Source organism: Mus musculus, chromosome 11 (genome assembly GCF_000001635.26).
Source record: "Mus musculus strain C57BL/6J chromosome 11, GRCm38.p6 C57BL/6J".
Taxonomy (NCBI): domain Eukaryota; kingdom Metazoa; phylum Chordata; class Mammalia; order Rodentia; family Muridae; genus Mus; species Mus musculus.
The window spans coordinates 53,249,706-53,321,794 of NC_000077.6; the positions used below are offsets into that span (position 1 = coordinate 53,249,706).

Sequence of the window (72,089 nt, forward strand, 5' to 3'; positions counted from 1 at the left end):
CCTCTTCCACAGGTGCAAGGAACTGGTAAAAGCAGTAACAAGATTTTTTTTTCTCTCTTTTCTGTTTTGACTTGTACTAGGGAGAGATCCCCCGGCCTCACACACGCTGGGCAAGCATTCAGCCACTGCTACAGTAGAGCTGAATGCCAACTTCTGGTCTTACTTAACAAAAGAGCAGACAGCTCCACAGTACTCCCTAGATCCTGCAGGGGTAAGTGCCAGGTGCAGAGCTCTGCCTGACAGCCGCTGCCTGCCTGGGTTAGTTTTCGCTAGACTTGGTTATCACCTATGGCTCCAAGCTGGGACGCTTAGGTCTGGAAAATTTGTGTCAGACTCCAGGGCTGGGCCCCAGGGACTATCTTACTGCAGTCTGTCTGCTCTCTGGGAACCCATTCATTACCCCTCTCTAGAAAAGCCCTCCCAGAGGGGCCAGGCTGGAACTTCCAGACCCTATGAGGAAAGCTGGCCCTGGCCAGCAAGAAACCAGACGGGCTGAACTAAGGTCACTAGACCCAAAGAGAAAGCTCAGAACATTGTTCCTTCTTCCAGAGCCTGGGCCGGAAGACCTGTTGGGTTCCTGCTATCCCCTTCTACTGGGACTACCCAGCTCATGAACACAAGAAGGATGCCAGCGCCCCAGTCCAGGAGAAATGCCTGTCATGGCCACACACACCCCCCACCAACCCCCATCCCGGCTCCCCGCCTTTACTAGGCCTTGCTATGGATCTCTGCATCTTATCTCACAGTGTGGCCCGCCCTCACAGCTGCCTCCAGGAAGGAGACCTTTGGAACCTTCGGTCAGCCATCTATGCCTCTAGGACCCCTGCCCTGTGCCCCTATGAACGGCCATCTGAAGAGCTTGTCTTTGTCTCTTTGCTTCCCTAGGAGCAGTGTCCCCCTGTAGGAGTCTCTCCATGATAGCCAGACAATGCTAAACATGCTCTGTGCCCTGGCTTCAAGTTGCCCCTAGGGAATTAGGACAACCATCACCAGCTGCATTTTACACAGGAGGAAACTGAGGCACAGAACACAGAAGCTTTTCTTTTTTGCTACCACCTCACCCTGGGTCTGGGGCTTCCCAGCAGAGCCTGTGTCTCAGGCTGCAGCTGTGGCCCTGCGGCTGCGCAGGGAAGCACCAATAAACCCACTCTTAGCCTCTTTGCGAACCCGAGCTGCAGAATGACAGTATCGGGCTCCCCAAATGCTGTTTACTGGTAAATCCCTGAGAATTTATAATCGAGTTGATGGGGCCTAACCGATGGGCCCAGGACAAAAGGAAGCCAATTACCCAACACTCTCTGCTGTGATCTTAAAACAGATGTTAGAGTGTGTAAAATGATGGCGTGTGCTTGGGAACTGCAGATACAATTCCAACCTTGCCTTTTATGGGCACTCATAAATGTTAAGTGCGGGAGGTCTACGACGGAAACTCTGCTCTTGCCATTTTGTGTTCGTTCCTCGAGCCAAGGCTGCGTTTCAGTGTTGGTGTGCTGGTAATTACCCATCGCACCATGCAGAAAAACACACTTCCAGTCCCTGGTTCAAGGTGCATCAGAGGACGGGCCACTCGGGATCATTCTAAAGACCCCAGTCCTGGCATGGAGGAAAAGGGAGTCACCAGTTGCTGCCTTTACACTTTATACTTTGTGTGGCACATGCCATCAGACCACCACATGCCATCAGACTGCCACCCCCTCGCCAGCCTTCCAGAACCCAAATTCAGGTATCACAGCACTGGGGAGGCTGAGGCAGGAATATCAAGAGTTCAAGGACAGCCTTGGCTATATGAGACTTTGTAGAAGCAAACTATAAAGGCTAGAGAGGTGGCTCCGTGCGCAAAGGGCTTACCGTGCACGTATAAAGGCATGAGTTCAGATCCCCAGACCCCACAGAAAAGCTGGACATGGTCCTCTCTCCTCCCAGCATTCCTGTGGCAAGATGGAAACGCAAGGGCCAGGTAATGCTTGCACTGGAGTGAACAGTGGGGATGACCCTGTCTCAGACTGGGTAGAGAGGGCACGTGGAGGTCAGAGGTCACCCTCAGGTGGCCTCCCTCCCTCAGGAGGTGTCTCAGTTGGGGTTTCATTGCTGTGAAGAGACGCCATGATCGTGGCAACTCTTATAAAGGACAACCTTTAACTGGGACTGGCTTACAGTTTCAGAGGCTTAGTCCATTGTAACAGGAAGCATGGTGGTGTGCAGGTAGACATGGAGCTGGGGCCAGACAGCAAAAGGAGACTGTCTCACTGCATGAGACTTGAACTTATATAAGACTTCAAAGCCCGCCTCCTACAGTGACACACTTCCTCCAACAAGGCCACACCTACTCCAACAAGGCCACACCTCCTAATAATGCTACCCCTTTGGGGGGCTACCACAGGAGGCACCCACTTGTTTTGGAGAATCATGCCTGGAGCACAACTGATTCAGCCATCAAGGCCCAGGGGATGAATATCTCCACCTTCTCAGCACCGGGATTAGGAGCATATATCACCAAGACAGGCAGTTTTTAAAATAGATGCTGGGTGGGGATTGAACTCTGGTCTTCATGCGTATGTGACAAGCACTTTACCACCTAAGCCATCTTCCCACTGGACAAGGTTTTTATGGCTCTGAACTTCAAGCTCTTGCCAGTATCTGACCTGACTGACCTCTGCCCTGGATTCTTTTCTACCCCACAGTGCTGCCCCTTGCTCCCTGCATGCCTGGGGTCAAGCTGTCCCCCAGCCCTCTCTTTCCATTGTGCCTCTCTCAGCTCCAGGCTCAGCTGTCTGGGCCGCACTGTCCCTCTCTGCCTGATGACTGTTCATTATCCACTTATTTGCAGGCCCAGCTAGACAAAGAGCTGCATAATAGCAGCTGCAGGCCCTGTAGTAACCATGTTGCTAGGCCAGTGCAGCATCCCAGACTCCTCGGAGTGATGAACAAACCCAGCAAATAATTCAGCCTATCTATCTGTGATAGCCCCAAGTCCTCTCTGACGGTTGCCATGGCATTTGGGCCAGAGCTCCCCTGTTCCCCTGTGGATGCCCTGTCCTGTACCCAAAGCACATGGTGGGTGGGGTGCCCGCCACGCAGCCCTGCCAGATTGTCAGGAGCCATTTATTTTGTAAACTCAAATTAGCAGGAAGCAATTTTGTTAATAGTCAGAGCCACTTGATGAGTTGGCTCTGATTTAGGGCTCCTTTCGAAAGCATCTGTGAAAGCTGTATAGAGCAGGCTGAAGCTGGATCTGAACTAATGGAAATGGTGTGGCGTGGCCAGCTGACCCAGGAACAGCCCCTGAGCAGCCAGGATCCCTCATGCCAGAGAGCCATTCTCTAGTTTGAGGGAGGGATGGCTTACTATGTATGTACCTGAGTCAGAACGCTGGAGACGACAGGCTCGGTTAGAAAGGACAACTGGGGCGGCAAAGGTAGTTCAGGTGGTAGGGCTGCTAACCCAGCAATGATGAAGCCGTGGGTTCAGTCCCCAGCACAACATAAACTGGGCAGAGTAGTGCATAACTAGGATCCCAACACTTAGGACATAGAGGCAGATTGAGTTCAAAGTCCTCTAGTGGATCTGAGTTCAAGTTTGAAGCCAGCCTGGGTTACATGAGACCCAGTCTCAAAATAAATAAAATGGCTAGCCTGTACCTCAGTTGGTAAAGGTTCTTAGCTAGTGCACGTGAAGCCCTGGGATAGAGTCCTGTGTCACAGAAGGAACAGAAAGTAGCTCAACTCCAGCCCAGAGGCTAACAGCCACTTCTCCCAGGGGGAGGGTTCTGCAGTTGCTGGGCCCTCTCAGGACTTACCCTGGCTTGCTAGAGACAGGAAGGAAGGTTCTCCTGAAGCTGTGGAAGCTCGGGACTGCCTGGGACCTGCTGAGACAGGGGAGGGTTTCAGGCTGATTCCAGGTAGCATAAATGTCTATGCCAGTCTCTGTCAACCCTGGTATATTGGTGTCTGTATATGCTGCTTGCTGTCTGTCTACCCACTCCAGTGTCTGTCTACCCCAGTGTCTGTCTATCCCAGTGTCTGTCTACCCACCCTAGTGTCTGTCCACCCCAGTGTCTGTCTACCCACCCCAGTGTCTGTCTACCCACTCCAGTGTCTGTCCACCCCAGTGTCTGTCCACCCTAGTGTCTGTCTACCCACCCCAGTGTCTGTCCACCCCAGTGTCTGTCTATCCCAGTGTCTGACTACCCCAGTGTCTGTCCACACCAGTGTCTGTCCACCCTAGTGTCTGTCTACCCACCCCAGTGTCTGTCCACCCACCCCAGTGTCTGTCTACCCACTCCAGTGTCTGTCCACCCCAGTGTCTGTCTATCCCATGACTCTTCAGTGTTTACCCTAGTGTCTACCCCAGGTTAACATCAGTGCAAGAGTCTTCGTTATTACCCAGTAACACCACACTTTAGTGGTCAGATCTCTAGGTGTGTCTTAGTTACTTGCATCCAAGTACTTGACAGAAGCAACTTCTGGAAGGAAGGGTTGGTTTGGTTAAGGGCGCTGCCCATCCTGGTGGGGAATTGCATGCATACGTGGAAGCCACAGGTCAACCTTGGGTACTATTTTTTCCTGAGGAGGTATCCTCCTTGGTTTTCAACTCACATTCTCTCTCTGAGGCCCAGGGCGTGGCAAATGGGCTAGGCTGCTGGGCAACAAGCCCCAGGATCTGCTGCCTCTGCCACCACAGCACTAAGATATAGGTGTTCACCGCCACATCTGGCTTTTTACACAGGTTCTGCAGATTGAACTCAGCTCCTCGTCCTTGCACAGCGAGCATTTTAACCAACTGAACCACACTCCCCAGTCTCCACGATCTGCATTTTTCCATTTTTTTAACATGTCTTTATTATTTTTATGTATGTGGGTGTTTTTGCCTGTCTATGTCTACATGACATGTGTGCAGTGCCCACAGAGGCCAGAAGAGGGCACTGGATCCCTTGAAACTGGAACTACAGATGGCTGTGAGCCACTGTGTGGGAGCTAGGACTGGAACCCAGATCCTCAGGAAAGAACAGCCAGGGCTCTTAACTGCTGAGCCATCTCTCCAGCCTTCAACTTGCTGGTTTTTTAATTCACTCCAGACCCATGGGGTGGTGCCACCCACATTTAGGGGAGCTCTTCCTTCTCTAGGTGAACATCTCTGATAACAATTTCACAGGCACTCTGAGGTGTGTCTCCTAGGTGATTCTAAGCCGTCAGGTTGACGGTGAGGATGAAACATCACAACACAACAGATTAGTGACTAACACTCTCACGTCTAGCTGTTGTGTGGAACCAGACTGATTTGGCTTTACTTCACTAACCCAAAGATGGAGGAGCCACCTTCTCTTCTCCAAATTTCTCCAAACCTGAAGTCTGAATGGTGTGCTGATTCTGACCTGCTTGGCAACAACCTACCATAACAAAGAAAGAACGATGGCGCCCCCATGTGGCAGCATTGGCATTGCAGCTCGCAGAAGACCAGAGCTGGCTGGAGAAGAAACTTAAGAAATGAGAACTGGGTTTGGTGAGATGACGAGCGGACCTGCCCCAAATCTGAGGACCTGGGTTCAATTTCTACACCTTACATGGTGGAAGGAGAGAACTGACTCCTAAAACGTGTATCTGGCCCTCACAAGTGTGCAGTGCACACACAAAATAAATAGATGGAATAAAGCTTTACAAAAGAAATGAGAGCTACTTCAAAACCAGTAGGCCCCTTCATCCACGGCCTTGACTTCCTGTTTTAGTTCCCTACAGTTAGCCATGATCTGAAGGCATTAAGTGGAAATTTCCAGAAATAACTCGTGAATTTTAAATTACATACTACCCTCAATAGTGTGCAGAAACCTCATGTTATATGGCTCAATTCTTCCTAGGATACCACCCATCCCTTTGCCCAGCCTTGTGTGCTCTGTACTCCACTAATATACAGCATACTAGTACACTATATAGTACAGCCTATAGTGTCTATTATATACAAGACAGAACATCTCAACATTCTCTCAGTACTGTTCATCTCTTACCGCCCTTTCTTTCCCCCTGAAATAAAGCCGTATAGATTCCAGGCTGGCCTAGAACTTACTAAGGAACTACCGTGACCTTGAATGCCTGATCCCCTGCCCTTCAGTCTGCCTATAGCTGAGACTATAGGCATGTGAAATCACATCTGATTTACCCTCCCTAACTTATGCACTGAATTTTATCAAAGGTACGTATAGGAGAAAATCTAATATACATAGGATTTAGCACCACCACAGGTTCGAAGGGTCTTAGGTGGGTTTCCCCACAGATTTGAAGCGACTATGGTAACACCATGTTGAGGGTGGCTTTTTGAAAGTCCTCATCCACTATGGCAGACACGTGGCTCTCCAGAAGTCAGCTATGCTACTGAGCTTATAACGAGCACCAGCTTTGACCCTTTCCCCATCCAGAAAGGGGAGTTGTGGAGTGAGTCCCAGAGCACTGGTGGCTATTCTTGTCGCCATTGAAAATACCGCATCTCTTTAGTCACGGAGAGGCACCTGGACTCCAGTCGCTGCTTCATTGAGAGACCAGGCACAGAGGCAAGGCCCATCACTCAAGCAAGGGCCTTTCCAGACCACTGCATGGGCCTCTTGATGTTTCAGATACTATAAAACCTCCTGTGAAAGCTACTCTTGATTATCAACCTAACGGAATTTAGAACCCCCTAGGAGGCACACCAATATGTACCTGTGAAAATATTTCCCTGAGGTTTAACTCAAGAGGGAAGACCTGCCCCAGAGCAAGCAGAACCATGCCATGGGCCAGGGCCCTGAACTGAACGGAAAGGGGGCAGAGTGGGGTGACCCATGACTCAGCTCTGCTTCCTGCATGCTCTCATCACCCCACCCGCACCAGGATGGACTTGTGCCCTCAAACTGTGAGCCATCAAAGTCCTTCCTTAATTGTATTGCTTTTGTTAGGTACTTGTATGAGCAACAACAACAACAACAACAATAAAAGTAATACACAGTAATACTCCTTCCACTGGAATAGCTAACAGATGCCCTTGAGCTGGATACGCCTTCTGATCCAGCTCACCCTGCAAATATCTGACTAGTGTTTGTCCTGGGAGCTGAGCCACAGCTTCCCCTCTGCAAGCACTAGCCAAACAAATAGTAGGCTGATATTGCTTTAAAGTATAAGGAGGGGTTTTAAGATTTATCATTTTTAAGTGTGTGTGTATGTGCAAGCAAATGCAGTTGCCTGCAGAGACCAGAGGTTTCCAATTCTCTGGAGCTGGAATTACAGACGGCCCATTATGAGCACTGAGAGCTGAACTCAGTCCTCTGCAAGATCAGCAAGCACTCTTAACTGCTGAGCTGTCTTTCCAATCCCAATTTTAAAGTAAGTTTTTTAGTTCAGGTAGAAAACAAAGCAGAACAATGTGAGTCCTGCAGCAGTGGTGGAAAAAAGCCTGCTAACTGGAGATAAGAAAAGCAGTCGTGCTGCTCTCTCTTCCTCCATTGATCCAGGACTCCAAATTTTTAACAGGCACCCAGCCCTGTATGGATTTAAGTCTCTGCACAGCTCATGAAAGGGCCCAAGACAAATACAGCTTTCTATAGTGTCTGACTCTGAGTGTTGGACTTGAATTTTGCAAATCCCACTGAGTAACTGGAAGCAAATATCCCTCTATTCTCTCTTCCTGAATGCATGCGCCAGAACTGGACAGCAAGGTTATGGCCAGCCCGTGATTGCCCTTGGGTATTGCACAGATCTGGGAAGCATGTCTGTATTGTTAACATTGCCTAGGTCCCTTCTTTCCCTGATCCCCCAGAAAAGCACACCTTCCTGCTTTCTGTCTTGCTTCCTGGGCTGATGCCTGGCTAGTGGATACATGCCCTGTGGTGAGGCAATAGGGTTGAAGTAGTGAGCCCTTTACTGCCATGGCATGGGTCCTATGTAGGGAGAAGTCAGACGCTGGTTGGTTGAAACTTACCTTTATGGACCATGCTGGCCTCAGATTCCGCACACCCCTCCTTCTTACAGTTCTTACAGCAGCCTCTGCTTCAAACAGCAGCATCCAGTGCACAAGGGCAGTTGTGTTTCAGGTCTGTGAGGGTCATGTCCTGGGCTTGTCCCCAGCCAGAGCCATCCAAGAAATGTACTGGCAAACCATGAGTGAAGAAGAGTGGTGAGAACCATCCTCATTTAATTCTAGACCATGGGCACAGGACACCGCCCAGCCTGCCAACTGATCCCGTTTCCAGCAGGCTGAGAGTGCCTGGGAACTCGTGGGTTCTCTGAACCCAAGCTCCTTAGGGGCTCAACCAGCTCCCACCTTCTGGAACACTCCTGAAGCATCTAGACCTACTAGCCATTCCATTTCTCATGGTTGAACTCCCTCTTCCCAACCTTCTGTTCTAGAAGGTTCTACTTCCTTTCTGGACACTTCTAAATATATCCAGGACAGCCCCAGCCCTGAGGATTCCTTCCACAGCTACCTGGAACTACAACAGTTTTCTCTATCCTCTACAACCTTTACAACCAGCAGCTGACCTACCATGACCCCAACAGACCTAAAGTTCCACATCTATTTTAGAATTAAGGCCTTAAAGTCATTTATCCATTGCTTACTTATTCTGGAGCATCCCACTGTAGTGCAGACCAGCCTCAAACTCACACACACATAGGCAGATCCTGAACTGTGATCCTCCATCCTTCCACTCTCTACTCCATGAGCGCTGCGATTACAGACATGCACCATCATGCTGGCTCCAACTAAGCTGTAACTCCAGCTCAGGGTCTTTCTCTTCACTTTTGTTTTTGCTTGTTTTGCCGAGACAAGGTTATCACTGTGCCCTTGGCTGACCTGAAACTCACTGCACAGACCAGAGTGGTCTTGAGATCCATCTGCCTCTGTCTCCCATGCCATTCTGTTTAAAACAATTTTAGGTCAAGCATTGTGGCTTTAATCCCAGCCACTCGGGAGACAGGCAGGGAAGGGAGATGAGCTTGAGGATAAAATGTGGCTTACAGTAGAGCACTTGCCTGCTATGTGTGAGCCTTAGGTTTCATCTTCAGCAATGAGACAATGAAAAGTCAACCAGACTTCTAACCTGCCACTTCTTGCCTTGTCACTTATTCCCCTAAAAGCAACTGCCAGTTTTTCACCATAGGCATAAGCTGGAGCCACACTGAAATCCTTCCCCCTCCTTCAGGTACATCTTGGCTCCTTGTAAAACTCAGCCACTGGTAAACAGATCTAAGTAGTCACCCAGGCCCTTTCTACCACTTTCCTTACACAAGTCACCTGGTTCTTCATGCCTCCAGATTCTGACAGGGTTTTACACACACACACACACACACACACACACACACACACACACACACACACACACACACACACACACACACACACACACACACACAGAGCAAAGTGACCGCAGTGGACAATTTGACATCAGTCATTGCTTTACTCCCACCCTCACAGTCCCCACAGCCCCACGCAGGGGCACTGCTGACCATGCCACCCGATGCCGTAGAACAGCTATGGCCAGGCCCACCCCAACCTCTCCAAAAAGCATAGCCCAAGGCATGACCTGAGGCTGGGTGTGGCAATACATACCTTTAATCCCACCCTGGGGAGGCAGCAGCAAGCAGATCTGAATCTGAGGCCAGCATGGTCCATAAAGGTGAGTTTCAACCAACCAGCGTCTGACTTCTCCCTACATAGGACCCATGCCATGGCAGTAAAGGGCTCACTACTTCAACCCTATTGCCTCACCACAGGGCATGTCCCCAACTAGCCAGGCATCAGTTCCTAGCAGATTCTGGCCCTACTCAGTCCTGGCACTTATGTTAATACTCTGTGCCATCTACCTTCTACCATCAAATCTAAAGGCCAGCCTCGCAGAAGATTACTATACCAAGAACACTGGATTGCTATTCTCAGGGGCAGAGGGCTCCAAAATAAGCACACAGGCAAGCAGCTAAGGCAGGATGATGGACTGCATTCAGGCCAGCTTATTCTGTTGACAGTCTCCCCCAGCCTGCCCCTACCCACCCACCCACATATATAACTACTCAAGTAAGTCCCCTACACACACACACACACACACACACACACACACACACAAACAGCCCACTTAAGAAAATTAAGAAAACCATTCAAGTTAAGACAGGTTTCTTTTATTAGTTTTTCCTAAACTTTGTCTCATGTTAACTGTTTTTCTTAGTGTAAGAATGTGACCTAGAGTTTTTAACAAACCAGTTTGGATAATGCAACCCGGATAAACACTTGTTTGCACACAAGTCATCAGTTGCCATCTGGCCAGCCTCCACATACATCCAATCGGTCTACAGACATAGCAGAAGCAGACCATCTGATTTCTAGCTTTTAATCTTAAACTTCAAATTCACCCCCATCCCAGCACCCAAACCCTCCCACCCCCACCCCCACACACAAATGTTTATGAGTTCTTCATTAAGGACAGTCAGTTGCATAAGAGCTGGCTTAATCCTGCAGCCTGCATTTGAAAAAGCTCTTGGCCTCAGAGCAAGGCCAGTGGGAACTCTTACAGCACTCAAGGAAGCAGAGCATACATTTGGCCTGGGGTTCCAGGCCTGTACTGAGCGGGAGTCCAGCTGCTCACATAAGCATGCATTCCTTCCTTTCCAACTGCCTCTAGAGCACTTGAGAGCTATAGCACTTCCTGTGTGGACAGACAGATGCATAGTGATTCTAACTATGCATGGTTGAACCCTATTTCCAACAAGCAAAAATAAACAGAGGCTCTGTTACAGAGATCAGCGATTACAAAGACCCAGAACATAACCGACACTTGTAACTAAGGCAGGTAACCAGCTCTGACCTCTACTGCAGGCATCCACCCTTGTTTGCAGAACATCTCTTTCCTGTAGACTGGCCCCAGGAGTATGTGGTGCCCTGACACTGGCTTCAGTCGGCAATGAGGTGTTCTTGTGACCTTGGGCACCTTGTCTTTTATACCAATTTCAGACTTGTCCAGGGCAACGCAGTGCAATAGCTTTACAATCTGTCAGCTGTTTTAACATACAGATTGGCAGATTCAAGACACATTAACACAAAAGATACCAAACAAAGAGCCTCGAACTCTCATCCTGTCCCATTCAAACTTCTAATTTACATACATCTACCACCACTCGAGCGGGTCAGGGTACAAATCTTTCCACCATACTAAGGATGGACTGCTCAGATTTACCATGCCTACACCCAACTGTGTTATTTACAACCCAACCTTAAGGTTAAACTACACTTTGATGCTTCAGTATTAGTGAATGTACTTTTAGGAAGTACAGGAAAGCAGAGTCCCTTGACACACTAAAGCTCGCTCTAAGTGAAGAGGGCACATAGCATTTATACTGCTTAAGGATGGAGGAGGAAGACTGGGCTGGGGATAGAGGGATGAGAGCAGGCTCTGCTGCGCTCTGCACTCTCCTAGTGTTAATCCATGCTTGGCCATCCTGACCCTCAGAAATGGAGAAAGCACCAGCCCCACAACCCCACAGGCAGAGAATGCTGGTGGTGATCTCCACCTAGACCTTCCAAGGCGTAATACGAACTTCTGTCATGTATAAGGAAAAGCCTGCCTGGTGGCTGTCGCGGCTTTTGTTAGAGCTCAGTTTCCCCAAACACACTTCACCTTGTAGAAGCATGATTAAAACAAGGATGGAGGCGAGAGCTCAGATAGACTAGCTGGGCTCTTAAACAGGACCGTAATGAAGAGAGAACAGTGCACTTCATCTCTGGATCTAACTATTTAGAAGTCAAAATGCTCTGTATATTACCTATATACCCCACCCCCGAGGTCCCCTAAAAACTGACTAAGAAATCTCCAGTATTTGCTTGCTCTAGTTGATATTCAGAACAAAGTTGACAACTTAAAGCTTTATAATAGTCTGTTTTAATATAAACAAGTGTTGGAATCAATCAATGTCCATCTCAGGAAGCTTCTTGTCGCCATCAGAAGGCACAGCTGTGTCTGCACCGTGCTCAGCAGCCTGGGAGCCTGGGTTGTCTCCTTGGCCATCCACTGGTCCATTCTGCTCAGCATGTTTTGGTTCCTCCTTTGGGGGTTCCACTTTGGGTTTGGGTTTTGAAATTATAGGACTGCAAATACTTGTCAGCTCCTAGAATGGTAAAGAAAACTATAGTTTCTTATAAATGAAACAAATTTTATATGACATGCTAAGTAAACCCCAATACCTAAGCCATAATGAAATCCCAACTGTTAATAACAAAGAGCTGCTAAGAAATGTCCAGGGCCCGGCATGGTGGCACACGCCTTTAATTCAGGCAGAGGCAGAGAGACAGAGGCAGATGGATTTCTGAGTTCAAGGCCAGCCTGGTCTACAGAGTGAGTTCTAGGAGAGCCAGGGCTATACAGAGAAACCCTGTCTCAAAAAAAAAAAAAAGAAAGAAAGAGAGAGAGAGAGAGAGAGAGAGAGAGAGAGAGAGAGAGGGAGAGAGGGAGGGAGGGAGGGAGGGAGGAAGGAAGGAAGGAAGGAAGGAAGGAAGGAAGGAAGGAAGAAAAAGAGGGGGGGGGGAGGAGAGAGAGTACACAAGGGCAAGAACTACCTTAATTTTAGCTTCAATCTCCTTTGTCTTGACAACTGGATCCACCGTCAGGCTCTGTTTGTTCTGCAGGTTAAGCTTGCTATTCATCCACTCCATCGCCTCATTGGTGCTTTTCTCTACCTTTGTCACGTCAGCAGCATCCAAGTGTTCATACTGGTCCTCCTACAAGTGGAGATGACAGTTAATTGGAAGATGAGCAACTCCCTACCCAGTATCTCCTCTCAAACATTTCTCATCTTGGGGCTGGAGAGACGGTTTGGCAGCTAAAGGCTCTTGTACAAAATCCAAGTTCAGTTCACTTTATCTTCATTGGGCAGCTTAAAACCAACTGTAACTTCAGCCCCCAACAAAGATCCAATGCTTTGCTATGTGCATAAGAATAAAACTAGTAAGATTTAAAAAGAAAAACTAAGACTGGTTGTGTTGGCGCATGGCTTTAATTCCAGCACTCAGGATACACAGGCATATGGACTTCTGTGAGTTCAAAGACACCTGGCCTACATAGCTAGTCCCAGGCCACCCAGGCCTACACAGTGAGATCTTGCCTCAAAAACACAAAATCAAACAAACATACAGTGCCATAACCAAAAATCATACGAAAATGAAACTAAGATACCTTGTTTTTGAAAGAGCTGATCACTTTCATATACTGTTGGATTTGCTTCCCTAGTTCTTCAAATAATTTTGGTCTTTCTTCAGATTCCTGGAACCGTGTCTTAATGGGTTGACCTAAACTCTAACAGGAGAATACACAGGTTTATACAGGGTAGCTTAAACTATCCAAGTTATATAACTACTAGGATTAAGAGTAATGGGGTTAATTTGTCACTCTCTGGGTATGTGTATGCGCACACATGATGAACATGAATATACAAATATATATACACAACACATGCTTAAAATAATACAGGCTATTTTAAGCTAAATGTTTGTCCAAACCACTGAAAGTCCCAGGCACCTTCTCCAGCTGCTCGTGACCACAAGTCAAGACTGTCCCAAGTGAAGCTGTTCCTCATGACCAAGCCCAATTCTCACAATGGGAGGACAACCAAAAGTTACCTAGCCAACAATTTTTACTTAACCAACATTTTTTTATTAAGAAACAAACTGGGGAGGTCGGAGAGATGGCTCCATAGTTAAGAGCAACCTGGGTTCAAGCCCCCACACCCATACGTTGGCTCAGAAACACACACACACACACACACACACACACACACACACACACAGAGAAAACTCTCCACAATGAACTGATCCCATCTCTCCCACACATAGACGAGGAAAAGGAGGAGACTAAGTCAGCTACAGACACAGGTGAACTATGCATATGTACATTATTTGGGTCCCAACTCTGATCAACTAAATGGTCGTCACTGTTCAGGAAATAAGAACTGGGGCTGGAGAGATGGTTCAGGTTAAGAGCACTGACTGCTCTTCTGAAGGTCCTGAGTTTAAATCCCAGCAACCACATGGTGGCTCACAGCCATATTGAAATCTGACGCCCTCTTCTGGGGTGTCTGAAGACAGCTACAGTGTACTTACACATAATAAATAAATCTTTTTTTTTGTTTGTTTCTTTGTGTTTTTGTTTTTTCAAGACAGGGTTTCTCTGTATAGCCCTGGCTGTCCTGGAACTCACTTTGTAGATCAGGCTGGCCTCGAACTCAGAAATCTGCCTGCCTCTGCCTCCCGAGTGCTGGGATTAAAGGCGTAAGCAACCACACCCAGGATATAAATAAATCTTAAAAAAAAAAAAAAAAAAAAAAAAAAGAACTGGAAAACTCAGTCACACTGGAGATCTCTGGTGCAATGATGGTGTAGCATGGGGCTGTAGACTTTGAGTAAAACATAAATCACAAAAAGCTTAACTCAACTGGAAGAAGGTACAGAAAAGACACACAGCCAGAATGGCTGCAATAATTACTCTTAACTTTCTTATGCCTGCCTGGCATTTTCCAGAAAAAAAAAATTTTTTTTTTTTTTTTTGCACAGTGAAGCCAGGCAGTAGTGGTGCAAGCCTTTTATTCCATCACTTGGGAGGCAAAGGCTGGTGGGATCCCTTGAGTTCAAGACCAGCATGGTCTACATACTGAGTTCTAGAACAACTTGGACAACAACAAGAGAAACCCTGTCTTTTTAAAAACAAAAACCAAACAAATGAAAACATAGTTTAGCAGGACCACTTGCATCCCTGCCAAAGTAAACTAAGCCCCAGGCACTGTTCTTGAGCCATATACTCTGGACAGCTACAATGACCCAGTTCTTCCAGAAAGTCCACAATAAAAGCCATAACAAAACGGAAAGTTCCCATTTCCTCTCAGTGAATTTACAACTTTTTTCAAACAACAAACAGGTAATATTTTCTATGTTACCCATCCAGCTCCGTAGCATGTTTCTCACACCCAGAGGCTTTGCTGGGCATGTGGCAAGCCTGCACATGCAGCACCGGGGAGGGAGGCTGAGGAGCTGGAGGCGAGCCTCAGCTACACTATGGGAAAAGGTATATACATACACAACCCTGACCCAAACTGCACAGCAGGTACCTGAGGAAAGGCTAGAACTCCATGCTCTTTCTATATCCTGACACCAAGAAGGGCCTCAATGCTAATCCACTGGAACAAAAGTTAGCTCATTCTATAACCGGTTAAGAGAATAACAGGTTAGGTCATCAGAGTGATACAGTTCTTGCATGCAGTTTTAGCCTGTGCTTTTACATGGAAGCTCCACTCTGGAAACTACAGAGGCTCAGATACCTCTGTGTTGAGACACTTACTTTTAATTCAGCCAATTTGTCTACATAAACTTGCTTTGGTTGATCTTCTCCATCTTCATACAGCCAATTTTCAGTATCCTCTAATTTTAAGGTAAAAGTATTACGATCCTGTAAATAAACAAAACAAAACCAAAAAGAAAAAAAAAAGAAAAACCAATCACGTGTCTGACTTTCGAACCCACACACACTGTAATGGGAGACAATACAGAAGTGCAAACCAGGTCTAGGGGATGGATCAGTGAGTAACCATGGGCTTGCCATGCAAGTATAAATAAGAGCTTGTGTTCTGAAACCCAGAGCCCATGTAGAAGCCAAACAGATGTGTCAGCTCCTCTAATCCAGCACTCAGGAGGCAAGAGATGGGGAATCCCTAAAACGGGGTGCCTAGCTACACTAGTTTAAAAAAAAATTAAAAAAAAAAAAAATTCAGCCAATTGCAGGTTCAAGAAAGACTGTCTTGACAGTAAAAGTGGAGAACAATCCAGGAAGACAGCAGACAAGAATTCTGAGGCTCTCCATGGACTCACATGCATGTGAACCCTTCACACATGTAAAACTAAACATTCAACTATTCCAACAGTTACAACTATGTAACTCCCAAACAGAAAATTTTCACATTTTTTGGATTGTATGCATATGAATGTTTTGCCTAATGTATGTAAGTGTCCATGTAGGGCAGAAAAGGATGTCAATTCTCTATAGCTATAGACAGAATGAGCCACCATGAGTGCTAAGACCAAAACTCCAGCCTTTAAAGAGCCTGTCTGTGCTCCTACCACTCAGGTCTCGGCAGCATTTCTTGGTAACATGACCACGCACACTAACACAGCTTCCTTTGAGTGTCCAAGGATTCCCCCTAGACCGGATCAGTATGGGAGCAGGGCACTTACATCTTCACTCACAAACTTCTCATATTCACCACTAAGCTTGTCTCTCATCTCATACACATACTCTTCCACAGCATTCTTGGCGTCATTCCGTTCCTTCTCCAGTTTATCCTGCATGATCATCTTACCCTGGAACAGAACAATGAATTAAACACGAGGACAACTATGACAATTTCCTCTTACACATCAACTAACATTAAAAGCAACAAGCTTCCATTTCTTGAGTCACCCCTACAAAATAGACCCAGGAATTAAAAAAATTGAAAAGCACAGATTTTGTAGGGGGTTTTTTGGGGAGAGATAATAAAAATAAAGACCCTCAAAAGCAAAAACAAAATATTTAAGACAAGAAGTGGTGGCCGGGCAGTGGTGGTGCACACCTTTAATCCCAGCACTCGGGAGGCAGAGGCAGGTGGATTTCTGAGTTCGAGGCCAGCCTACAAAGTGAGTTCCAGGACAGCCAGGGCTACACAGAGAAACCCGGTCTCCTGAGGGGTGGGGGGGGAGGGCCTGTTTCAAACTAAAAAAAAAAAGGGAGGGGGCATGGGAAAGGGTTAGTTATTACTTTGGGGGACAGAGTTCTGTGTCAGGCAGAGTGGCACACGCCTTTAATCTCAACACTTGGGAGGCAGAGGCAGACAGATCTCTGGCCAGGCCAGCATGAATTACATAGTGAGTTCTAGGTCAGCCAAGGAGAGACCCTATCTTAAATAAAATAAAACAAAAACAAAACAAAAAGCCACTTGACAAGAGATAGCAATGTAGACGTCAAGTTACTATCACACACAAAAGAACATAAAGAGCCATAGCTTACAACTTAAATCTGCTTTTACCAATAATAGTCCAAACTGGCAGAAACCCTAAAGCACTATCAAACCCTTTTACAGGAGTCAGATCAGACACCCTGCATATCAGATATTTACATTCCAATTCCTAACAGAAGCAAAATCACAGTTAATGAAGGAGCAAGGAAATAGTTTACTGTTGGAGATCAATACAACATCAGGAACTGAATTAAAAGCACTGACTTAAAGTCCAAACGTACCTCATTCTCTGTGTACAGGCCGAGCATCTCCCGGTCCAGCTGCCAGAGCAGCTGGCTCTCAATGGGCAGGTCCACAGTGCTGGTCTTCACTTTTGCCTTCTTTGCTTGAGGTGGTTGGTCCGTCTTTTTATCTTTTGATCCAGCTTGAGATGTCTAAAGAAACAAAAACTATGAAGAACAAAACCACACAGGCTAACTTAATATTTTAAACTAGATCAAATATCAAAAACTGATTTGGCCTTAGTTAACTAATGATGTAACTCATACGTATCATATCTAGAAACTAAAGAGTGAGTCTGTTATATGTAGAACACTACATTCAGGAGTTAAGCATAATGGTGGTCATTAGGGATTGGGTTCCTGTGTCCTACCCACCTCGTCTCTGTACCTACTCAAATGCACTGCTTCATCTTTCTTTTTAAAAATTACATTCTTGGGCTGGCGAGATGGCTCAGTGGTTAAGAGCATTGACTGCTCTTCCAAAGGTCCTGAGTTCAAATCCCAGAAACCACATGGTGGCTCACAACCACCCAAAATGAGATCTGACACCCTCTTCTGGTGCATCTGAAGATAGCTACAGTGTACTAATGAATAATAATAATAAATAAATCTTAAAAAAAATTACATTCTTAAGACTTTGTATGTATGCATACACACATGCCATGGTACATATGGGTGGAGTTCAGAAGACAATTTGTGGGGAGTCAGTTTTCTTTCCACCAACTGGGTCTGAGGAATCCAACTCAAGTAGGCAAGGTTGGCAACAAGTACATTGGGTGTAGAACTTATCCTTGGTGCCAGCTGACTCATCGCCCCAGCCACATGGTACACCTTACAATAGGAGTGGCTCTTCTGGTTCCCTAGCCACCTTCGTGACTGTTCTTGGTTGGTAGCCATTCCACTCCTAAGATACAGAAAGGTGACCACAAAGACAAATCTCAACTAGAATACTATATTACATTGCCCTGCGCTGCTGATTATCACTATAAGAATAACAAGATTCTTAAATTTACAAACGTGTCAGAACAGACTCATGAAAAGTAAACCATCAAAATTTTTCTTCACTAAAACTTTTAGCAAAAGGGAAAAAGGGAAGAAAAAAAAAACAGATGTGCCGGTGTGGTGGCGACGCCTTTAATCCTAGCACTTGGGAGGCAGAGGCAGGCAGATTTCTGAGTTGGAGGCCAGTCTGGTCTACAAAGTGAGTTCCAGGACAGCCAGGGCTACACAGAGAAACCCCGTCTCAAAAAACCAAAAAAAAAAAAAAAAACCAAAAAAAAAAAAAAACACCCCACAAAAAACAAAACAGACTACTAAAACAATTGGCAAAATTTGAGAAATACAAAAGGAAATTTTATGTCTCATTGTTTCATCAGTAAAAAATTAGCGGTAATGTTCTTTTTAACTTTCCAAAACACACTATGCAATGTAGTTTAAAACTTCTACAAATAAATAGAACAGCACAGAACCACATTCCAATCAGGCCCTGGGGTTCCTGAGAGACTGAGAATCTTAAGGTTGTACCTCCATCTCCTCAGACTCCGCCTTGTTTTCTGCTGGTGTCTGTGGCTGCTGCTGCTGCTCTTCAGTATGTGGTTCTTCCTGGTCCACTTGCATCTTCTGAAAGACCAGTTAAATCAAACATTGAAACCAGAAGATTCCAACAGAAAAAAACCTAGGCAGCCTTCACAACATACTCAAAGTCACATGGTATAGAATGCCTCCTGACTTACCAGCCATCACTGTATCAGGGTTCAAAATTCCAATTACGCACAATTACACAAAGCATGAAGTTTTCCTCTCTGGAGTTCAACACAACAGTGTGGTTGGTACCTGCCCTGCCCGACATGCCCATCCTTGTAGGAACTATGGAACTCCTTTGTGAATCATAAAAGACTCAATGGAGTGTGGAAACAAACAAACTAACTTGAGCTTCTCTTCCACATGCTTTTCCCAGAGGCTTGATTTTTGTCAAGAGACCCACAGAATTCTTTCAGCACCATTCACTAATAAAGAAGTGGGGGGGGGGGGGGGAAGAGAGCCTGGAGAGATGGCACTGACTGCTCTTCCAAAAGTCCTCAATTCAAATTCCAGCAACCACATGGTGGCTCACAACCATCCATAATGAGATCTGACGCCCTCTTCCGGAGTGTTTGAAGACAGCTACAGTGTACTTATATAACAAATAAATAAATCTAAAAACAAACAAACAAACAAATGAAGTCTGGGGCTGAGCAATAGTGGCACATGCCTTTAATCCCAGCACTTGGGAGGCAGAGGCAGGTGGATTTCTGAGTTGGAGGCCAGCCTGGTCTACAGAGTGAGTTCCAGGCCAGCCAGGGCTACACAGAGAAACCCTGTCTCAGAAGAAAAAAAAAAACAAAAAATAAAAAAGTCTGGGAAGCATCTGAAACCAAGATCTCAATGTGGGTGCTCTGCACACATGGGGAAGAGCCAAGCCTTTGGGGTGTTCAAAGCTTTGAATCTGATGTACAGACAGACTAAGACCTGTATTTATCAAGAGTATATAGTCTCCTGTACTTCTAAAAACCATTACCAGACATAATCAGAAGTATAGTGCTAAGCTGAGAAATGGTCTGAGGGAGGAGTCAATTTCAGTTCCTTTCCACTGGAATGAAATGTAAAAGTGGTTTGAGTGGCCTCAGTGCTCCCGTCAGCCTGTCAGCTGTGACCAATACAAATGCTATCACATGCAGGCTACCTCCTCTTCCTTTGCATTCTGATCCGTCTCCATGGGCTCCTCACTCTCTTCAGACTTGTGCACCTCCACCAAGGCCGCACTGGACACACTGAAGATGCCGTGCACGTTCACCCGGACCTTGACTTTCACTTTTGAGCTGGAGCCATCAGACTGTGGAGTGACTTTCTGAACTGAGAACTGAGCTGGGATTTAAGGAAGGAATGCACAGTGAGACTGACCTTAAACATCCAGAGCTGTAGTAATAAAACAACCAGGCTCCTGGGTCAGATCATTTCTCAGAAGTAGCCTCTCCTTCCTCTCACCACAGCGCACTCCTGACCCCCCACACTAAGGGCTCAAACGTCTCCTGTTGGTCTCTCCTTTCCTCCAATCCCCTATGTCAGCTGCATGTGCTGTGCCAGATAGTAAAGTATCCAATTTCCACAATTTACTTTTAAATTTTTCCAGTTTGTCACCTTCCAAGAAATGGTCATTTGTAAAGTTTACTACCATACCAAGAGTTTGTTGTGGAATTTTATTTTCTTATCTTTTAAAGTTCAAAAACAATTTTGTTTAAAAACAAAAACAAATAAACAAAACCATGGAAAAACTTGAGACGGGCAAGCTGTACATCTTGGAGTTGCCTAAGACAAAAAGCCATGGTGAGTTTCAGAGGAAGGCTATGGAAGCCCAATGAGTAAGTGAGCATTCCCAGGGCTAGGCCAATACTGGAAGGCATAGAAAATAATACAGTTCGAGAAGTTCGCCTTTCTGGGTATGACTGTCATACAAATGAAAAGCAGGGAGGCCAACCTTCTTCCCACCATTCCCAAAGGTCACTGACACTGCTCCTGGCTGTTCATCCACTGCACAGATCTTTACAACTCTTGGTTTCTCTGTCAAGTGATATTATTTCCAAATTGTAAATGTTCTCTATTTGTAAAGACTGGTCAACTTGGTTCCAAAATCAACAATAAACTGATGCTGTAAACAATCTAGTGGTTTCTGTGCAAATCTTGTAACCCTATATTAGAATCCAACTGACATCAGAATCACCTTAAGCAATGACCCACAATGTGCACTCAACCCAGGAACACTGCTGCAAAAGTCAAGCCTCCATTAAATAACCATCCGACTGCCTCTACAGCAAGTACAAAGGGCAGAAGATGTTTGCTTTTGTGGCCTCAAGCGCCTACATTTCTGAATAGTCTATTTTTTTTCCCTTTAGTGCTCTAAGTACAGGCAATTTTTGTTATGATTTCAGTTCAATTCTACTCACCTATAGCAGGATCTGGATAGGGCAAATCCTGAGGAGAACTATAGTAGGCCTCAAGAGTGAAAGGTTCCTTTCTGTAGAAGGTGAGGACTTTGGAGAAAGGAGCAGCATGGTTTTTGGGGAAGACTTCACAGTCACTAGGAAGAAGAAAAGGACAAAAAACACAAAACTTCATAAGGCTCTTTTTCTTTTTAAAATATTCCAATCTTTCTTTGTTATTTGGGGGGGGGGTGTCTCAAGTGTGCTGAGGTAAGAGGAACTCCCCCTGATCTGAGACAGCAATCTCTGCTTTTTGCTGCTACCCAGTCCAGGCTTTCAGCCTGGAAGCTTCTGGGGAGCCCTGACCCTCCACCTCCCATCTCACCCTAGCTTTACATTGGCTGAGGGTCTGAACCCAGGTCTTCTGGCTTGTATGGCAAGCGCTTTCCTCAGACAAAAATTTATGACATTCTGAACACCTTTGACACATGTATCCTAGGTTTGTAATTACTCAACAGTCCTAGTTTCTCCTCCTTGTCAGCTGTTATTTGCAGGTTCATAGAGAGATGACTCGGAAGTTAAGAGCACTGGATGCTCTTCTAAATGACATGGGTTTGATTCCCAACACCCACATGTTATCTTACAACTAATGTTCTCTTTCTGGTCTCCTCATATACTAGGCAGACACATGGTACACAGCCATACATGCAGCTAAAATACACAAATAAAACAACAATCTTAAATTCTTTATGGACTGTTTAAAAAATAATATACTTGAACAAGTATATATAATTTTAAAAGGACAGGGCACTAATTTACTCATGCCTTTAAAAAAAAAAAAAGGAAAAAAGGAGAGGCTCATACTCACTATGCAGCCAAGGATGACCTTACCTCTTGATCCTCCTGCCTCCCTCTACCAAAACCATGCTCGGTTACAGGGATTCACTATCATGCCTGGCCTTGAATTTACATCAACAACAACCACATTTTATGCCTTGGACAGATACACGTGTAAACTGAAAAGAAGGATAACACACTGCCTAGATTTAACACCCAACTGAGTATGTATCAACAAGACTGATAATATATTACCTTAACCCCTCTTCAGCTGGAGAATTCCATCGCAAAGATATTGGATATGGTACCACATCAGTGATAGAAAATTCTCTGACTTTGAAAGCAGGTGATAAAATTGCACACTAGAACGAAAATGTTAACAATTCCATTGACACACACAGACATTATAACCCGGTATTATAGAACTACAAGCAGTAGGAGGCCATCATTGATTTAATATTTTCAGTAGTAATATAATGGTATCTGAATAGTTCTACAAACTGCTGTCATTGTCAAATTTACTGTCTAACTAGTTACTTTAACTGAAGTCTACTACTTCATGAATCAATACCGACAATCCAACAAGTTCTGTCAGCTCTAGCTTAGCCCTTAACCTAGGCCCACAATTCCGTTTGTTTGTTTGTTTTGTTTTGTGGTTTTGCAGGACAATGTTCTCTGTGCAGCCCTGGCCTCACTCTGTGTCCTGGACTCACTCTGTAGCCCAGACCTCAAATTCACTGAGCTCCATGTGCCTCTACCTCCCAAGTGCTAAAATCAAACTGAAAGCCTGCGTCAGCACAGCCCCCAGCCTCTGCACTTCTGAACTCCTCTCACTACACGCTACGCCATCAATACCTTTTATGTATGTCAGCTGCCCATTTTAAGCAAGGGCTTCAGAAACTTACACCTTAAGCTGCCCTTTTGTTAATGGGTAGATCTGTGCTATGACCTATGAAGACCAAACTCACCTGCAGAGCACAGCCTCGAGTGACAGCTTCATCTGCATTTAATGTTGTGCTGAGTTCTTTACCAAAAAACTTGCTGATCTTCTCTTTCACTGCAGGGATTCGTGTGGCACCACCAACTATCTCCACTGCATAAATATCTTCTTTCTTTAACTCTACGGCAAAAATAGAGACATAAAAAGAATCTTTAAACCAGTATTCTACAATGAAGAAAAAAGTAGTAGAGCTCATGGTGAATGAATCCACAAACATTTTAAAAAACAAACAACTCCCTTACATCCTCATTCCAAAATTCATTATCCTCCCCCACAACCCACCCCCACCCCCTACCCCCGCCATGCCCCACCCACACTCACATTCTCTCACACTGGAGCATAGCCTCTGGTAAAAAGTAGTCATCTTGCCAGGCAGTGGTGGCGCACGCCTTTAATCCCAGCACTTGGGAGGCAGAGGCAGGCGGATTTCTGAGTTGAGGCTATATAGAGAAACCCTATCTTGAAAAACAACAACAACAAAAAAAAAAGTACTCATCTTGACTCTCAAATAACAATAGTGGGGTCTGGAAGGCACTGCCTGTGCAGGTCCTGCATTCCCTTAGAGCGCTACACAAAGTACTGTCAAGAGATCCAACATTCCAGCCAGCATGTTAGCTCAAAATGGGCTTCAAAATACTAAGTCATCCATGACCTGCCATAAAGCAAGGAAGTTCCAAATAACAAGGCACAGGCACATAGCCATGGTCTATGGTCTCCTGGGGATCAGGGCATGGCAAGGCTCAGCTACTGCCCAAAACCTATCTAATGCCAAGTGCTTTCCCAGTCACACTTTATCTAACAACCACTGTTCCCCGAGAGGAACTATTTAAAGAAGCAAGCGTGAGGGCTGGTGAGATGGCTCCGCAAGTTAAACACACATGCTGAAAGCCTGGTGACCCCAGAGCTCAGCCTCCAGGATGCACGAAAATGTGCAGAGCATCAGCTCTACTTAGTTATTGTCTGACCTCCACTAACTCACTTTTTACAAAAGAAATGAGCTGCAGCCAGGCATATTAGGTATGTGCCTGCAGTTCCAGCTGGAGGCAGGGGAAGGAGTACTGCTTGAGTCCAAGGATTACAGACCAGCCTACACAATGTAACTTCAACTCCTGAGAAGAAAAAATGGGGAGCAGGGAGGGTGACACTCCCAAAATCCATAGTAAAAACACACTCACCTCTCATCAACACTGATTTAAGACCCAAGCCAGTACTAAGCTAACATTACATGACCACCCTGAATTAATTAGTGACTAACAAAAAAGGTAAACATTGTACCCCAAACTGTTTTAGTTAATAATGTATTCCTAAGGGAATTGTCACCCTTTAGTCTGAAACATAATTAAAACATCTTATAAATCACACCTGGTTTGCATGTCTTTCTGTGCTCCTGTATCAACATGACTCTCCACTTTATTTTTGTAGTTATTAATCTGTTTGTTTGATTGATTGATTGATTGAGATTGGATCTCTTTTAGGACTGCTGGCTGTCCTGAATTCACAGCGATCCATCTGTCTCTTTCTTCTGATTACTGAGATTTTGAGACAGGGTCTCTAACCTAGGCTGGCCTTAAAATTTGATGATGACCTTAAACTTCTGACCTATCTGCTGAAAATACAGGCACGCATCACCATTCAACCTCTGTCCTTCAAAAAAAATAATTTTTTTAATGTATATGGTTGTTTTGTCTGCATGTGTCTGTGCACAATGTTCATCCATGCACCACATATATGCCTGTTGGTGACACAGGCCAGAAGAGAAAGTCAGGTCTCTTGGAACTGGCGTTATAGTCACCATGAAGATGTTAGGACTTTGACCTGGGTCCTCTGGTAGAGAGCAGCTAGTTCTAGCCTCTGAGCCATCTCTCTAGGTTTTTTTGTTTTGTTTTGTTTTGTTTTTAAGAGAGTCTTCCACTGAACGTGGAGCTTGATTCTAGGATGATCTGTCTGCCTCCCCACCACTGGAGATTACAGTGTGCAGCTGCACCTGGATTTTACAGAGATGCTGAGGAGCCAAAGGTCTTTATGTTTGAGCAGCAAGGCTTTACCCACTGAGCCATCTCTCAGAGCCATACTAAGTTAACAAAGGGCTCACTGACAAAAAGACCACCACATACACACTGCAAAGCAACTCAGTAAACAGATTTCTACATCCATCTGTGCTTGAGAAAGAAAGTTTTCTGAGAAAACTTTTATTTCCCTGTATTCTTCATAGAAGGCTTTAGAAAGAAGAAATATTCCAGGGGACAGATAAAGCTTATTATAGCGTGAAACTAAACTGACAGTGTTCATGCAGCAAATATTTGACTGGGAGAAAATGATAACATGCAATACATCCCCAGAGTCTGAGATCTACAAACAATTAATTCAATGACAAAAGTACTCACTGGATTGCTCCAAGACGCTTCGAAGTGGCGGCTCCACTCTTGCTAGGAGATCATCACACATCTCCAAAAATTTGCCTCTAGTAAAGAAATAATACAGATTAAACCACATTCCACTTATACGTAAAACAAAAGGCAATGACAAGCACTGATAAGGATTTGGGAACTGCAGGCCTTACATGTTTCTGGGCAATGTAAGATGAACACTAAGAGTCTGGCTTTTGCTTGGAATGCTAAACTTTAACAGCATTGCCAGAGGACTGCAATTCTACACTGGGTACGCACGCTAATAGAATTAAAACATAAGTTCACGGAAATAAAACATGTACATGATAGGATGCTTTCCAACATGATTCATAAAATCCAGAAAGCAAAAACAATTCAAATGCCTGTCAATGGTACTTAGGAAGAAAAGGGAACTGACTCATGGGTGTTATCAGGCTAGATCTGAAAGTGCTGTGCTAAACAGAAGTCAAACAAAGGACATCTTTTATTTACTCCAGCTATATGAACTACTCAGGATAGGTAAATCAACAAACACACACATACACACAACAGTTCAGTGCCAGCTTGGGTAGGGAAAGAAAGAGAGAGAGAACATTAACATATATCAAATTCTTCTCTGTGGGCCGAAAAGATGGCTCAGAGGTTAAAAGAGAAGTCCTGAGTTCAATTCTCAGTAACCATATGATGGCTCACAACCATCTGTAATCAGATCTGATGCCCTCCCTCTTCTGGTGTGTCTGAAGACAGATACAATATACTTATATATGATAGATAGATAGATAGATAGATAGATAGATAGATAGATAGATAGATAGATAGATAGAGATAGATTGATCGATCTTGAAAAAAATTCTTCTCTGTAAGATTGGTTTAGAATTAGAAAAAGAGCACAGCTCTTCTGTCTACACCTTGTGCACGAACTAGTGTGGTGATCTTTTACACTTAGTGAATACTGACAGGAGTCTCTGCCAGTTGTCTACAGGCTTAACAATTGGGCAGGTTGTTCCCATCCATCTCTACTTTTCCTCCAGAATCCTTGACAACCATCTATCTTTTTTGTTTGCTTGTTTTTTTTGTTTTTCTTGGATTTTTTTTTTAACTATTTTGGGTTTTAGTTTAATCTGCTCTGAACATAATTATATAAACAGAGCTATGCAATACTCAAGTTATTTCAAAATGAGTCTAATAACTAACATGTCTCACAGTCCATCCATGATTTATTCTATATCTACATTTTATTATTTTTATATTTATTTTATGTGTATGGTCATTTTGCCTGCATGCATCTATGTACATACGTGCATGGCCTGGTACTCTCAGATCAGAAGAAAGTGTTAAATCCCCTAGAACTGGGGTTATAGATGGTTGTAAGTTACCAGGATGGCACTGGAACAAAACCCAGGGCCTCTTAACCACTTAACTATATATATATAACCACTTAACTATATATATAACTATATGTAACTATATATAACTATATATATATATATATATATATATATATATATATATATATATATACACACACACACATACATATACATACATACACACACACATACATCTCCAGTTCCATATGTACTTGTTTCAAAAAATAATCCATGCAATGACCCAAGATACGTTTTGTTTGTTGGGGGGAAAAATAAAAGAGCCCTTGATAAGACAGGACAGCAACAGAGGGCAAACCTAAAAAGTTCCCTTAAAAGGGGTTAGAGATGTTGGCTCAAGGGTTAACAGTTGCTGCTTTTTCTAGACCCAACATAATGGCATATAACTGCAACTCCAGTTCCAGAAAATCCAAACCCTCTTCTCACCTCTGAAGGAAGGGACCAGGGACGCACATGGTACACCTACATACACACAGGCAAACATTCACATACAGAAAAATAAACCTTTTAAATAGCATTTTAAAAAGTTCTCTTAAAAGGGAAACAAGAATGTAAGGAAAGAAAAAACACTGATAAACAAACCCAAACTGGGCAAGAAAGTAGAAGTAAAGTCAAAAAGGAAGAAAAACCACTCTAAGCACTGCTTCCCAAGGCCTGGGCACAGTGCTTAGCTGGACAATGCTTGTTTAGCATGCATGAAGCCCTGCGCTCCATCCCACTATACTTAGAACAGGATATGGTGGTTCTCAACCTCAACCCTAGCACTCCAGAGTAGCACAGAAAGGAAAAGAGTTCAAAGTCAACAAACAAAATAACCTGTGTCCAAAAAAAAGCAAGCAAAAAAGTTCTTCAGGCAATGGTGGCAACACACCTTTAATCCCTGCACTCCCAAGGCAGAGGCAGGTGGAACTCTGTCAAGCCTGGTCTACAGAGCAGCCAGAGCTACACAGACTTACAAACCCTGATTTAAAAAAAGCCCAAGGAAGCAGCCATGATGTAATGCCAGTACTGGGGAGAAAGACTGGGGAGGTGAAGAGCCGCCTGCATCACAGTGAGTTCCAAGCCAGCTAGGTATACAGAGTGACAACTATGTCACAAAAGTAAAAGGGTCTGGAGCAGAAAAACTATAAAGAACCTAGAAATACGCATTTCAACAAAAAATGCACAAAAGAATATACAAATCCAGAGTCTCTGCCCTGAGACTAGAAGGAACTCCTGAAGACTGCTATCAGGACGGAGCGTCCGTCTCTTTTAGGGGATAACAAAAACATTCTATAATTAGACAGTGGCCAAGAGTAACCACCTTATGAATGCATACAAAACATTGAAGTGTACATTTAAAATGGTAGATTCTTTTATATGAAGTTTACCTCAACAGCCACAAACAACAACAACAACAACAACAACAACAAAAAATAACCAGGAAGTGAAAACAAATTATATATGAACAAAAATTAAGATAGGGAAAGTAACCACAAAGTTTTTAAGAGCAAACAAGCCAGCAGAGACTGTCACATCCCAGAAAGGCAAAGTTCCTCAAGAAAAGCAAAGCTGGAAAACACAAAGAACACTCAACTCCTCCTCAGACAAGCTTACTTTAAGAACAGAGCCAGATGGGGGCTGGGAAGATGGTGCTCCAAAAAGTGGCTTACACACACAAGGAAAGGTTTTAAGCACTACCTCATGAGAACAATTAATTACACTCCTAAGTGCACACCTCAAAGAACTAAAAACACACATTGAAGTATCTCTGTTCAAATCTGCCTGCCTCAATTCTCAAACCATCACTAAACACTGACTATGAATGCACACATTTGCCAGAACAGGTAACGATGCACTGGTGAACACTTCACGAATAAACCTCAAAACTATCATGCACTACACACATGACATACATGCATGGTTCCACTGCTAGGATATGTGCAGAGAATGCAAATAAAATCTGAACCAGACCCAAAGGAGAACTGCTGGCAGACAGACAAACAGACTGACTGACTCTAGGACTTTAGCTACGTAATGACTGTTCCCATTATACACAAGTGATGCTTCATAGCACTGCATGTACTAAGTGTTTACTAACTGGTCACTGTGAAGTGTTTCACTGTATGGTGTGTGAATTTTAGAGATAGGATCTTCCGTGTCCCAGGCTGGCCTGAACCTCATTTGATGGTACATATTCAAGCAGCTGCCTAACTTGAGATATCACATTTACCCAGACAGAAGATTAAATGAAGTGACGCTTTCCCTGTCCCTACCCAGAGCGACAAATCCTTGTCTTTGATTACTGCCAAGGAAATGACACGTTCAGGATAGCCACGTTTCATGAAAACCAAGCCAACCTCAAACTAGGGAGCTAAAATTTGTGTTTCCTTTTAGTGAGTGGTGTGTATGTGTGTGTGTGTGTGTGTGTGTGTGTGTGTGTGTGAGAGAGAGAGAGAGAGAGAGAGAGAGAGGGAGGGAGAGAGACAGAGACAGAGACAGCACACATATGGAGGTTCTCTTCCTCTACCATGGAAATCCTAGGGACTGACCTCAGATACAAGGCTTGACAGTAACCAACTTTACTTGTCAAGTCATCTCTCTAGCCTGATCTTGAACTTCTAAGACTATCAACCTATTATAGGTTGATAGAAACTGAAACCAGGAATTCTAACCAAACACAATACCTACTGAGCCATTATCTCAATTCTCATTCTCTCTCTCTTTTTTTGTTTTTTTTGTTTGTTTTTCAAGATAGGGTTTCTCTGTGTAACTGAGTCCTGGCTGTCCATGGACTCCCTCTGTAGACCAGGCTGGCCTCGAACTCAGAGATTTGTCTGCTTCTGCCTCTTGAGTGCACCCTTCCAAACGACACAGGTTCAATTTCTAACGCCCACTATGCGGCCCTGCTGTCTTTAATTCTAGTGCCAGAGTTCTCCTTCTGGTCTCCAAAGACAAAGTATGCATGTGGCCCAGACATATATGCAGGCAAAGCACCCGTACACATAAAAAATTAACATTAGAAAAACAGCACTTGGGAGGCAGAGGCAAGTGGATTTCTGAGTTCGAGGCCAGCCTGGTCTACAGAGTGAGTTCCAGGACAGCCAGGGCTACACAGGGTACCCTGTCTCAAAAAAAAAAAAAAGAACAGCATGCAGGCAAAACAGAGTCTGAAAACACACACACCTTAACTCTTATAAACAGCATTTGATTAACAAATTTTTAAAACATATTGGCCTCCCCGTCTTTGTCTCTCTCCCTCCCTCCCTCTTCCCCTCCCTCTCCACCCACCCCACCTCTCTTGCACACAGGAGGAGGAGGGAGGCCTCACACTCATTAAAAACAAAGAGGAAAAATTCCAAGCAGGAGAAAAGGGTGAGCTAGGATATACTTGAACACTGGTCAACAATAAATACCATCTCAAATTTTTTAAGGGTCACTCAGGCACACTTCTCCAAACAAGTCATTAGTCTTGCCTGAATTCCACCAGGAGTTCACAGCCAAAAGAACATCTCACTCCCTCATCCAAGCAACACAATCAGGCAACAATAACACTGAGTGTTTCTGAAATAACCTTAAATGTCAGTTACCCAGAATTCTTGCAGTGCTGTATAAAAGGGATACTGCCCTCAAATGATCCTGAACTACTCAAAAAGAACATTTTTTAAATTGGTGCCTAAGTTAAATTCATCCTATTTCTGCATTAAAACAGTTCACTAGTTTTCCCAGTCATTTGTGTCTAATACATATTTGAATTAACTAGTGACTTTCAGAAACATTAAAGTTACCAGAATAAAAGTTTCAGTCTCCATTACTAGAACCACTAGATACAACTTTTAAATGAAAACTGGGTTCTAAATGGCTTGTAATTTTTAACATGTTAACCACCATGGTTTCATTAATCAGTTAAACAAAATAAAGGTCATTGCTCATTTAACATTAAGAACATGGTTACCTATTCATAGTTCCGGACACATCAATATCATTCATAAAACACTCAATGCTCAAAGGGAGGTCTGAAGCATTCGCACTCATCAATTTCTTGAGTTTCTCACACTCTTGAGACAGTCGTAATAAAGCACGAATTTTAGATTTTATGTCTAGCTTGTATTTCTTTCCAAATTCTTCACAGAAGTGATTTACCAACACCTCATCAAATTTTCTGCCTCCCAATGTTGTATCAAAAGCTGTGGCCAAAACCTTCAAAGAAAAAGAGGATAATCAAAAAATTAACCAATTGTAAAATTTACCATGATACATACACTCTTATTTTTATTACTTTTATTTTTGTTGGTTTTTCACATAAGGCTTCTCTGTGTAGCCCTAGCTGTCCTAGAATTTACCCTGTAGACCAGGTTGGCATAGAACTCACAGAGTGCTGGGATTAAAGGCATGTGCTACCACCACCTGGCCATCATCTATTTCCTAAAGGCCAGAAAATGTGTTCATCAGGGTGAAAAAAAGGATGCTGCACATTAATACTTGCTAACGCTACACTATGAAACAGGCAGTCCTTTTCATCACTGTCCAGGTAATATACTAAATAAACTTTTTTCTTTCTTTGGGGGGATGAGAGGAAACACCACGAACACACTCTGAAAAGGCATGGCTCAACTTCCAAAGGATGAGGCAAGACAACTGCCACAAGCCTCTGAGTTCCAGACCGGCATCAACTCCAACGTGAGCAATAAATAACATACTTCATAATCTCTACTTTACACATCATGTGGAAGCAAAAAAAAGGCCATCTTCAGGTTGCTAACACTTACTGTAGTAGAAACCACTTCAAGAGGAATTTCACACTCAAGACCAAACACTTGTACCAACTTCTAATCAGTTCACTGCCTGAAAGCTGCAGAAATGTTAGGCATAATTGTGTTTTTATGTGCCACTTAAGTCTATCAAACTTGCATTGACAGTTTTTCACATCTGTAGCAGGATTGCAAGTTTAGATCTAAAGCAGATCCAGTACGTGATGACAAGCTAAGCAACAAAACCTGATAAACGTAACCTCTTTAATGAACATTAAATCCATTAAGAATCTTGTTTATTTTGTTTTGGAGACGAGGTTTTCTTTGTGTAGTCCTGACTGCCCTGGAACTTGCTCTAAAGTCCAGGCTAGCCTCAAACTCACAAAGATCCAACAGCCTCTACCGCCCCCGACCCCAGGCACAGGCCACCAGTGCCTGGCTCAAGAAATTTTCTTAGTAAGTTAACTGAAAAACTGGATATAGATTTGAGTACAGGGATTCCAACTGAGGATAAGGATGTAGCACAACAATAAAGCACTTGCTAAACAAGCCTGAAACCCTAGGTTCAACCCTTAGCGCCCCAAATAGATAATACAATAAAGCTAGGTGTACAGGTACACATCTGCAATCCCAGAATTCCACGCTGAGACACACCAGACTAAGCTAATGTGAGACCTTGCCTCGAAATCCAATCAATTATTTTAAATGTGAAAGTGTCAGATTTTTTAGAAATAACTCTATCAGTAGTTTGTGATAATTTGAATAGGTATGGCCTCACAGACTTGACCCATGGGGAGTGGCACTATTAGGAGGTATGGAGGAAGTAGGGGTGGGGGTCTCTAATGCTACACCCAGTATGCCCCAGTCTCCTTCTGCTGCCTTCAGATCAACACACAGAATTCTCAGTTCCCTCTCCAGTGCCATATCTACAAGGACACTGCCATGCTTCCCACCATGATGATAATGAACGAAACCTCTGAACTTAAGCCAGTGCCAATTAATGTTATCCTTTATGGAGTGGTTCTTATATGGCGTCCTTTATATGGTATCTCTTCACAGCAATGAAACCCTAAGACAGTGGCTAATTTTTTTGTATTTTAACACATTTATTTACATATTTATTGAGAATGCATAAATGGATAGAGAGGGTACAACTTTCAAAACTCAGTTCTCTCCTATCCTGTGAGTGCTGGGAATTGAACTCAGGTTATCAGGCTTGGAAGCAAGCATGCCTCATCCACTCAACCATCTTACCAACTCTTTTATTTATTTTTCCCTACTATATAGATCACATTGGTCTTCAGTATGATACACTTGCCTTTGCTTCCCAAAGCCTGAGATTATAGTCATGAGCTACCAGCGCAGTTTAAAGTATTACCTGAACATTGAGAATTATGTCTGACCCACAATTTATAGCTATAAAACTTATAAATACTCATTTCCCAACCAATGTTTGATAACAAAAAACCTAGAATATGAAAATATAGATAAGAAAGTAAAACAGAACCAAGTCTAATATTCAAAAGAGGAGGAAGAAGAAAGAAAAAGAAACAGAACAAACTAGAACCCAAAAATGCCCTCAAATGATTTCACGTTAGTCCTCCCTACACTGCACCACAAAACTGGGGGGCAAATTTAAACCTTAGCACCAAGAATCTTGAAACACACTCAACTAAAGCAAGCATTAGATAAAGTTACCTAGCCAAAGGGACCACTAGCCTCTATTCACTGTGTAACTCCTCAAAGGAGCCAGACATGCACACTGTGGCAATCCCTCTCTTTAAACAGCTCTACAATTCTATATACAATGGTTGTTACTCTAGAGCTGTAAATGTTCTAGAAACCTAGACTATCACTTCTAGTCTTGAGTCCTTTAGCATCCAAAATTTCAATCAAGAGCCTCTTTCTAGAACTCTCCAAATAGCAAGAGCACCTTAAACATCCTCTCTGTTGTTACCAAGGAAAATGCTCCGAAGAAGCCCGAGAGGATGGGCTGCTTCCTATACCGTCCAAGTGAGACGATTACGACTAGCGATCTCGGGAGCCTCACCTCGAAGTTCATACTCTTTCTCGACTTCACACCACACCAACTCTACATAAAGCTTGTTTGGGGCCCACACCTCTACTCCTCCCACCATATCTGCATTCCAGCTCAGGTGACTCACAACATGTTTCCAATTGGTGAAAAAAATAATAATTTGTCACTCAAAAATCTAATCAAATTTTATCAAATTTTAATTTCCAGTTTTCTAGAAAAATACTTACTTTCAGTTTTCCTTTATTAAATGCACATACAGAAACTTGATAGGCAGAATGTCCCATATCTACAAAAACTACATTTCTTGGTTTTTCTTCTAAGGCAGGAAGGTCTTGTTTATAGATTCCATAAGCAAGAGCAACTACACAAGAGGGAAAAAAGTAAGTTCAACAGAGTATCTTCTAAATACTACGATTCATTTAATCAATTAAAAAAAAAAAGGACACATTTCATATCTCAGGAACAAGCTAAAGCTACACTGGGCACTGTGTTGGAGACAATCAATTTCTTTATAAACACTGCATAATTTTACTCATGTGGAACATTACCATCACAGTGATCAATGTTAAGCAGCTTCAGTATTTAACAATTAAGAGAGTAGAAGTCATCTGCAGCTGTCTCATTCATTCCCCCTTTTTGTTTGTTTTTGAAACAGGGTTTCTCTGTTTAATGGATCCCTGGCGTCCTGGAACTTATTCTATAGACTAGGATGGCCTCGGACTCAAGAGATCCGCTTGCCTCTGCTGAGAATACTGGGAATAAAGGAATTTGCCACCTAGCCTCGTTAATCCCTCTTACCTGCAGTTGTTTCATTCATTAACCGCAAACAATTGAGACCAGCAATCTGTGTGGCATCCATCACTGACCGCCGTTCTGCATCAGTGTAGAAACTAGGAACCTGTAAAAGAAACATTCTCTTTACAAAGGCCTGCAAAAAGTTGACATCTAGAAATCAGATTAAGAAATTGTTCCTGCCAGGTGTGGTGGTGCACACCAGCACTCGGGAGGCAGAGGCAGGCGAATTTCTGAGTTCGAGGCCAGCCTGGTCTACAAAGTGAATTCCAGGACAGCCAGGGCTACACAGAGAAACCCTGTCTCGAAAAACTAAAAAAAAAAAATGTTTCCTCAGGCTAATTTTAGAGGAGTATACCTGTAATCCCAGCATATTTAAAGGTAGCAGAGATAAATAGACCAGGCTCAAAAAATTTTTCTTAATAAACTGCCGGAAATTTTTCCTTAAGCAATTAAAAACAGCTGACTGTTCTACTTAGCAATATTGCTGTACTGACTACTGCTATCCTCAAGTCCAAAATGCTGTCCATGCTCATGCTGGGTAGGAAACCAAACCCCAAAATAACCATGAACTTAGATTCCGGCCACATTTTGTGGATGGAAACTGTGTCATACATGTTTCTACACCGTATGCTGAAGGGATGAAGCACACCTGGACCAGCACTGTGCCTCACTTCCTACACAAGCTGCTCCACTGCCTTTTCCCTGCAGACTGCAGCGGCCTGTCACTGCAAAAGAATTGTGCCAGCACATCACTCAAACTCAGTGATATCTTAAGGACTTCTAAGCAAGAATTAGAAAACTAACCTTTAAAACCCAGGTCCCTCAAAATGGGATCAAGCAGAAAAAAAAACATTTAGATATCCCCACTATTTCATAAAATGTTATGTGAGCATTACTCAAAGTAAAAGGCACTAGACAAAGGAAAGAGGTCAAGTGTGGGAGCCCGATGGAGAGAGAGGAATGGTAGAGAACCCGACACAGTCTCTATACCTACACCTCAGTTACCTTCCTAATGTTACGACCCTTTAATAATACATTTCTTCATGTTGTGGTGACTCCCAACCATAAAATTATTTTTGTTGCTACCATGTAACTAAAACTTTGCTCCTGTTATGAATCGTAATGTAAATAAATATTTGGTATGCAGGTTATCTGACATGCAACCCCTAAAGGATCATGATCCACATGTGGAGAACCACTGCACTAAGTAATCAATCACTTCACTTGGGCTCCTAACAGCCTTTCTATTCTTCCAATCCCCAGAATGTGGACCACAACTATTACCCAATCATTATCTGTATCAGTACCAAATTGCTGGATAATCAAGAATCTGCAGTGAAAAAGGCAGCCAAAAGAATCTGCTTTGCTAATTAATGTACCCATTAAGACAAAAAAGCCAAAGAGCTAAAACATCAGTGTGGGGGATAGTTTTATGTCAACTCAACACAAGTCAACAAGAGTAGGGAGTCTCAGCTAAGAAAATGTCTCCATAAGATGGCAAGCCTGGGGCTGGAGAGATGGCTGAGCAGTTAAGAGCACTGACTGCTCTTCCAGAGGTCCTGAGTTCAAATCCCAGCAACCATATGGTGGCTCACAACCATCTGTAATGAGATGACACCCCTTCTGGTATATCTGAAGACAGCTACAGTGTACTTACATATAATAAATAAATAAATAAATAAATAAATAAATAAATAAATAAATTTTTAAGGGCAAGCTTATAAGGCATTTCCTTAATTAGTGATTGATGGGGAAAGGCTTAGTCCACAGTGGATGGAACTATCCTGTTAGTGGTCCTGGGCTCTGTCTCAAAGCAGGCAGAACATGCCACGAGGAGCAAGTCAGCAAGCAGCTCTTCTGTGGCCTGGACAATCAGCTCCTACCTCCACGTTCCTGCCACGCTCGAGTTCCTATCCTGACTTCCTTCCTTCAATGATCAAAAGTGATATGGAAACATGAGTCAGTAAGCCCTTTCCTTCAAGTTCCTTCTGATCCTGATGCTTCATCACAGCAACAGTAACCCTAACTAGGACAATCAGATAACAATGGCAGGAGGAGAGAGTGTGCTGCGTGGCAAACTCATACAGCCTCTAGACCCACCACACCACACCCTACTACAAGCAGCCAGGCTCCCATCAAAACAAGGGCACACAGAAAACTGAACGATGTTTTCTAGAACTAGATACAGGCAGGAAGGAAAAAAGGAGGCAAGGCAGACATCTAACATTCAATTCATTCAATCAAGTAGCTACCCTGTCCCTAAGCACTACACTAGGTACTGAAAAAATACTGGGTGAGTGGGCAGCGTGGTGGTGGTGATCCTTTCAGCCAGGCAAGCTGAGCCATGCCTGGAATTCCAGCACAGGCAAGAGGCACAGGGAGAAGAATGGCAGCCAAGTGCAAGACCACGTTGGTCTACACAGCAAGCTCAGGCCAGCCCACACTACACAGTGAGATCCTGTCTCCAAAACTAGAAAAAGAAAAAGGAAGAAAACCAAAGAAAATGAAAACTAGATTTCTGAGCATGGTATCATACTACAATCCCAAACACATGGGAGACAGAAGCAGAAACATTAACTACTGAGGCAGCCTGGACTATACAGCAAGACTGTGTCAAAGCAGGAACGTCTCAAAACACCACGACCACACAACACAGTAACAATTTGTACTTGCAGTAAAAACAGTTTTCCTCTCTAGTTCTTAAGGCAGCTCGAGCCCAACTCACCGAGACAACACAGCAGTCTACCACAACTCACCGAGACAACACAGTCTACCACAGGCTTCTTAAGAACACTCTCTGCTGTCTCCTTCAGTTTCGACAAAAGCATGGCAGTCACTTGTTCCGTGGTAAAATTCCTCTCTTCTTCCATATATGTAACCTGCAACAAAACAAAAGGATCCAATTTTAGTCCACTTCATGTCCTAGTCAATGGGGCAGTATCTCAGGAGGGGACTGAAGAACGTTATCTTTACGAAGAATGTTACCTTTTTGTTTAATATACATGACATTTAGCAAAAGACAATCACAACGTAAAGCAAACCTTGAGGCAATGACCTGATCCGAAGGCAAACCATCCCTCCTGCCATAAACAGGACTGCTAGGAGAGACTGCCTCGCCATCGGATACTGTGTGGACTGTACACTGTGTTCACATTAGACGTCTCCCCAACCAGGACACAGGTGGTTTTGCCCCAGAACCCACACAGTCACAATAAATGTTTACTGGGTTAAAGAATAAATGATGACCAGGTCTCAGGAAATGTTTCATGATAAAGCTCTGCCTTGGATAACCCATCCTTCTACCCTTAGCCCCACCCAGCAGCTAAGATCCAAAACAGAACCTCTCTTAACTTTGAAGAGCTTGACTGAGCAACCATCTCCCTCCAACCCTAACTGAGACACAAGCTGACACTTGGTCACTTCACAGAGACAGGGACAGACTTCCCTCACTGAGTCCCTTCATAACCTGCCCCACCTACTGACCTTGCTTGGCTTTTGGTCAGTCCCTATGACCTTTGTCTACAGAGACAGACCAGTTCCCCCAGATCTTCTTTCCTTCTTTCTTTTTCTACACATCTGCTCTGTTTCCTGACTGTAACAAGTCCCCATTTCCTCACAATACCTTTTCCGCTTTCCCTCAGTGAGCCATTCAAACTCTTCTGAGACTACTGCCACAGTTACCTTACATAAACCTAGTCATCACTTTTAAATTACATTTATTTGAGGGGGTGGGTGCATGCCACAGTATGTATAGAGGAACACACAGAGAACACCTCTGTGGGTGTAGCTCACAAGCACGGAGCCGGGAGGTAAGCCATCTTAAGGAGAGCCTCTGCTCCTCAGCTCTGAGCTCTCAGCTACAGCCAGAACTTCACTGCTCGGCTTCTCCATTTCTGCAGGCTGTTTTTTTGTGGTACCAGATTCGAATATGGACCTCATAAATTGCTCTACTACTGAGATCTACTCCCAGCTTCATTTGAATCTCAATTAAGATTCTCAGGATGTTTAGTTCTACAACTGCTGTGATCTCAAATACCACACCAGGCTGAGGATGGTGGCTAGCATGTGTAATCTCAGCACTCAAGAGGCCAAGGCAGGTGAATTCAAGGCCTAGCCTAGGCTACAGAATAAGACCTTGTCTCAAAAACCACAACCATAACACATAATATACCACTCTTATGCTCACTGGCCTACATTCCTATTACTCCACTGTAGGAGACACAGGTCAGCACCCCAGCCTATATCCCAGCCTCTTAGTGTGATGAGGTCACTACTGCTCCACAGAGATTCTTCTGTGAGTGTTTCAAAGACAAAGTGCACTCTTCCCTAGAACATCTGTTTGCAGCTTCAGCCCTACTGACATGACTACAGCAGTGAGACTGGCTAATGAAACTTTGGCCTGCTCTTCTACAAGACTTCACTAATATCACCTTGGAAAGGTGGCTCTCTATGTGAACACTACCAATAGCAGTGACAGAGTTAATGTCTCTCCCCAGATTTCCAATGCAGAGAAACAGCACCATCAATAGCTCAAAAACTATCACTATCACTCAAAGACTATCAGCCTTAATCAGCAAGAAACGTTCTTTAACACTTGCATTGTAAGGTCTGAAAAGTGGCTGAGGGTTTAGGAGCACTGCCTGCCCTTACAGAGGATGAGAATTCAGTTCCCACACAAGAGGGTGCAAAACCCTAACTCCAGTCCCAGAGGATCCAATATCTTCTTCTGAACTCCAGAAGCACAGGCATGCACAGAACACTAACACACATGCAGGCAAAATACTCATACGTGGAAAAAAAGCCTCATTCGTGTATGATAAAAATAAAGGTGTAAAGAGAGTGTTCATTACAGCTTCACGAGAACTACACCAACACACACTGAACTGATGAAATAGGGCCTCATAACACAGTATCAACAGATCCTTACCTTTATGCCCGTTAATCCAGTGGGCAACTGCACAATATCATATGCAAGATTAGATTTTTCTGCTTCCACAAATGGATCGGAGAATGCACGCCCATGGAATCTTTTAAAGCCTTGAACTGTGTTCTTGGCATTAGAAATTACCTAAAAAAGAAAAATGCATAGAAAAACCATTCTATTTCCAATTTTCAACAGCCTTGGGTTAGTTAGGATCCTTTCAATTCGCCAAATTTCCTTCTAGGGATAAAAACCAGAAAAATTGCCAAGTTCTAGACCAACCAGGGCTATGTAAGGAGATGTCATAAGAAGAACACCTCGAGTACTACGCGTGTGCACACACACAAAGCCAACAGGCTTCTAAGATATGCTTTTCCCCAGGTGCCTGGCCTACTCTATCTCTCATGCGTACTTTCCCTTTCTTAATAAACTGTCCTATTCTCTATTTCTAACCATGTGTCCCTGGTAAAACTCTACTGTAGGACAGGAGAACATGGCTACTTCACCAATCCATCTAATGTAACAATCTTACAAATGCTTAAACACACAAAAAAGGAGCTGAAGTAATGACATGGAAGGAACAGGTGTCCAAGTTTCCATTTTCTTTAGACATTCAGTCCTTCTAAATCAAGTAAAATGAGAACAAGGGACTTACATGGGTCCCACTGGCAGGGCTAAAGACTATCTAGAGCATGTTTTTCCTCTCCATCAAGTCAGGCCACTGCACTTACCAAAATATTTTGTTCCTAAACATTTAATATTTCCAGAAACTATTAGCTTCTAAAACTGCTCACAGTTTATGCTTCAAACTTTCCAAGAACAAACTCATCAATACTTATTAATTCATAAATATCATTAAAGTTGTAAGTGGTACACACCCAGCATGTACACCACTCTGGATTCACTCTCTAGCACACACGCACACACAGCCCCATGAAGGAAAAATGACCAGAGTACATTCACAGAACAAAGGCTATTTGGGAGAGTGTTTTCAACTATTCTTGTAACAGGGAAGTGAAAACTTTATCTCCAAATACTGAAATACTGTAAGGGTAATACTTTTTAAGTGGAAAAATAATTTTTTCCACTTCTAATAGGAAAAACACTGAGCAGCATGATCTCACTTAGAAAAGAAACACTTCTAGATGCTTATAAAGTCAAAAATTGCCAGGCAGTGGTGGCTCACACCTTTAATCCCAGCACTTGGGAGGCAGGGGCAAGCAAATTTCTGAGTTTGAGGCCAGCCTGGTCTACAAAGTGAGTTCCAGGACAGCCAGGGCTATACAGAGAAACCCTGTCTCAAAGCCAAAAAAAAAAAAAAAAAAAAAAAAAAAAAAAAAAATCAAAAATTTCATTTCTCTCCGTAATGGTTGACTTCCACATTCCCTATCCTTTTCTAGATTTCTAAACTCCTCTAGAATAGACGGTAACTAACAGGAACAGTGGAAGGCATTTAAAGTTCCAGGATGAATGTGTGCTCCTAACTCACAGCACAGGAGCCTGCACAGGTAGAAAAAGCTCTCTATACAATTAATTCCTCTCCATGTAGGCCAAACCAGTGAGGCCTCCAAAGTCAGACCTGGCCTGAAACAGAAACTCGGTGTATCACAATCACTTCTTGAGCACAGACGCAGGCAGGTGGTGTGCAACAGTTGTGAACAGTAACTGTTCAGTAGGGAAAGTAGTTTCAAACAAATTCAGTGATGTTTATAAAACAAACATTTGATAATTTTGTTATGCCTCTAAAATTTTTCAGAATATTCTTCAAAAATAAGACTATGAACACTCAAGTAAAAACCAACTAAGCAAGCACCATTGTTCTTTAAGACAGGGTCTCTACTCATTTATCCCAGGCTGCCCTTAAACTTGCTATGTAGCCAATGAGAAGTGTCAATCCTCACGCCACACGCACCGGCTGGTTTTATGTCACCTGACACGAGCTACAGTAATGAGAAGAAAATGGCTTCATAAAATTCAGCTGTAAGGCATTTTCTCAATTAGTGACCAATAGGGGAGGACCCATTGTCGATGGCGCCATCCCTGAGCTGATAGTCCTGAATTCTTTAAGAAAGCAGACTGAGCGGGGCGTGGTGGCACACGCCTTTAATCCCAGCACTCAGGAGGCAGAGGCAGGCGGATTTCTCAGTTCCAGGACAGCCAGGGCTACACAGAGAAACCCTGTCTCGAAAAACAAACAAACAAAAAAAGCAGACTGAGCAAGCTGTGGAGAGCAAGCCAATAGCCTCTGCATCAGCTCCTGCTTCCAGGTTCCTGCCCTGCTTGAGCTCCTGTCCTGACTGACTTTGGTAATGAACAGAGATGTAAAAGCATGAACCCAATAAACCCTTTCTTCTCCAACTTGCTTTTGGTCATGGTGTTTCGCTGCAGCAATAGAAACCCTAACTAAGACACTATCTCTCAAGTGCTGGGATTATAAAACAAACTGTTTTTATGTAGTGCTAGGGACTGAACCCAGGACTCACGCATGCTACCAACTGATGTCCATCCCCAGGCAAGAAACTTCTCTGATTTTTATGTGCACATAAAGTCAATGTCCAGGTTTTTCCTCTACTTCTTCCCAGTTCATTTTCTAAGAGAAGCAAGCACTTTACCACTCACTGGGTCATCTCCCCAGCCCCAGCGGCATCTTAGGCTCATTTTGGGTCCTGTCTGTCAAAAAAGCTACTCACATATTTGCAGCTCCAAACTGAACTGTATCAAGGTGAAACACGCAACTCCTTAACTCTACAGCTACCTCAGACATTCAGGGTAACAGATTCTTGGAGCTTCTGTTGCTCTGGTTACTAAGAAACAAGCAAATATATCAAGATCCTTGTTGACAAAGAACAATGCAAGTTGTCACCAAGCCTATTCAGGTCTAGAGGCCTTTCCTGTGGAGCCTACTTAACAATAACCTTAGATATAAAGGTGAAAGGCCTTTGAATAGTTTCAAAGAGCATTTAAAATACCAAAAGTTAACTCTGTTTAAGAGTCCAGGCACATAGCACATGAGAAGCTGAGGCAGAAAGACTGAGTTCAAGGCCAGCCTGAGCTACAGAGTTCTAAGACAACCTAGGACATATAGCAAGAACCTACATCAAAAAAAAGAAAGGAAAAGAAAATCCACAAGTACATCAAAGAGGGCTCTGGTGCTGAGTGACAATAAAGATAAATCAGAGAAGAAAAAAAAAGGATAAATCAAAGAAATAAGTCATTTTGGGAGGAAGATAAAACTATACCTGGCTCTTAGCTGCTGCTCCAATTGAACGATTCTTAGGACCAAAAGAAACACATGCCCTAAAAGATAAAAACATTGAGGAATCAGACTTTATTATAATACATCTGAAACCCCAGCAGGTAAGATCTGAGTATCACTTAAAATCCATGTTTTTTTTAAACATTTGAATTAATATAATTACATCATTTCCCACCTCCTTCCAACCCTTCCCACACACATTTCCCACTCTCCTTAAATTTGCGGCCCCTTTTTATTTTTTTGTTTTGGTTTTGTTTTTAAAGATTATTTTATGTATGTGTGTACACCATTGCTCTCTTTGGACACAGCAGAAGAAGGCATCGGATCCCATTGCAGATGGCTGTGAGCCACCATGTGGTTGCTGGGAATTGAACTCAGGACCTCTGAGAGAGAACAGTGCTCTTAAGCACTGAGCCATCTCTCCAGCCCTAATTATTATTATTGTTAAACACACAATATAATCTGCTGAATTCAAGTAGTGTTGCTTATATGTGATTTAAAGTGTAAGCCACATATTTTAACAGCACATGACCTATCTATGATTTTGACATTTCTATTTCATAAAACTATCCATGAAATAGGCTGCCTTAGGATGAATTCTGTCATTTCAAAGCTGGAGCACAGGTCTTGATAACCACCTGTATAAAATACTAAAGGAAGGTGGACAAGACCTACCACCCTAAACTTCCACATCCCATGTTCACATTTTAGTACAAAGCAACATATTCCCGTATCAGATCAAGCAGTCTTGTTTTTTTTAACACAGCTCAGCTTCAAAATGAATACAGTCGCCGGGCAGTGGTGGCGCACGCCTTTAACTCCAGCACTTGGGAGGAAGAGGCAGGTGGATTTCTGAGTTTGAGGCCAGCCTGGTCTACAGAGTGCAGAGTGAGTTCCAGGAACTCCAGAGAAACCCTGTCTTGAAAAAAACAAACAAAAAGAATACAGCCTATAAAAATTTAAGACAGCTCTTGGGTTCAGTGGACAAGGAAGAACATCTCCTGTACTTCCAGAGAACAGGAGTTCTAATCCCAGCACCAACACTGCAGTTCACAACCATCTTTAACTCTACTCCAGGGAATCTGTTGCCCTCTTCTGACCTCTATAGGCACCAGGTATGCAAGTAATACACAGACACACACATATTACACTCATTGATATAAAATAGAAATAAGCAAAACAGTCCTGCCCTACTTGTGTGAAAAAAAGAATAATTTAGGGAGGGTATGGGGGACTTTTGAGATAACATTGGAAATGTAAATGAAGAAAATACCTAATAAAAAATAATAAAGAAAAAAAGAATAATTTATTTAGATCTTCCAGACAAAATAAAATAGTATACTGCCAAGAAAATTTACTCCCACCTAACACTATTCCAAATCAATCATACATATACTGGATTGGGCTACTTGCTTTTTGAAAATCTGTATTATTATTATTATTATTATGTCTACACATATGTCTGCATATGATTGAGGAAGACAGAGGGATGTCAGATCGATCTCCTAAAGCTGGAATTTCAGGCACTCATGAGCTACCAGAAGTGGGTGCTAGGAACTGAACTCGAGTCCTCTGAAAGAACAGCATGTACTCTGAGACATTATTCTAACCTCCTTTGCTGCTTCTTTTAAAAAGAAAAAACAGAATCCTGTTTGTATGTTATAAACAAAACACTCTTATGTTTAAAAAGTAAGTTACGCTGGGCGTGGTGGCGCACGCCTTTAATCCCAGGAGGCAGAGGCAGGCAGATTTCTGAGTTCCAGGCCAGCCTGGTCTACAGAGTGAGTTCCAGGACAGTCAGGGCTATACAGAAAAACTCTGTCTCGAAAAACCAAAAAAAAAAAAAAAAAAAAGTAAGTTACTAACTAGGGAATTGATGCACTTATGTACACTTGATTTGCATGCTAATACCCCTAGAACCAGGTCATATTCTCTTTATGCTCATATGTCATCTCCCTTTCCAGTAACTGATCTCTCCTTTCCTTCTTTGTTAACGGTGACCCTATGGGTTGCTTGCTTCATGTACTATCCTGCTTATCCTCAGAAGCATCCCATCTTACCTCCTTCATCAGAGAAAAGGAATGTCATCAGAACAGTAAGTTGACTCCTCTAAGGTCTGAAAGTGATGGACTCAGACCGTGTCTCTGTACTTCATACCCCAGCTTTGACCCTCTCTAACTCCTGAACATGAAACTTCATTTTCCAATTCAGCAGAACAAGACGGAAGAGTCCTGGAGGGGCTAACCAAGCATGACAGCCTACATTTAATCCCAGGCCCCACAAGGTGGAAGCGAACTGATTTGTCATAAGCTGCTGTCTTCTGCACCCCACAGGCATACTACGATATCTGCACATAACTCATGAGCTCACATGTAAAATAAAGATAAAGATGTTTACATTACACTAATGACGGGGGCTGGAGAGAATTGAGGCCTCTCTGGGCTTCAGAGGCTAAGAACTCTCTAAGCTCATCTACAAGGTGGTACAGGCCTCTGTGTGCTATGCTGTCCACGGCAGACAGAACACAGCCAGGGAGCTCAGGGGCTTTTCTCTGAGTCCTGAGCTCTCTGTTTGGGCCGAGACAGAAGTAGTCCCTATTTTAAAAGAGCAGGTTTTAAAAAGAAAAGAAATCTCCTAAGAAACCACTTAAATGCGCTATCACAAGCCACACTGCCCTTTAAAAAAAAAATAACCTTACTCCATTAATCCCACTCCAAAAAGGTTGCCTAGCCTAACGCTTGGCAAACTTCCATCTTTCTACAAATCACCAGATCTGCCTTCTGAACTATACAAGAACACAATCCTAACATAAGGCAATGTTATTCATCTTCCACTTTTCCTGCCCTTTGTTCAAACTCTAACCTCAAAAGTATTAGGTCACAGGGGTGGGGGAAGGCAAGTGTGACCAGAATATATTATATATCTGGATGAAACTGTTGAAGAATGAATAAATTCGCTGAGGGTATACAGCTCAGTGGTAGAGACTAAACCAGATACCTGAGATCACATGACATCCTGTGTTCAAGTTATGGCGGGAGGAGAAAGGACCAGTAACATGAATTGAAAGAGCACTGGCAATGTTGTAAGCAGGTATTAGTCTCACTGGGTTCTGAGGGTGGGAAATGAAGTTGGGGTGAAAGGATATGGGGAGCAGGTATCCAGCAAGAATGAGGAGGAGGAAGGGGTATGTCCAAATTACATTGTATATATTTATATATACATAAAATTCTCAAGGAATCATCACACAGTACCCCATGAACTAGTACTGAGACCTGCAGCATTTCCACTCTATGCGATCACTATGGGTGATGGAGACAAGCATGGACAAGTTGCTGAGGCTTTACAAACATACTATGGGCTTCTTCCTAGCTGGGCCATTCCTAGTCTGAAATATAGTTTACTTACATGATATGGGGGAAATTACAGCATCCATCTCAATACATTGCTAAAGAACATTTTTTGATTATCCACTTCTAAAAAGCCCATATCACAGACTGCAAACAACATAAATAATAATAAAAAACCCAACTATTATAGCTTCAAAAAGCCATATAGACTAGGTTTCATACAAAAATATACCCAACTATTTCCTCTAAAAATTGGCTTTCCAAGCTGTCCTCTAAAATCTAACCACCTATCTTTCTTTAAAATTATTTATACTTGTTCATCTTAAAGACTCATTCAAGGGCTGGAGAGATGGCTCAGTGGGTAAGAGCACTGACTACTCTTCTGAAGGTCCTGAGTTCAAATCCCAGCAACCACATGGTGGCTCACAACCACCGTAATGAGACCTGAGACCCTCTTCTGGTGTGTCTGAAGACAGCTTCAGTGTACTTACATATAATAAAAAAATAAATCTTTAAAAAAAAATAGTGCACAAATTTCCATGGTTTCATCTTAGTGTCATTATAATATAGCTAATAGAGTATTAATCAAAAATATAAAAGGTCCAAGTATAGCAGCTCAGGCCTAGAATATCAATGCTCAGGAAACTGAGGCAGGAGGATCATGAATTTGAGTCCACTCTTGCCTGGACAACGCAAGTCTGTCTTCAAGGAGAGAGAGAAATACAAAAATAGACTAATGGCAAATCTTCTGGTATTATACTATTATTCTATGCACTGAGTGAAGAAAAAAAGCAGGCCAGGCGTACTGGTGTACAAAACCCCCTGCACTCAGCAAGTGGAAGCTGAAGGATCAAAAGCTGAAGGAACTCAAGGTCACTCTTGGCTACATAGTTCAATACCTGGGTCACATTATGGTAGAACTCTTCCAAGTTGTCCCTGACCTCCACACCCACACCATGGCAAGTGTGCTCAATAAAACACGCATAATGCTAGAGTAAGAAATTAAGTTTAAAAACTCAGCTTGACTCAAAAGCTGCTCATTTCTCTCCCACTGCTACCACACAAGGCAATCTCCTCTGTATCAACCTCTTTGCTTTTCTCATATCCATTCTTACTTTCTCAGAAGCCATTTTTCTCTTTGTTTTTTGAAACGGGGTCTGTGTAGCAATAGAACTTGCTCTGTAGACAAAGTTAAGCTAGCCTCAAAGTCAGATATCCGCCTGCCTCTGCCTTAAGAGTGCTGGGCTGCCTAGGAGCACTGACTCCTCTTCTGGAGGTCCTAAGTTCGGATCCCAGCAACCACGTGGTGGCTCACAACCACCCATAATGAGGTCAGATGCCCTCTGGTGTGTCTGAAGACAGCTACAGTGTACTTACATATAATTAATAAATCTAAAAAAAAAAAAAAAACCCAAAAAAAAAAAAAAACTGGCTCACTTTCTACTGCACTAACAAGAGAAATCTTAACCATTCCAAGCCTTGCCTCAAGATGTGCCATCATCCTCTCAATCTGTAAAAACACTACTTGCCCCAGGCCTTCCCATTTGCTCAAATAACTCCTCCTTCAAACCCACCGTGGCCTCCATGTGAACTCGTGCCTACCTTCCAGGTCACAAATGACATTTTAGAAGCAGCCCACATCTAGTTATGTCAGTTACACCATATTCTGTACTTTTCCACCTTGTTCTTCACCAGATAGTAATAGAATGCTCTTGTTTAGCCTGTGGCTTTTTCCATTACCATGCCCATGATGGCAAGACTGAGCATTTTGTTATTCATCAAAGTATCTCCAATGCTTAACACAGCCACAGTCACACTAGATAACCCACTAAAACAAAGGAGATGGAAAGGCAAAGATTTGGCTACTCCTCGAGTTCAAGTAAACCCCCATGTGAAATAATCAATGAAGTACATAAGGTTTTCATCTGTCTTTACAGAATTAGGTAGAACTGAGAGTGTTAGAATACAAATGAGGTGCATCTCCCTGTCACAGTCAAACCAGAGACCCACACCTTTACACTTTCACCTTGGAAGAAACCTACAACACAGGCTCTGCATACTTTTAAATCTATTCTTCCACAACCTGAAAAGACTCTGAACTTTCTGCTCTGATATTTAAGGCCACACCTCCAACATAGAAATCTGTTAATCAAATGCATAGTTCAGAGTATTTAAATGAAGCCAGACACAGTAGCACACCTGTGATGCCAGCACTCAGGAGGCTGCAGTTCTGTAGTTCCCTCAAAAGCTAGCCTAAGAGTCAGGCCTTGTCATATAAAAAAAAAAATACAGTCGGGTGTGGTGGTGCACACCTTTACTCCCAGCAGTGTCTTGCACTGAGTTCTAGAGCAGCCACAGCTATGTAGCCTGTCTTTAAAAAAAAATAAAATACATAGGAAAACTAAGGCAAAGGAAGTATGCATGCAGTGTGCACAATCACAGGATTAATGACCTATTCAGTCCTTATGCAAATTTAACTGCCAGCAGAAAACAACTCCTAAAGTTTCAAATAATGAAACTCATGGCAAACTGCCACAGCTGCCATCTAAGAGAGGAGCAGGTTCAGGCAATCTAAAGGAAGGCTAGGTAGGAGCAGTGTTTCCCAAGCCTCAGGCTTCTGCAGGTCAAGGCTCTGCCCAAAGAGCCAAATCTTCAGCTCAGACTGTTGAAATTTCTTGGAAAGATGATCTTCCCAAAAGTGAGGAACCAGCAGCATCATTACCAAATACGAAATTAGTGCTAAAATGACTAGAAGCAAAAATGTTTAACTTTTCAAATGCCAGTACAAGATACCTCTGTACAAATACTACTCATACTGCCAGGTGTGGTGGCCCACGCCTTTAGTCCCAGCACTCGGGAGGCAGAGGCAGGCGAATTTCTGAGTTCGAGGCCAGCCTGGTCTACAGAGTTAGTTCCAGGACAGCCAGGGCTACACAGAGAAACCCTGTCTCAAAAAAAAGAAACAAACAAACAAAGACTACTCATAATACCTAGCTTAAAAAGGACAAATGGGAAGAGAGCTTGGTACTGGGGTGGGAAGGGACGTTGAAAACTGACTCTGATAATGGTACCAGAGCTCTGTGGCACCAAACTCGAGAATTGGGTGCCAGGCAATAGCTTACTTGGTAGAGTGCTTGTTTTGTATGCATGAAGCCCTGGCTTCAAGCCCCCACTGTACAGCAAACTGGGTGTTGTGCCTGCACACCTGTACACTTGGGAGATGAAGGGAGGAGGATTAAGAGTCATTCCCAGACACAAAGTTATTTCAAAACAGTCTGGGAGACAGGAAACTGGCCTCAGAAGGTTGGTTAAAAACAAGATAAAAACAATGATCTGGGACTGTGAACCCAAAAACAACAGAGCTTCTTCCAAAGTTTACCTAAAGGAATTCAGTAGATTAACATCTTTTTTAAGACAAAGCTTTCTTTTCTGCGTAGCCCTGCCTATCCTGAAATGGTCTCTATGAACCAGGCTGGCCTCGAACTCACTGCAGCCTGCCTCTGCCTCCCTGCGAGAGCTGGGATTAAAGGCCTGTGCCACCAGCGCCAGATAAATAAAATTTTAACGCACCTGTAATACCAGATTCTAGCAGACAGAAGCAGAATGAAAATTTTAGGTCATCCTGGGCTAAATGTGGGGGAAAAAATCCTACATATATCTAAAAAGTAGACTCCCTTTTACTCCAGCAAGCTCTGAGTGAGTCTTTTTTTTTTTTTTTTTTTTTTTTGCAGATTTGTCTATACTGGTCCCATAACTTCATGTAAGTTCTAGAAGTCAAACAGAGCCCTTGAGTCATGCATTAACAATTGTGGCAACCTTCCGGCTGGAATTCATTAGCATGAAAAACTAACGCTGTTAAGGAATAGGTGAGCAGCCTGGGTAAGGAATGACCCAACCTAACTCAATATCCAAAAACGAATGAAGGGAGTTAAAACGCTATCAAGAAAAGCATGGACTTTATTCAGGGCCTGCCGTGGGTACTCAGACTCCACATCTTCCGGGCGCCACCCCGCCCCCACTCACGTGGGACTCAGAGCGCTTCCCAGTCCCGAGGCCACAATCTTGCAAGTTAACTTTTATTAAATGCTCGCCGTGGGCCGAGTTTGAACCTCTATTGGATTCGACGAGCTCAGCAAGCCCTGGACCTCGTTTCAGACCGAACCACCCAAACCCTCCCCCCCCCCAAAAAAGGAGGTGAGAGCGGTCGGTCCATCCCACGGTCTCAGGCCCGCCTTCTCTTTCAGTTCCTGCTCCTGCCCTCCGCCGATCAGAGTACCGGCTCAAAGCCTTCGTTTGGCCCGCGCGAAAGGGCCTCGTGCCTGGCGCAGGCCCAGGATCCGAAGCAGGTGGCAGCCGCGGGCGACCCGGCACTCGGCGGGGGTCTCCTGCGGACCCTCGCCCGGAAAGCGAGGCGACCCCGCCAGCCAAGCCCCACTTACGGCGTGCAGCGGTCGCTATACTCGTTAGCGATCGTCTCGATGCCGCCGGCGCGGGCCACAGCGACATAGCAGCTCTGAAAGCCCAGGTCTATGCCCACCACCGACATGGCGCCGGCTACTGCTCCGGCTCGGGCCCAGGGCCGGCCGCCGACACTGCACACGGAACCCGGCGGGGTTGGCGCGTGGAAGAGGGCGAGCCGCGTGGGCCGGTGGAGCGCCGCGGCTGGGCGGGCGAAGCCGGACGACCGTCCGCTAGGAGGCTTGGGGCTTGGAGAAAGACGGGGGCCTCTACCGCTCGGGCCGCGGCTCCGGCTCCACGGCCGCAGAGGAGGCGCCGGTCGCGGAGGCGGAGAAGATCTCGAAGGCTCTCGTTGCAACAGGAGCAAGGTTGCAGCGCGAGAACTGCGCTGAAACGAAACGTTCTCGCGAGACCCCGGCTCAGACGCTTTTCCTCCCAAGGCTCCTCCCGTCTGACGAAGTCTGGCGTCACGTCCTGGCACAGGAACCGTGAAAGGAAGTGGGGGGACGGAAGCGGTCCGACGCGAAGTGGGCCACTGAGCCTGCGCGGAGAAGCCCCCCACAATCCTCCCTGAGCTGCAGGGCGCCTCCCATCCAGAAGTCAGGCGAGCGGGAGTGAGACAGTTCTTCGGGGAGCTGCATTGAACCCACTTCCGCCGTGCTCGTCACCGCGGAGGGACTTCCGGCAGTGACTTTGCAGGCTCTCTGCAGGGTTTTTTTTTTTTTTTTTAAGGCCCCACAGTGAACTCGAGTTAATCCTGCTAAGGGCGCTAAGGGTTTCAGCTCGGCTCTACGTAAAACTCAGTATTAAAACCAAGCGCTAACTAAAAGAATCCGAAGCCACGCTTCCACCTACTTTTAACCACTCACTTCCCGTGATCAGACGAGGGACCTTTCAGTCCTAGGTGTTTTCCCTGAGCTGGACACAAGGGTCCAAATCACATGCTCCGTGGAGTGGGAGGTCTAAGACCAGTGTCACGTTTATGTGAATGCTAACACATTATTATATAGAGTAGGTGGGGAGGGGACAGAATGTCCTGCAGGACAGTCCTCAAGGATGACCTTGAAATTCGGAAGCTCTTTTCTCCTTAGTGCTGGGACCCACTTACAGCCATGCCCCCACCCTGCGTTAAACTAAAGAATCTGAAACTATAGTGACCACTACGTTAGCCAGTTGCGGAAAGCTGGAGGGGAACCAGCTTCAACGCGTTTCTGATTATTACCAACCCAGAGTGCAGGAGGAAGATCCTAAGTTTCCCGGTTTCTGGCTGTTTTGTGGCTGAGGATATAGAGTACAGTGCTAGAACACTTGCAGGCTCAGGGCCTTGGACTGGATCCCCAACACCACAAAACTGAAAGGATTTTTAAATTTCACTTATTTGTCACCTCTTGTTCATAGGTGCCTAACGGTGTCCAACACAGTAAACCGTGCGGGAGAGATGGCTCCACAGTTAATACGTGCTGTGAAACCATACAGACTGGGGTTTGAATCCCAATCTCGATCTGTCATCGAGAACCTAGCAGGACAAAGACAAGAGGTTAACTGGAGGGGCTCCCTGACTAGCAGCCTAGTCCAAAAACTAGAGCTCCAGTTTCAGAGAGAGACCCTGCCTCCAAAAACTACATCAGAGAGCAACAGGGGATATCTGTTCTCCCTCAAGCCTCTGTGCAGCACATGGCCGCCCTCACAGAACATGGCCGCCCTCACAGCACTTCTACACGTGGATGCACGCGCGCACACACACTCTGGATTATCACCATCAGGAGAGAGCAAAGAGTTTCTAGTCAAAGGTAATAAGTGAGGGTTAATAGCCTAAAGCCCCCAGCACCTGAGAAACTCCCTTCGGGTACTTAGGAGTAGAAAAGCTCCAGACCAGGGATCAACATGTCAGACTCCTGGCATAGATGCCAACATAGTAAGGACTCCACCAAAATGTATGTGCATGGGAAAGCACAAAGTAGGTCGGCAGAAATATCTTCCCACCCAAAAGTTTCCTCTGCTGCCCTATAAAATCCCAAGCCCAGAGCCCTGACACAGTCTCCACATCCAAGGAGGAAACATCTATCCTTCAGCTGTTCTGATTTAGACGTGGTAATGATCCTGTGAGAGGTTGGTCTTCCCTTTTACTTCCACATCACCTTGATCAATCCTGATCTAACAATGAGAGTTATAGGCATAAAATAGTGGCAACTCGGAAGACGTTCCACAAAAGAAAAAGGCCGTGATAGAGGGGAAAACTAGCAATACATTACTTAGTATTTAGTAAGGTTTGAACAGGAAAGGGTTTTGGGGGTTTTTTGTTTTGTTTTGTTTTGTTTTACTTATATGAGCACACTGTAGCTGTTTTCAGGCATACCAAAAGAGAGCATAAGATCCTATCACAGATTGTTGTGAGCCATCATGTGGTTGTTGGGAATTGAACTCAAGACCTTTGGAGGAGTAGCCAGTGCTCTTAACCGCTGAACCATCTCTCCAGCTCCTTGTTTGTTTGTTTTTTTTTTAAAGATGTATTTATTTTATGTCTATGAGTACACCATTGTTCTCTTCATACACACCAGAAGAGGGCATCCGATCCCATTATAGATAGTTGTGAGCCACCATGTGGTTGCTGGGAATTGAACTCAGGACCTCTGAAAGAGCAGTCAGTGCTCTTAACTGCTGAGCTTGCATTTATCAATTTATCTATGTGCCATGGTATAAATGTAGAGATCAGAGGACAACTGTGGGTTCCAGGAATTGAACTCAGACATGAAGCCTGGTGGTACCTACAGAGTCTTCTGGCCAGCCCTTACATTGGATGGCCTACAGTAAGTTTTGTATTCCTAGAGGACAGATCCAGTAAGAGTAATCACCCAAAAAGTTAATATCCAAGCAAACAAAGCACTTACCATTTCTTTGAAAGAAGAGTCTCTCCGAATTTATTGCTGCCTCTGGAGGCATTTCATTCATTAGTAGCCAAAATGGTACCATCTTTAAATTTGCCAATTACCAGAAGATCCTCACATTTGAACTAAAGACAATAACCAGATGCTACTGGAAAGGGTAATAGGGTCTTATAAATGAATACATAACAAACCTTTAGAAAAAGAGAGTAAGCTAGGGAGAGTGGCCCACTCCTGATATACCAGCAGTTACAAGGCTGCGGCAGTAGGAGCAGGGGAAGATCAAGACTAACCTCAGGAGCTGGCAAAATGGCTCAGTGGTTAAGAGCGCCGACTGCTCTCCCGAAGGTCCCGAGTTCAAATCCCAACAACCACATGGTGGCTCACAACCATCCGTAACGAAATCTAATGCCCTCTTCTGGAATATCTGAGGACAGCTACAGTGTACTTACATATAATAAATAAATAAATCTTAAAAAAAAAAAAAAAGACTTACCTCAGCTACATAGTTAAAGGACGGCCTGGACTACATGAGACCTTGGAGAGAAAGAACAACACATCCAAAGGCCAAAAGGAGCAGAGCATAGATGTACATGCCTGTAATCCCACACTCAAGAGGTAGTGGCAGAAGGACCAGACCAGCCCTAGAATAACAGAATAATTCAAGGCCAACTTGGATGACAGAAAACTATAGCCATATAAATGAATAAGTGTAAAAATAATCTGGGGCTGGTGAGATGGCTCAGTGGGTAAGAGCACCCGACTGCTCTTCCGAAGGTCAGGAGTTCAAATCCCAGCAACCACATGGTGGCTCACAACCATCCGTAACAAGATCTGACTCCCTCTTCTGGAGTGTCTGAAGACAGCTACAGTGTACTTACATATAATAAATAAATAAATCTTTAAAAAAAAAAATAATAATCTGAATGTCTAATAGTGGCTGAGTGGGGTTTTTTGTTGTTGTTTAGTAAGTATTGGGGTTTGAACCTAAGGGCTTTGCACAGTAAATGAATTTTTTGACTGATGTGTGTGTGTGTGTGTGTGTGTGTGTGTGTACATATGTGTACATATAAATATATATGTATGTACATGTATATATAAATATTGTATATGTAAAACACACACACATACATTGAAATCTGCAGCCTTAAAAAATGAATGAGGGGCTGGTGAGATGGCTCAGTGGTTAAGAACGCCGACTGCTCTTCTGAAGGTCCCGAGTTCAAATCCCAGCAATTACATGGTGGCTCACAACCATCCATAACGAAATCTAGTGCCCTCTTCTGGAGTATCTGAGGACAGCTACATATGTACTTACATATAATAAATAAATAAATCTTAGGGAAAAAAATGAATGAAGGCTGGGCAGTGGTGGTGCAAGCCTTTAATCCCAGCACTTGGGAGGCAGAGGCAGGCGGATTTCTGAGTTCGAGGCCAGCCTGGTCTACAGAGTGAGTTCCAGTATAGCCAGGGCTACGCAGAGAAACCCTGTCTCAGAAAACAAAAAACAAAAAAACAAAAAAAGAGAATGAAACTAAGGTGTGGTAGCGCAGATCTCAGAGACAGAGGTAGATAGATCTCTGATAGTTCAAGGCCAGCTAGGTCTACATAGTGAGACCCTGTGCCAAAACAAACAAGCGTGAATGAAACTGATCCAAGCAACAACGTGGAGGAACACTGAAACATGACAAAGGAAAGAAGCCGAACTCCACGGGAGAAACTGCAGGACTCCACCCTGTGACAAACCCGGAATGGCCTGAGGGATACTGACTGACTGACAGACTTGTGAGGAGAGAGCCTGAAGAGTTACGTGTCAGTTACTGTTACAGTTTCCCTTAGGATGAAAACTTCAGTAATGTTGGCTCAACCTTGTGAATATATTTGGTGACTCTGGTGTGAAATTTTAAGGCAGAGTCACATGTAGCCCAAGTTAGTTTTAAACTCTGGGGTTTTTTTGGGGGGAGATGGAGTTTTGGATTTGAATTTAGGTTTGTTTTTGTTATTGTTCCCAGACAGGATTCTCTGTGTAGCTGTGGCTGTCCTAGAACCCATTCTGTAGACCAGGCTTGGCTTCCAACTCAGAGATCCATCTGCCTCTGCCTCCCTAGTGCTGGGATTAAAGGCATGCGCCACCACCCAACTAAAATGGTAAGTTGTATGTTACAGATTTTTTCTTCTTAAATTTTTTTCAGTTTTACTTTATATGTATGGGGTTTTGCCTGCATTTATGTCTGTGTACCATGTGTACACAGGCCTGGTGCCCTCAGAGGTCAGAAGATGGATCCCAAGAAACTGGAGTTGGGGATAGTTGTGAGCCACCATGTGGGCTCTGGGAATCAAACCCAGGTTTACAAGAATTCTTAACAGCAGAGCAATCTCTCCAGCCCCTACTTTTTTTTTTCAATTTATTTGATTCGTATGGGTGTTTTACCTGCATTTTATATGTATGTTCAGTTGTGTCTGCAGAGACCAAAAGAGGGTGTCAGATTTCCAGAACTGGAATTAGAGTTGATTGTGAGTTGCCTTATGGGTGCTGGAAATCAAACCCTGGTCTCCTGCAAGAGTGGCCAGTGTTTTTAACCACTGAGGATTCTTTCCAACCATGTTACATACTTTATAGTGCAATTTTTAGAGCTTCGAGGAAGTCAGCGGAGGTGGTACTATATGCCTATTGGTCCAGCTATTTGGAAAGCTAAGCAAAAACTTCCCTTGAAAGACGGTCATGGCAAACACCCATACTCCTGAGCCTTAGAAGGAGAAAGCAGGAGCATCAGAACTTCACCGTCAGTCTCAGCTACATCAGAACCTCAAAGTCAGCCTGGCCAACAGAGATTCTGTCTTCATTTTGTTGTTTGTTTATTCAGGGGGGAGCAGGAGTATAATATGCAAGCCTAGCTAGCTTGTAGCTCACTATATCGACCTGTGTGCCTCTGCCCAACAAGTACTGGGTTTTTAGGCAGATAGAAGACACCACTGTTCCTGTGAGACCTTGTTGTAAAAATAATAAAAAAGGATTCTTTGGACCCAAGAGCTCAATGCTAGTCTAGTTAACATAGGAAAAAAAAACACCTAAAAAATAAACTCACTGACCTTTGTTAAGGTTGGCCTTGACTGTCCTTCCTCCGATTCTTGTCCTGCCTGTAGGAGATACAGAACCCCTGTGACTGCATTGGTTTTACTTTTTTTTTGTTTGGTTGGTTTTTTGTTGTTGTTGTTGTTGTTGTTGTTGTTGTTGTTGTTGTTTTTGAGACAGGGTTTCTCTGTGCAGCCCTGGCTGTCCTGGAACTCACTCTGTAGACCAGGCTGGCCTCGAACTCAGAAATCCGCCTGCCTCTGCCTCCCAAGTGCTGGGATTAAAGAAAGGCGTGTGCCACCACGCCCGGCTTTGGTTTTACTTTTGACAGAGTCCTGTCTCACCTGAGTTATCAAGTGCTGGACTACCTAGTCCAAAGTGTCCTCACAACCTGAAAGATTTACTGACCTTCTCCTGGTAGCAGAGATTTTTAATTCCAGCATTTGGGAAGCAGAGGCAAGAAGATCTTTGTGAGTTCAAGGCTGGCCTGGTCTGGTAAGTTCCAGTCCAATTAATCAAAGCTATGGAGTAAGACTCTATTTAAAGAAGGTGGGAAGAAGCTGAGACTCTCCATCTGCCTTCTCTTGGAAGCCTTCCTCCAACCTTTGGCTAAACCACTAAAAAATAAAAAAAATAAAAATAAAAATATATATATATATTAAAAATATTTTTTTCCTCCCAGCTTTGTAACCAACATCAACATGCCCTGTTGGCCCTACTAGTCTTTTCCATTCAGAATGTCACAGCTCAAGTTGGGCATAGTGGTGCACATCTATCTTTAACCCCAGCACTTATGAAGAACAATGTGAGTTCGAGGCTATCCTGGTCTACAAATTGAGGAAAGCCAGGGCTAATACACAGAGAAACCCTGTTCCAAAAAAAAAAAAGCCACAACTTTTTAACAATTTGTCTTTCTCAAATAAAATATATCAGTCACGGAGTACTCATCCTGCTAAAAATAGTTTCCTGGATCATCAAACTTATAGCTCAAGAGGCTATTCTGGGATATTTAAATATACAAAATCAAAAAAGTTATTTGAGAATTGTGAAGAATGTGAATGGCAGGGTTCCCAGAGTCTCAACTGCACAGCCGTGGAGTTTCCAGGACTTGTGGTGCTGGAGGATCTGTGTGAAAACTCATGTCAGCATACAGGTTTGCATCCAGCAAGCATCCTGAACACTGTAGAAACAGGAAGTTATCTGGTTATCTGGTGTTTTTCTCTGGTACAGCTTAGTTCTGGTTAAACTTAGTTCTAAGCAATCAAAAATAATGCTTGGGTTTTTTGTTTGGTTTTTTTTTTTTTTTTTTTTTTTTTTTGGTTTTTCAATACAGGGTTTCTCTGTGTAGCCCTGGCTGCCCTGGAACTCACTCTGTAGACCAGGCTGGCCTCGAACTCAGAAATTCGCCTGCCTCTGCCTCCCAAGTGCTGAGATTAAAGGCGTGCGCTACCACGCCCGGTGCTTGTTTATTTTTAAATGTACAGCATTCATAAGATACCCACCAAGAGACTAAATGTTCTCAGTCAGTTGAGAACTCATAATCCCCGCCTACCTACCGAGTGGTCACTAGGATCCTTGGCCTTCTGCCAATCACTAGTGTTCTGATGAAGCTCCGCTTGAGTAATGATATCCTTCTGGCCTCCCCCACCTCACAATGAGTAGAACAATGGGCTTCAGTCAAAGCAACTCCCGGTTCTTAAATTCCAGAACTCCAAGCTGGACTTGGTAGCCCACACCTGTGACCCAGCACTTTCAGAGGCTAAGAAAGAGAGTGAGCTTGAGGGCAGCTTAGGCTACATGGGACATACAAGAAGGTTCTGTCTAAACAAACAACAAAACAACAAAGACAGGCCAGGCTGAGAAACGGTGGTTGAGCAGAGTTCAGTCCGGGTTGTTTTCACTGCAGCAGTTTCCTGTTATGCTTTTCTGATATAAACACGGGGCCGGGGGTATGGTTCAGTTGCTACAGTGCTCGAGGGGCATGCACAAAGCCCTAAGTCCAATGCTCAAGTACATCCTGACGTTGCATTCAGAAGCCTACCACAGGGTGGTCATCCATTACATAGTTTGATGCCAGCCTGCGCTGCATAAAGCACACACCACCACCACCACCAACAACAACAACAGCAACAACAAACCCTATGGTCAATTCCATCCCACAGCAGTAACATCCTTAGGTCACTACTCAACTCAAACTGTCTACTTCCTTAGCAGCACTATGTGTCATTGAGTTCTTCCTCCAAGCCTCTTACTCTTGCCCTTATTCAGGCAGCTCCTCCTACACATCTGCTCTGTAGTGTCATCAGCAATCTCAGTCCTTTGCCTCTTCACAACCTAAAATGCCAGGTGAACTTTGCACAGACTTCTACAGGCCTTACAAGCTGATAGGATCCAATTTAACTCTAAGCCCTTTGATCACCAATAATTTCCCTGGTATGAGTCACAGTCTCTTTATCCCCAACCAGCCCTAGGCTGGGCCTTCTTCCATCTCCAGCAGCTGACATTCCAACTCTATGCCTGAGTCCTCTCTGTTGGCCTTGTCAGCTGACAGCACAACCTGCTCACTCCAGCTACCCCTGACCCCCCAGCAGCAGCCACTAGCTCATTTCTACAGTTTAAAGTTTCTGGGTCATTTTTAATTTTGATGTTCAGACTAATCAGTATTCAGCAAATCCTGGGCTGGTTTCCATCTGGCCAAACCACAGTCCTCTTATCTCAGGAGGCAGGCAGTACTCTCTGGTTCTTGATTAGTAACAATGATTTTAAGGCCTTGTGACCCTTATAATAGATTCACTTCCACAGTTCCTCACAAAGGGTGAGCAAGGGGCCTAAGGGTGTTGTTTCGTGATAGAACATTTACACAGCATGTAGGACCCAAGTCTAATCCCTAGCATTAGGGGAGAGACAGAGACAGAGAGAAAGAGAGACAGAGAGTCAGAGTGAAGCAAGTCAGAGAGCCTGTAACCCAATACAGGATCAGAGCTATGTGGACTAGCAGCAAGTTCACATGGCTCTCAGCCCAGACATTGCTTCACAACCAAAAGGGGAGCATTTATTTTCCTGTTGTCATCTAGTTAATGTGCAAATGCAGTGTGAGTTCAAACTCTAAATATATCCCAGATGCTTACAGTCTGACACTTTTGACAGCAGCAGTGCACGCCCTAACTTGGTCTCTAGGGAATGGCACAGAAATCCAGTTGTAGCTAAAGGCAGGAACAGAAACACCGAGCAAGGAGACCATGAGCTGAGCTCTGTGGGAGCATCAGGAGTCTTCTTCCTACAAGTCAAAGGCAAAGCCTCAGACAGAAAGCAAACAGCATCCAAAAGCAGCTTTCACTACAGAGATACTGCAAAGTAAGAAGCACAAGAGCATCCGTGCTCTTGAAATGCTTTGAAAAATAAATAAACAAACTCAAGAAGCTACTCAGCAAAGAGGAAATATAATAGAGTTATTTTTCTTCAGATGTAGGTAACTGAAACTGGGTGTGGAGGTACAGACCTAAGATCCCAGAATTTGGAACTGTGGGGGCCGGAGAATCAGAAATTCAAGATCATTCCCAGCTTTATAGCAAGTTCAAAGTCAGCCAGTAAAACACACACACACACACACACACACACACACACACACACACACACACACGCTGGCGAGATGGCTAAGAGCACTGACTGCTCTTCCGAAGGTCCTGAGTTCAAATCCCAGCAACCACATGGTGGCTCACAACCACCCATGATGAGATCTGATGTCCTCTTCTGGTATATCAGAAGTCAGCTAATAATAATAAATGAATCTTTGGGCCAGAGCAAGGACTGAGCGAGTGGGACTGACCAGAGCGAGCAGTGGTTCTAAAAATTCAACCCTGATAACCACATGAAGGCTCACAATCACCTCTACAGCTACCATGTTCTCACATACATAAAATAAATAAATAATAAAAATCTTAAAAAAAAAAACCTCACACACAGACGGATAATTATCTTTTAGGAATACTTTGTAGTCCATTAAACATGGATATTTATTTATGCCGTTTCAGTCTTTGTTTATTTGGGAGCAGGGGAGGGCTGGAGAGTTGGCTCGGTGGTTAAGAGCACTTGCTGCTCTTCCAGACAACCTGAGTTCGGTTCCCATACACGCACCTTTGCTAGCTTATAAGCACATGCAGCTATACTTCTAAGGGATTCAGCAACTCTCTTTTGGTCTCCATGGGCTCCTGCACACATGAGGCATACACACACAAAATATGCACACAAATAAAAAAATTTTAAGTACATATGTTTAATCTTGAAAATATCATAGTTCAATTGTCAACAAAAACCTAGAGTCACTTGAAACAAAGGAACTCCACGAGAATAAATGCTCAGATCAGATTAGACATTTTCTTTTTTTTTTTTTTAAAGATTTTTTATTTATTATATGTAAGTACACTGTAGCTGTCTTCAGACACTCCAGAAGAGGGCGTCAGATCTTGTTACAGATGGTTGTGAGCCACCATGTGGTTGCTGGGATTTGAACTTCAGACCTTCGGAAGAGCAGTCGGGTGCTCTTACCCACTGAGCCATCTCACCAGCCCCAGACATTTTCTTAAGAGCTAATTGAGGTAGGCAGGCCCAGCCTACTGTGGGTGATTCCATAGCTAGCCCTATGGGAGAAAGCTGCTTTCTGTACACACTGGCAACACTTGAACATATCCAAAGGAAGGCTTTATCAATTCTGGAGCCTGACCCAGAGAGGCCTCTGCTAACTAACAATGGTACCTTTGACAGGGTCATATCCATGTCAGCATGCTGAGGACAGTGATGGCTCCATGGTGGTAAACGTACTTGCCACTTCACTTGACAATTTGAATTGATCCTGAAACCTACATGATGAAAAGAGAAAACTAACTCCAACAAGCTGTCCTTTAACTTCCCTGCATGTGTGTGTGTGTTCGAATGTGCAAGTGCATGCCCCCCCCCCACACACACACACGCAGATGTGCATATATACATGTTTAAAAGTACAAAAATAATTTTTTAGGAGTAATTACTGGAGTCATCCAGTTCTCCCAAGGGAGTAGGCAGACAGACCCTAAACATTTGCTCCAGCATCAAGACTCCATATGCCCCGTGCTCACAAAGAGCAGATCACCCACTTTGATTAAAGAAAGTAAAGGAATTCCAGGCTGTCAAATTGGTTGAATTACAAGCTCACAGAGATATACCAGTCTTTGCTTCTAGAGTGCTGACATTAAAGGCATGTACCGCAAACCCAGCCTCTGTTCGTTTCTGTAACAAGATTGTTTTGTCAGGGTTACTACTGCTATGAGGAAAAAGCAAAACTATGCAGTCTATGTAGTTTTGGCTGTCCTGAGTTTTGATATGTAAACCAGGCTGGCCTTGAACTTTCAGAGTATGTCTGCCTCTGTCTCTAAGTGTGAGGATTAAAGGACTATGCCCTCATGCCCAGCTTAGCTGCTCTCTTACAGAACCGAGAACAATTAGCCCAAAGGTGGCCCCACCCACACTAATCACTAAATAAAATGCTCTGATGTCTTGCCTACAGCCCAGTCTCATGGAGACAAAAGACTCACTTCTAAGGCTTCCCTGGTTGGCAATTTTCTGTGTACCTCAGGCTTAGAGTTTATGATAATGGGATTACAGATGAGCATGGCCACACCCAGCCCTCTATTCAAATTGTCTTCCTTTAGTGAATAGTGTACATAAGGAGGCTAGAAGAAAACCTTTGAGAGAAGGTTGTCTCCTTCTATCCTGTGGGTTCTGCAGATCAAACAAGCCATTAAGGTGGGCATTGAGAGTCACCTCACCAGCTCTCTTTATGAGATGCTTTCTCTGTAGCCCAGGCTGACCACAAACTCACCATTCTCCTGCAGAAGCCTAATGAACGCTGGGATTGCAACTATAGAGCACCACAACCAACCAGAAGATTTGGAATCAGTTACTTGTTTTGCTTCAAGACTGGGTTTCTCTGTGTAGTCCTGGCTGTCATGGACCTCACTCTGTAGACCAGGCTGGCCTTGAATTTACAGAGATCCACCTGCCTCCTTCTCTAGAGTGCTGGGATTGAAGCACCACTCTGGCTAATTACTTCTTTGTAAATAAACTTGCACAAACGTCACCACCACACACACACATTTGTGTCCTTTCTCTTTCCTTACCCCCACCTCCCACCCCCTGGTGCGGCCCCCTTTCTCCTTATCCTATGCATTGGCTGCTTCTTGGCTCTCAAAGTATATGCAGGACCAGCTCTAAATAAGCATGAAAGTTGAAGACCTGTGGTTTTTGTTTTCCTGGTCTCACTCCATTGCTGCTCTGGCTGGCCTGGAACTTGATATGTAAAGTGCAAAACATGTAAATTTTTGGTTCACCCTCAAAACAAGTGAGTTCCCGTGAAAGAGTCTGTTTCCTCAGCTTAGATGAGTCAAGCTGGTTTGATCAAGTGTACATGTGGGCACAAGGTGAGCTACACTCAGTTCTGTCATCAAGAACTAGACGAAAACACCCCCAAAATGTGTGACAGTTACTTTAAGAAGAGAAAGGGTGTGCACAGGTTTCCAATGAGCTAAGTGGTCTAGACAGGCCTGGGCAGGCTTTGAAATAAGCATGGGATGGGATGGAGACTCTGACTTTCCTAAGGTCCTAGGAGTATCAGAGGTGATAAGTTCAAGCAGAGGAGTGGAGAAGACCTGATTCAAGAGGAAGTAATAGACATTGAGAGTCAGAAGCAGGGAGTGGGGGGAGGCATCTGCCTCAAGACCACCTTTCTCTGCAGCCCACAAAGAAAAACCATGAGGTGCTTGGGTTTGTAAGAACAGCAAAGTAGGATCTAGCTTCATATCTGGGTGAGACATAGGACAGAAAAAGATGCCCAAGGGAACTGACAATGGAAACGCTGGTGTGAGGGTGGGGCAGAGGCTCTGAGCTCAGTCACTGCCAACAAAATTTAGGTTTTTCTGTTGACAGGTGGGTCCTTATTCATGCTTCTCTTCCTCCCTCCTCCCCTTCTTCTTCTTCTTCTTCTTCTTCCTCTTTTCTTCTTGTCCTCCTCCTCCTTCTCCTCCTCCTCCTCCTTCTTCTTCTTCCTCTTTTTTTTTTTTTTTTTTTTTTTTTTTTTTTTTTTTTAGATTTATTTATTATATGTAAGTACACTGTAGCTGTCTTCAGACACACCAGAAGAAGGAGTCAGTTCTTGTTACGGATGGTTGTAAGCCACCATGTGGTTGCTGGGATTTGAACTCTGGACCTTTGGAAGAGCAGTCGGGTGCTCTTACCCACTGAGCCACCTCGCCAGCCCTTCTTCCTCTTTTCTTCTCCTCCTCCTCCTCCTCCTCCTCCTCCTTCTTCTTCTTCTTCTCTCTCTCTCTCTCTCTCTCTCTCTCTCTCTCTCTCACAAGTTCCCATATATTCCAGGCTAGCCTTAAACTCAGAACCAAAGATGGCCTTGAAATGATGATGGTTCTGCTTCTACCCTCTAAACTCTGGGTCACAGTCCTGTGCTACCAAGCTCAAAAAAAGAAGAGAAGGGGGCTGGGGAGATGGCTCAGTGGTTAAGAACACTGACTGTTCTTCCAGAGGTCCTGAGTTCAAGTCCAAGCAGCCACATGGTGGCTCACAACCATCTGCAATGGAATCTGATGCCCTTCTCTGGTGTGTCTGAAGACAGCTATAGTGTACTCACACACATTAAATAAATAAATATTTAAAAAAAGAAGAGGAGGAGGAAAGTTTGCTTTGAATATAAACTTAATGTTTTAAAATAATAAAAACAAACTTTTAAAAACTAGGCATGATAGCAAATCTTCAGCTATGTACTAAATTTAAGGCCAGCCTGAGATACATAATATCCTGTCTTAAAAACAACAACAACACAGGGGCTTAAGGTTCACTTCTGTAATCCTAACACTTCAGGCAGAAATATTGCTGAGCTCAAGGCCAATCAAAACTACATTCTGGGGGAGTGGGTGGGTAGGGGAGTGGGGGTGGGTGGGTATGGGGGACTTTTGGTATAGCATTGGAAATGTAAATGAGCTAAATACCTAATAAAAAATGGAAAAAAAAACTACATTCTATGCCCATTTCAAAATAAATTATTCCTCCCTTGAAACCCCTTCTACTCTTCAGAATTCCTTCTCACTTTTCCTTAATAAATCTATGTTCTCTCTGCTCAAAATTAATTAGCTAATTAATGATAAATACTCAAAGTAAACAAAGGAGGGACTGGAGAGATGGGTCAGCACTGAAGAGCACTGTTGCTCTTCCAGAGGACCAAGACTCTGTCCCAAGTACCTGAATAATGGCTGACAACTGTCTGTAACATCAGTCCCAGAGGATCCAACAACATTTTCTGGTCTCTAATAGCATTGTGCACACATGTGCACAAACATACATTAAGACAAAACACCCATATACATAAAAAAGAATTTAAATGAAAAATAAAACCAAAAAAGGAAACAAGAAAATAATTGATAAAAAACATAAAAATCAAGTATGTTAGCTGAGTGAGCGTGACAGAGTTTGTCTCTAATCCCAACACTCCAGAGACTGAGGCAGTCAGACCACTGTGATTGAGAGGCTAGCCTGGTCTATGTTAGTGAGTTCTAGGACTCCCAAGGATAGGTAGAGAGAGGCTGTCTTGAAAAACCAAACGTGATGATGATGGCTCATACCTGTAACCCTAGCATTTGAGAGTAGGAGCTAAAGAGGTCCTTGAGTTCAAGGACAGCCTAGTCTAGAAGTGAGTCCCAGGCACACACACACACACACACACACACACACACACACACACAGAGCATTTGACAGGAAAGGCCTCCAGCTTATTGCAAACACAAGCTCTTCCTCATGATTAGGTCAGCCTGCCCTGGCACTCTGTTGACCTGTGTCAGACTAGACACAGACGCTCCAAATTCCCTTTCCTTGTCTCATAAACTGTGTAAACCATTAGCTGAACTATTTGTCCTCTGAAACTGGCTAGACTTGAAGATAAATATTTCCTGTCTGGCTGACAGACTAAGACTCCCCCTGAGTACAAAACAGCTTAGTTGCTTATAGCTACTAGAAAAGAGGAGTGTGTTAACTATCCCACAGCCAGTTTTGAGGCTACACTGATAAGCTCCTCTATAAACCCCAGGCCTAGCACATGCAAGGCAAGGCTTCTACCACTGAGTAGGAAGGTCTACTCGGGAGGACCTATTAGGAGGTCCTTGCCCACCTAGAGTTAGCAGAGCTTCAGAAATGTATCTATAATGGAAGATAATATGCATCTTCCCCCAAATTAATTTCTCCAAAAAAAGTTACAATAAAAAAGAATAAAAAAATATTGGGGGGGGGGGCGGAGAGATGACTCAGAAGTTAAGAGCACTGACTGCTCTTCCGAAGGGCCTGAGTTCAATTCCCAGCAACCACATGGTGGCTCACAACCATCTGTAATGATCCCTCTTCTGGAGTGTCTGAAGACATATAATAAATAAATGAATATTTAAAAGAAAAGACTGTGGCACCACACACATATATATACACACACACACAGAAAGAAAAGAAAGGAAAGGAAAGGAAAAGAAAAGAAAAGAGAATGTATTTTATTTGTATGACTGTTTTGCCTGTATGTATCACATGCTTGCAGAAGTCCAGCAGAGGGGTTGAAAGTCTCGGATGTAGTTGTGGTTGTGGGCCACCACATGGATGCTGGGAGCCAAATCCAGGTCCTCTGCTAGGGTAGAAAATGATCTTAACTGCCAAGCCATCTCTACAGCCTGAGGTTTGGTTTTGATTGGTTAAAAAAAAAAACTGTCACAGCTGGGCACTGTGGTGCACACTTTTAATCCACTTAGGAGGCAGAGGCAGGCAGATCTCTGAGAGTTTGAGGCTAACTTGGTCTACATAGCCAGGCTATTTACAGAGATCCTGTTGCAAAAACCAACCAACCAAACTGTCACAGAGATACAAATTAGAATAAAGCCTTTAGATCCCCAGGCCCACTCCCCTGCCTCAGATCAGAGTGAGTGACCAGGGAAGTGCAAAAACTGGGAATGAAATGTGGAACTTTTACATAAACCCCACATCACATCCCTGACTTGGCAGATCAGTGCCTGGATGAGGAGTACAGAGATGGTTGACCTTGCCATGAGGGTCAGGGGGGGCTTCCCCTCCGTTCAGCCGCTCTCCTCTTCTGCAAGTCAGGTCAAATAGTTTGACTGAGAAGCCTTTGTGCATGGATCAGCTCTCAGCCCTCGTCGTTTCACACACACAGATTTTGCAGAAAAATCCTCTCCCAGCATGCAATGTTGGACAACATTTTGCTCCTGACACGTTTCTATACTTTTCCACATTTCAGGGACCTGTTATTTATGGAACCTCATACAGGACAAATGACAGTTTACCAAACCTAAACTCTGTTTCCAAAAGAAGAAAAATCTCAGTACGCAGGAGGCAGACACAGGCAGATATTTGTGAGTTCAAGGCTACTCTAGTCTACACAGAGGGTTCCAGGATAGCTAGGGCTACTTCTCAAATTTTTTTCATTTAAAAAAAAAAAACAAGACAAAACAACAACAACACCACCACCTGAAATAGCTCATTTGGTTAATTGCAAGCCCAGCAGGAAAGAAACCCTAGGTTCAGTCCTTAGCATCAAAGGAATTTAAAATCATTGTTGAGAAAAGTAATCCCAGCACAGATGCGGAGGCAGGAGAGTCAGAATTTCAAGGTTACTGTGTGCAGAGAACTGGAAACCGGCCTGGACTACGTGTACCCTTGTCTCAGAAACAAAAGAAGGAAGGGAGAATTAATTCATTGTAAGGAAGTTGTGATAATTAACAATCAAAGGACAGGACAGCCAAATTTAGGAAGATCTATTTCTTTGTTTCTTCAGCGTATAAGTTTGTTCCCTTGCATAGCTATTTATTATCTATCTTTGTCTGTGGGGGTCTTGTTTTGTTTTGTTGTTTGTTTGTTTGGTGGTTTTTTTTTTGTTTTTGTGTTTGTTTTTTTGAGGCTGGGGCTCAATTAGTTCAAGGTGGCCTCAAGCTCATTATGTTGTCAAGGATGACCGTGGATTCCTAATCTTTACAGACCTGTGCCACCATCCTGCAGACAAGCCTATGTTGAACCCTCAATCAGGAGGCGTTCTGCTCGCTCACTCTGTGCAATGCCTCACAGCGGAGGACTGCAGTGTAATTTAAGGACTCTGAGGAGCATGCGCAGCTGCATCTGAAGATGAGAGGCTTGCTCACAGCCCTTTTGTGTATTTTGTTTCTAAGGCTCTCCTAGAAAGTAGAAAGCTCGCCCTGGTGGTGCATGCCTTTAATCCAGCACTCAGGAAGCAGAGTCACACAGCTTTCTGTGAATTCCAGGCCAGGGGGAGATACAGAGTGAGACACTGTCTCAAATAAAATAAGGAAGGAAGGAAAGTGGTTAAAGCAAGATGTCACAGTACTCCAGGGATTTCTGGTCCCACTCTGACCTCTTAAGCCCAGAGAGCCTCATCTATACCCTAAGGCCCAGGATATCTATCCGTATTCCTTTTGCCTGCTACTGCTTTAAAATTAATTAAAGTCCTAGTTAGGGTTCCTACCGCTGTAAGAAAACACCATGACCAAAAGTAAGTTGGGGAGAAAAGAGTTTATTCAGCTTACACTTCCACATTGCTACTCATCACCAAAGAAAGTCAGGATGGAGACTCAACAGGACAAAAACTTGGAGGCAGGAGCTAATAGAGAGGCCATGGAGGGCTGCTGCTTATTGAGTCAATCAGCCTGCTTTCTTATAGAACCCAGGATGACCAGCTTAGGGATGGCACCACCCGCAATGGGCTGGGCCCTCTCTCAAGCAGAACTTGAAGCCAGCTGGAACTAATTGAGACCCAGCCTCAAGAAAATGCCCTATAAATGCTGGATCTCATGAGAACATTTTCTCAGCTGAGGTTTTGTCCTCTATGACTGCTTGTGTCAAGTTGACACAAAACCGACCAGTACAATTAATTAATTAAACATTTATTTATTTGCATAAACAAAATTTATTTATATTATTTTACTTTATTTTTTAATGTACTTATGTTTTATTTACATATGAGTACAAGTGTCAACGTGTGCTTGTGGAGATCAGAGACCAATTTGTAGGAGTCAAATCGCTCCTTCCACCATATGGTTCAGGGGTCAAACTCAGGTCAGGCTTGTTGGCAGCAAGTGTCTTTAGCCTTTAAGAATTCTCCCTAGCCTGTGGCCACTGCTCTTTACAAAACAAATGTTCAGCCTGCTCTAGTCTCCACTATTTAACCAGGTTACTCAGCTGCTTGTCTGCTGCTATAAAAAGGCCCAAGTGGCCGGGTGTGGTGGCGCACGCCTTTAATCCCAGCACTGGGGAGGCAGAGGCAGGCGGATTTCTGAGTTCGAGGCCAGCCTGGTCTACAAAGTGAGGTCCAGGCAGCCAGGGCTACACAGAGAAACCCTGTCTCCAAAAACAAAAAAACAAAAAAACAAAAAAACAAAAAAAAACAAAAGGCCCAAGTGATGTCACAGCAAATGTTTAATTTGGTCTCAATTTTTTTTTTAAGATTTATTTATTATTATACATAAGTACACTGTAGCTGTCTTCTGACACACCAGAAGAGGGTGTCAGATCTCATTACAGATGGTTTGAGCCACTGTGTGGTTGCTGGGATTTGAACTCATGACCTTCAGAAGAGCAGTCAGTGCTCTTGCCTGCTGAGCCATCTCACCAGCTCACTTAATTTGGTCTTAAGACCTAGTTTTTTGTTCTGTTTTGTTTTTTGTTTTTTTGTTTTTCGGGTTTTTTTTTTTTTTTTTTTTTTTTTTTTTTTTTTTTTTTTTGAGACAGGGTTTCTTTGTGTAGCCCTGGCTGCCTGGAACTCACTTTGTAGACCATGCTGGCCTCGAACGCAGAAATCCACCTGCCTCTGCCTCCCAAGTGCTGGGATTAAAGGCATGCGCCACCACCGCCCAGCAAGACCCAGTTTTACTAGTTACATCACTGAGGTTTCTTGAAGTTACTGTTAACCAGTTGTATAAAAGAATAAAAGGGTCAAAACCCCATTTAAAAACCATCCTACCAACCTCGAGGGAAAAGATTAATTGTGAATTCTAGAAGTTAGTTCTTTCCTTTTACCACACAGGACCTGGAAATTGAACTCGGGCCTTTAGTGAGGGTGGCAGCAAGAATCTTTGTCTGCTGAGCCTTATCACCTTCTTCTGATCCTGATGGTTTACACTGTGCTCAGGATCTCACAGGGTCATCCAGAAACTTCTTAGTATTAGGAATGGCTATATCACCTGTAGGGACTGCAAAAGTAAAATGCAATGCCCCTTTGCTGGTGGTACACACCTTTAATCCCAGAACTTGGAAGACAAAAACAGGCAGTTCACTGTAAACTCCAGGCCAGCCTAGTCTACAGACTGAGTTTCAGGATACTCAGTGCTACACACTGTGTCAAAACAAAACAAAAAAGGAAGAATGTTGAGCTGCATGGTGCATGCTTTAATCCCATCAGTCGGGAGGCAGAGGCAGCCAGACCTGAGTGCTTTTGAAACCAGCCTGGTCTACACAGTGAGCTCCAGGATAGCCAGGGCTATGTCGCAAAAACAAAACAGCTAAAAACAAAACAAAACAAAGAGAATGACTAGAGGAAGGTAGCAGAACATGAAATAAGGTATGGGGTGTTCTTACTTATGGGGCTCTCTGGGACTGCACTATTCACCTCTCAAGAAGGTCTTCTCCTAAAACCAGGCACAGTGGCTCATAACTCTAATCCCTTGGGAGGGAGGCAGAAGGACCAGAAATCAAGGCCATCCTCACCTACATGGCAAGGGCCAGACCAACATGGACTTCATGCGACCCTATGTGTCGCTACCATCTCCAACCAGCAGAAAAGAAGCGACAAAACCGATGTCCTTCTCAAGGCAGTTGATTCAGGAACTTAACAATGTGCAGGAAAAAGAATTGCTGACCTCTCTCCGCCATCCCCCTTTATCCCCTCCAGTCCACTCCCCCTCAGCCCAGTCCACATAGGCACAGTTCGTTGGCTCAGGACTACATTGTCACATCATCTGATCTTACATCGTGGTGCATCTGCGCAATGCAGCTCAAGCTACGTGGCTATCTTGAGGGATATGATGAAGTCAGGTGCCAGTCATAAGACTTGGCAGCAGTCCCGGGCGCCATCTTGGGGCCACGGCCACACCCGCTCCTCACACCTATGTAAAAATCAAATATAACAAAATAAGAACCTAAAACAAAACAACAACAAAAAACCCAAAATTGGTCTTTTTTCCTGTTCAGCTTTCATCCTAACCACAGGAATATATAATAGGTCAGAAATGCAACTACCTGTGCCCCAGGCCTTTCCATTCTTCTCTGTTTTTATTAAGGCATCTTATAAAACCAGAATACACTTTAGGAGGCCACCCCAGAAAGAGTCTGCTTTGCCATGGCACATGCCTTTAATCCCAGCACTCGGAAGGCAGAGGCAGGCGGATTTCTGAGCCTGGTCTACAGAGTAAGTTCCAGGACTGCCAAGGTTATACAGAAAAACCTTGTCTCAAAAAAAAAAAAAAAAAAAAAAAAAAAAAGAAAGAAAGAAAGAAAGAAAAAAAGAAAGAAAGAAATTCTGTTTTATATCTACTTAAGTATTCACTCATGCTACATAGAAAATGTAGCTTATTCATGGTTTAAAATTTTTTTTTCAGCAGCATTTACAAAATCATTGTGTCCAAAATTTAGCCTTGTTCTTCTGGACCAAACCTCTGGAAAACAGATACATTAGGTTAGTCTTTCCCTGAGAATACACATAATTATTGTGTTTGGATACATGTGTGGTTAACCTCTAGGCTAAACTGTCTAGGAGGACTTTTAGTTAATGTTCATAGTCTTTTCAAACGATACAACCCAAATATTACAGCAAAAATATCGGCCTCCTCTTTCCTATTTATTTTTACCTCATTCTGTCTCTTGCACTCTCGTACTTGCTCTAATAGAAATCCTTTTAAAACTGGCTAACAAGGAAGGGCGATGATCCAGTGGGCAAAGCTGCCCACAGCCAAGTTGAACAACAGAGTTTAGGACTCATGGGGTGGAAGGAGAGAAATGGCTACAATAAACTGTACTCTGATATCCACACAAGTGTCAAGGCACACTTGTGTTCACACACATACACAATAAATAAATAAATAAAACCTTTTTAGAAATTAATAAGAGCAGGGTCCATACCTATTCCAGCACACAAGGGGCAGAGGCAGGCAGACCTGTGTGATTTTGAGGCCAAACTGACCTACACAGTGAGTTCCAGTATAGCCAAGGGTACATAATTAGACTCTGTCTATTAAAAAAAAAGTTTTAATATTATTGTTAATATTAGTTGGTGTTTGTATTGCTATGAAGAGACACTATGACCACAGCAACTCTTATAAAGGAAAACATGTTGTTGGGGCTGGCTTACAGTTTGTTTAATCCCTTATCGTCGTCACTGTGGGAAGCATGGTGGCATGCACGCAATGGTGTTGAGGAAGGAGCTGAAACTTTTTTTTTTTATTAGGTATTTATTTCATTTACATTTCCAATGCTATCCCAAAAGTCCCCCACACCCTCCCACACCCATTCCCCCACCCACTCACTCCCACTTCTTGGCCCTGGCGTTCCCCCGTACTGAGGCATATAAAGTTTGCACAACCAATGGACCTCTCTTTCCACTGATGGCTGACTAGGCCATCTTCTGATACATATGCAGCTAGAGACACGAGCTCTGGGGGGGTCCTGGTTAG

At 43.8% G+C, this 72,089-nt stretch overlaps 1 protein-coding gene and 1 long non-coding RNA gene across 2 annotated transcripts; both read right to left on the bottom strand.

Moving 5' to 3' along the window:
• Positions 1-10,108: 10,108 nt before the first annotated feature.
• Hspa4 (heat shock protein 4) lies at positions 10,109-50,774 on the bottom strand. The gene is made up of 19 exons (NM_008300.3): positions 50,355-50,774; positions 42,552-42,609; positions 39,319-39,459; positions 37,148-37,270; positions 34,395-34,494; positions 33,824-33,957; positions 30,763-31,007; positions 25,438-25,514; positions 23,022-23,173; positions 22,309-22,415; positions 21,241-21,374; positions 19,983-20,164; positions 18,785-18,880; positions 17,261-17,413; positions 16,219-16,344; positions 15,329-15,436; positions 13,175-13,294; positions 12,559-12,720; positions 10,109-12,110 (listed from the first exon to the last, which is right to left on the bottom strand). The coding sequence occupies exons 1-19, from the start codon at positions 50,459-50,461 to the stop codon at positions 11,907-11,909; spliced, it is 2,529 nt and encodes an 842-aa protein (NP_032326.3). The 5' UTR covers positions 50,462-50,774; the 3' UTR covers positions 10,109-11,906.
• Positions 50,775-53,699: 2,925 nt separating this feature from the next.
• Positions 53,700-58,076, bottom strand: Gm30525. Its single transcript, XR_388638.4, has 3 exons — positions 57,885-58,076; positions 56,346-56,393; positions 53,700-53,899 (listed from the first exon to the last, which is right to left on the bottom strand). It is a non-coding gene; the product is annotated as a predicted gene, 30525 (long non-coding RNA).
• Positions 58,077-72,089: the final 14,013 nt, after the last annotated feature.

Coding starts and splice junctions, on each gene's coding strand:
- Hspa4 (NM_008300.3), bottom strand. CDS start 50,461: ATGTCGGTGGTGGGCATAGACCTGGGCTTTCAGAGCTGCTATGTCGCT. Junction 23,174..25,437: donor AAGCGTCTTGGAGCAATCCA/GTGAGTACTTTT, acceptor TTTTTGCCGTAG/AGTTAAAGAAAGAAGATATT. Junction 12,111..12,558: donor AGATTGAAGCTAAAATTAAG/GTAGTTCTTGCC, acceptor TTACCATTCTAG/GAGCTGACAAGTATTTGCAG.